Source organism: Erinaceus europaeus, chromosome 9 (assembly GCF_950295315.1).
Source record: "Erinaceus europaeus chromosome 9, mEriEur2.1, whole genome shotgun sequence".
Classification (NCBI taxonomy): domain Eukaryota; kingdom Metazoa; phylum Chordata; class Mammalia; order Eulipotyphla; family Erinaceidae; genus Erinaceus; species Erinaceus europaeus.
The window spans coordinates 38,531,981-38,604,069 of NC_080170.1; the positions used below are offsets into that span (position 1 = coordinate 38,531,981).

At 43.4% G+C, this 72,089-nt stretch overlaps 1 protein-coding gene across 1 annotated transcript; it reads left to right on the top strand.

The window, feature by feature from the left end:
- The first annotated feature begins 21,309 nt into the window (after positions 1–21,309).
- On the top strand, positions 21,310–51,475 carry SLAMF1 (signaling lymphocytic activation molecule family member 1). Its single transcript, XM_007530613.2, has 6 exons — positions 21,310–21,585; positions 31,193–31,522; positions 32,389–32,667; positions 42,705–42,803; positions 47,176–47,249; positions 50,360–51,475. Exons 1-6 carry the CDS (start codon positions 21,510–21,512, stop codon positions 50,522–50,524), a joined length of 1,023 nt encoding a protein of 340 aa, XP_007530675.1. The 5' UTR covers positions 21,310–21,509; the 3' UTR covers positions 50,525–51,475.
- The last annotated feature ends 20,614 nt before the right edge of the window (positions 51,476–72,089 follow it).

Here is a 72,089-nt window from a genome sequence, read left to right on the forward strand (position 1 = left end):
CCAGCATGCCTGCATGGCATTGGTTTTATCCCCACTGGTTCATGATGTCTTTTTGCTCCGCCCCCTATTGTAGTACACCCTGATTTGCACCAGTCACTTTTGCTCCACCCTCTCTGCATCACATCTTGTTTCCGCCCTACTTGGCAAGTATTTATAGGATTGTGTTTTTAGTTTAGTTTAGTTTTTAGTTTAGTTTTAGCTTAGCTTGGCTTAGATTGTGCTGTGTCCTACATGAATAAAGAGATACTGCATACAGCTCAACCATGAGTCCCAGGTCCTCTGTCTCCCGCTAGTGAAGCTCAGACCAACACAATCCCCTGCACCACCTTAAGTAAGAGATGAGCAGTGCTCTGGTAAAAATAAACAAACAAACAAACAAACAGAGCTTTTTGTGTGTGATGAGAGTATACTGGTGTTTTAACTATTTTATTTTCCCATTCTTCTTCTTCTTCTAGCATTTGCCCTTCTTCCGTAGCCAGTCAACAGCGTCAGGTTGAGCCTGATGTAAAGTTTCGAGACCTCCTTTGAATCTGGAGAGGTGGCAGTCGTTGACTATGTGGGTCATAGTCTGTCTGTAGTCGCAGGGGCAGTTCGGGTCGTCTCTGGCTCCCCAGCGATGGAACATAGCAGCGCACCGGCCATGGCCTGTTAGATAGCGATTGAGGAGGGCCCAATCATAACGTGCTAGGTCATAGCCGGGTTGACGCTTGCATGGGTCTGTGATGAGGTGTTTGTTCTTTACCTCAGCTGACTGCCAACTCTGTTTCCAAGAGTCTGGAACAGAGAAGTTCAGTGTAGGCACAGGGGACCAGATTGGGTGACGAGAGGTCAAGCGTTGGACAGGGTAGGCGAAGATATCCGCATATATTGGCAGGTTCGGTCGAGCGTAGACATGGGAAATGAACTTAGATGATGCCGCATCCCGACGAATATCTGGCGGGGCGATGTTGCTAATTATTATTATAACCATTATTTTATTTTATTATTTTTATTTATTAATTTTTAATTATATTAATGACTTAATATTCATTTACAGAATTATAAGGTAACAGGGGTATAGTTCCACTCTGTACCCACCACTAGAGTTCTGTATCCCCATTCCATTCACTGGAAAAACTACAGTAGTTCTCCCAAGATCGCAGATGTGAGTTGACTGTTATGTCTATAGCTGTCTGTCTATATTAATATATATTTGCCCATTTTTCCTTCTTTCTTTTTCTTTTTATCTCCAGGATTATCACTGGGGCTTGGTACCAGCACTACAAATCCACTGCTCCTAGTGGCCATTTTTTCCATTTTATTTGACAGGACAGAGAGAAATTGAGATATGGGGGAATAGAGAATGAGAGAAAGAGAGTCACCTGCAAGCCTGCTTCACCACTCATGAAGTGTACCCTGCAGGTGGGAAGCAGGGGCTCAAACTCATATCCTTGTGTAGGTCCTTGTCCTTTTTTTTTCTGGGTATTAAAAACTTTAATTCATCACAGAGGGAAGAAATTATTATAAATATGAAACTAAGAGAAAAAGTTGACATTCATTACACCCTCACTGATTGTATCAGCCATGGTTACTCTTGGTCAAAATTTCATTATCAGAGAATTGCCATGTAATCTATCTGGTAGTTCTTTGAAAATCTCCACTTACAACCCTGTCTTTAGACTTGGAAAATTACCATCTGAGTCTTTTCCCTGAAGGTTTTAATTATTAAAAAATAATTAGAGACAATTAATTAACTTGCATCTCTGTGAAGTGGAGGATAACAGTTGCCTTGGTATTCTTCTGTTGACTCAAATGAGAAATAGGGCTGGAAAAATACTAACCAGGTAGGGTACCTGCATTGCCATAAACACAAGTTTGGTTCGAGTCCCAGTATCATGTGGGAGGTGTTATGGCAATGGGAGTATCTTCAGTGCTGTGTTGATATCATGCAGGCACGAGTTCATAGTTGAGGGGGGGGTAGAAAGAAAAGGAGAGGAGAGGAGGAGATGGGAGGAGAGGAGAGGAGAGGAGAGGAGAAGAGAGGAGAGGAGAGGAGAGGAGAGGAGAAGCTTAGAGGAGGGGGGAAATAGCATAATGGTTATACAAAGAAACTATCACACATGAGGCTCCTAAGTCCCAGGTTCAGTCCCCTAAACCACCATAAACCAGAGCTGAGCAGTGCTCTGGTAATAAAAAAAAAATGTTTAATAAAATAAATAAATAAATAAGAAGAGGAGGAAAGAAGCTTCCACAAACAACAGAAAGCTAGTGGTTTCAGGTCCCCTGAGGGCTTAAAGACTTAGTCCCACAAATATCTTTCTGTTCCACAATCAGTAGCAGCTCCTATCTCTAGTTCTACTCTCTGCAGAGGACAGGAATGCAGAGCTGAAGGGTATTTTGCAAATGCAAGCTTGACATTCCCATGCTGTCTTCAAGGATGTGTTCTGTGGAGATTCTTAAAATGGCTAATACTATCCCAGCATGACTCAGCTTCACAGATTTTTCTTCATGGCTTTCCTTGCACCAAAATTCTGCAAACTCTCTTTGCAGTTCCCCAAACTCATGCAGTCCCTTTGCCCAAGCTTTTACACTTCCTGGAATCATCCCCACACCCTCCTCATTTGCTACATAAACTCCCACTCTGTTGTCAAAAGTCAGTCAATTGTCGTTTCTCCAAAGTCTGAAAGCCACTTCTTAGGAAGGTGGTTCTGTCCATACATACCTGTCCCCAACCCCTCTATGATGGGGATGATTTTATAAAAGGAGACTTGGAAACTGTCAGCAGGGAAATCTAAATTTACATTTCCCATACTGTCTTTAATCTTGAGCAGCAGAGAGGGGGAAGCAGTGTGACTAAGGTCATGTAACCAGTTACTAGTAATTGAGACTGGAAATCAAAGATGATCCTTCCTATCTTTGGGGTTAGTCCTGGGACAACCCCAGTAATAGAGCAACAGCCTATATTCTATTAGTAAGGGTGTCCTAGACTCTCTTAATATCCAAACCATTGGGTTTCCAGGAGCCTGCTAAGATGGTGACATTGGAATGCCTATTGGCATCTAGCACAAGTACTAGGAAGGAACTGAGGAGATAGCATAGTGGTTGTGCAATGTCTTTCATACCTGAGGTATCAAAGATCTAAAGTTTGATCTCTTCTCCAGTACCATTAAAATCTAATTTATCAGTGGTCTGATAAAGAAGGAGAAGGAAGAGGAGGAAGAGGAGGAGGAGGAAAGAAAAGAGAGGAGAAGAGAGAAGAATTTTTAAAAAAAGCACTGAAAGAAGTTGGTTCAGTATCCAGGATTTGCTCAGTACCTGGAACCACCATAGAAGCCCTTAGAAGTCTATGTGTGGTCTTTGGAGCAAGACAATCTTGGGTGTGACTTCCAAGCCCACCATTTGCCAGTTTTAGAGCCTCAGAAACAGTAAACTTTCTAGACTTGGTTTCTTTTTATTAAGACTGAATGAATAGTTAGTTCATCTGGGAAGGTGCCAGGTCTGCCATTTGTCTCACCCAGGCTTGAGCCTGATCACCAGCTGCACTGGGGATGCTTTAGTGCTATGGTCTTTCTGACTGTCTATATATCTCTATCTAAAAATGCCTGCCCAGAGCAGCAAAGCCCCACGTATGGCAAAAAGAAAAATAAGATTGCCTTTAGGGACTGGGTGGTGGCATACATAATGTGCACATGTTACCATGCTCAAAGACCTGTGTTCAAGTCCCTGGTAATCACTGCAGAGGGAGGAGAAGATTCTGTTTCCCCCTTCCCTCTCAGTTTCTTACTATCTGTATAAGAAAGAAAGGGGGGAAAAGATGGAAGGAAAGAAGGAATGAAAGAAGAAAGGATGGAGTAGGGCACCAAAGTAAAAACCTTGGGGTGAGGGTGAGCATGGATGCTCAGCTTCACGGGGCTGGGAGGTGGGGTTGATGGGATGGAACAAACACAGTCTTTTGGTGGTGGGAATGGTGTTTATGTACATTCCTATCAATTTTCAGTAATATAAATCACCATTTAATTAATATGAGAGGGGAAAATTGATTGAAAGTCTCAAACGTTTTAAAGCACAGACTGAGTCTTTTTAATATATAGGCTGAGTCTTTGATATATTGACTCTCTTAAAAGCTTAGACCCAGAGAACAGAAGCAACCACTGGCACAGCTATATACAAATAATGCCAAAGGACATAAATTATGGTGATGTTATGTATGATGCAGCAAATCCTAACAAAGGGATATTTAAAAGTTAACCCAATCGCCAAATAATGTGATTATAGCAATAACTATTGCCTTCTTAAACCCTAAGACAGCAAGAACCTCCCACTTCCTGTATAGAGCCTATATTTCCCCCAATCCTGGGACCTCTAGGGTGGGGCTCACTTTCCTGCATGCTTCTCTCAATTTTTACCAAATGATATTGCATCCACCAATCCCAACCTAATGAACGCAAGCAATGAGTATCACTTCAGCATGCTTCACTTCGGACTATGTCCAGGGACGTCAGGCATGGAATGTCAACCATTCACCCTCATTACTTGGGTTCCAGATGGTAGCATGATGCTGACCAGACTTCCCTGGACAGACAACCCCACCAATGTGTCCTGGAGCTCTGATTCCCCTGAGCCCCATCCCAATAGGGAAAGAGAGAAGCAGGCTGCAAATATGGATCAACCTGTCAATGCCTATGTTTAGTGGGGAAGCAATTACAGAAGCCAGACCTTCTACCTTCTGCATCCCACAATGACCTTGGGTGGGTCCATACTCCCAGAGGGTTAAAGAATAGGAAAGCTATCAAGGGAGGGGGTGGGATACACAGTTCTGGTGGTGAGAATTATGTGGAGTTATACCCCTCTATCCTATGGTTTTGTCAATGTTTCCCGTTTATAAACAAAAAATTAAAAAAAAAAGAAAGAAAGAAAAAAAGAAGGAAGACAGAGAAAGAGGGATAAAAGGAGGGAGGAAGGAAGTAATGTGGCCAAGAGCTATGGATGCGTTGTGCAATTACCAAGCACCAGAGATAATCCTGGTGTCAATACAAATAATGAAATGAAATGAGACAACCTCAAAAAAAAAAAAAACATACTCTACAAAGTCTGGCTAAACAAATTTTAGTGGCCTTTCTCTGTCTCTTACTGCCCCCATTCTTCTCCCTTAAATCTCTTGAATCAAAGCAAGAACTCTTAGCCTATGTCTATCCAAGCATAAAATAAGAGAAGATTGACTACAAGAACTCTATGCCCAGAACACCTTCTTGTGAGTTTATTTGCTTTTATCAGTCTGCCTGTGTAGGACTGTGGACAAAGCCTGTGCCTGGGTGTAATCCGCATAGCAGAAGTCTTGCTCTTGGGTGATGGGTGGTGGCATACCTGGTTAAGCACACATAGTGCTATACACAAGGACCTGTGCAAGGACCAGTGTTCGAGCCCCCACTCCCCACCTGCAGCAGGGATACTTCATGAGCAGTAAAGCAGGTATGCACTACAGGTGTCTCTGTCTCTCTTCTCCTCTATCTCCCCCTCCTCTCTCAATTTCTCTCTGTCCTATCAAATAAGGTGAGAGAGAGAGAGGAATAAAAATATCCACAGCAAGCTGTGTGTTCACAGTGCCAGCACAGATCCCCAGCAATAACCCTGGAGGCAAAAAAACATTGCTCTCAGAGGAAGTGAAGAGGGGTTGGAAGGTACCTGGGGGAAATGCAAATCTAGTGGCTAATCAGGACTTCCCTGAGTCTGATGACTTCCAAGATGCCACAGAGAAGCGATTCCAGTGATGACGTGGAGAGAAGAGCCCAGCCCTCCCTCAAAGCCTGGTCAGAATTAGCACATTTCTCTCACAAGCCCTTCTAGTACCTATTGTCTGCCAGGCACTGTTGGACCCGGGAAACACAAAAACAGAGAGAACAAAATTAAATAGTCATGTGAGCCACATGGGTTTAGACCCAGGAGACCCAGTTCTGGTGATGGCTTTGTAAAACCAGACCCTGAGAAGTCCCGCTGAAGTATTAATTGTAAGTCCTGGCTTTCTGGGGCTGAGGTAAAAAGTGATGTCTGAGGTTCCTTGCTTTTTTACTTTTCTCCAGATTTTACCCCTCATCTGAACTTCAGTTATGTGTCCACATGCTTCTGGGATCTCTCCATTCACATGAACCATCGACATCTCAACTCAAAATAAATTACAAGTCAATCATTCCATTTTATCTTCTTTATTCCCAGATGTGTCCCCATGTTACTTGCCCCTTCTGCTCTTCCTGTCTCAGGAAGCACATTGTTACCTGCTAGGAGATGAAATCATGAATCTAAATGCTCCCACCCTCCACACTCAGAACCAGGCACCAAATCCACCTATGAACCTGAACCTAGTCCCTGGCAGGCCTACCTCCCACCTCATTCCCACTGCTTCAGTAAAGACTGTAATTCCTTCTAACCTAACCAGTTCCCCAGCCTCTCTTTTTACCTAAATGTCCCCTTAGCCACCACACACTAAGGTCAGAGTCATGTTTCTATAGCAGAAGCATTACTAGGTCACTCATCTGCTTAAAATGTGTGTGTGTGTGTGTGTGTGTGTGTGTGTGTGTGTGTGCTGTGTGTGTGTTTGTGTGTCAACTTGAAGTCATAGGCTCAGTTCCCAGCACCACATATACCAGAGCTGAATGATACACTCCTCTCTATCTCTCTGTCTCTCTCTCTCTGTCACACACACACACACACGAACATGCACACACACACATGCACACATCCACACATCCAAACACAAATATAGGACAGATGAGATAGCATAATGATAATGAAAAAAAAAAACTTTTATGCTTAAAAATCTCAGATTCAGTCCCCAGCATCACAAGCCAGAGCTGAGCAGTGCTCTGGTCTTTCTGTATCTTTCTCTCTGTACTCCTATGTATCTCTTTCTTTTGTTAAAATAAAATAAGTGTATATGTGTGTGTCCTGAAAATACTTTTGGTGGCTCCCTTCAAGAGGAAGAAGAACTCTCCAAGAATGTGTGAGACTCATTACATATGTAAAGGTAGGAATTGAGGAGACTGTGTCACCACCTCAAAGACCCACCCTTCTTAGAAATAAATAAGAGGAGGGACAGAAATAGACTGGTAAATTCTCAGCTCTCTTGCCATATTGAGCACTGTTTCTTGTCTACTGTCATTTTAACCATAAAAAATTATGTTCACATTCTCGGGCTTTGTGGGCCTCATGACCATGGGCTGGAGAAGCATGTGAGGGAGATTATAGAGGAAGAAATGTGCTTGCCCCTGTGGGGATGAAGGGTGGAGGACAGAGCAGAGGGAGAAGATGAGGCATTTGCAGTAAAGGCTCCTACTGGCTCCTTGGGGGCACTTGAGTTAGGTAGTGATCCTTGGACAGATCATTAGGCCTGGGTAGCCCTCCAGGAAGACACCAACTAAGGCTAAAGAGGAGTGGGTTGGCAATGAGGTATTTGCTGTGGTTCTGGGAAGGGATAGAAGCAACTATAACCTCGCAAAACCCAGTCACCCTGGTTTCCCCAGCATATGGCCTATCTAGGTACATGCCAAAGTAATGCTTCTGTGCTTCCACTTTTTTAGTTCTTTTTTATATTTTTATTCATTTATTATTGGATAGAGGCAAAGAGAAAATGAGACGGGAAGGGAAATAGATATAGAGATGGAGATAGATAGACAGACCTGCAGCCTGCTTCACCAATCACGAAGCTTTCCCCCTGCAGGTGGGGACCATGGGGTTGAACCTGGGTTCTTGCTCACTGTAATGTGTGAGCTTAACCAGGTGTGCCACTACCTGGCATCTCTTCTAATGCTCTTTAAAACCTTACTTATTAATGAGGGAGAGCCAGAAAACCACTCAGGTATATGGAATGCCAGGAATCAAGCTTGGGACCTAATGCATACAAGTTCTGTGCTCTACCACTGAGCCACCTCCCTAAGCTACTGCACTTCCAATATTTGTTCTGAGTGTGCATCTTTGGAGGTATCTTTGCAGTAAGAACATCTCCCATTAGCATCAGGTCCACCTCAAACCCACAAGCACCATGGGTGGCAGTACAAGCTGTCACAAACAGGAATCTTTAGAAGAAGGTCTGACACTGAGAACAGAGGGCCAAGGATTTCAGATTTGAGCTAAAGATCTCTGAGACCAGGGTGAAATCCAGGACAGAAGAGAGGGCAGTGCTGTGACAGCTGTCGATCCAGCAAAGCAGTAATCCCAGAAGAGGCCAGTGACAAGAAATGATCTGGAAAGCCAAGGGCATATGGAATTGGACAGAAAGAAAACGGAAGAGCCCAGGGTCAAAGTGGAGATTGTTTCTCAGTAGTGTATCAGACAAAAGAAGAGAAATTGAGACTTGAGGTTTCCTTCACCAAGAAGTAGATCTTAAGCAAATAAGAATAAAAGTGTATGTACACCCCTGTCCTGGGGGTTACTAGTGTACTGGAGACATGAGTGACTGAGGCAGAGCAAGTGAGGACCATCAACTCTTGTACAGTCTCCCTTAAACCAACACCAGCTTCACTATTGACACTGTTATCTGGAATGAGAACAATTATTATTGATCAAGTGATACCCAGAGTCACCTATGACTTGCAGTTCCACAAGGCAGCAAGCAAGCCCACCCTTCAAAATTCAAAACCACAGTAATTTCATACAGCGATAATTAGGAAAGACAAAAACGGCAACAACCGTGGAGTGTGACTTTGACATAGATTCAAAGCCCTCCATGCACACACTTGAAAACACTGAGGTGTGACCAAGAGCTCAATTAATATTTTCATTCTGTTTCACCTTTTCTATCTGATTCACCTGGGATTTCACAGTTCCTGTTCTGTTGTATAACAGGATTCTCTTCTTTATGATATGTGAATGCCTGTGCTTCAAAGTGAGCTCTTTAGGATATTTCTTGAGTTTCTCTCCCTCTCAGACAATAGGCAGGTAGGAACCAGAAGTATTTCCAGGAAAAGGAATCTTGCCCCTTGCTAGCCTTTATAGAAATAGTAAAGGCTCTCCTCCTCCTCCATGAGTTCACTTGTATTTCTTCTGTAGAAATAGAGGGCAAGCTGAAGAACCTTCTAGACTTCCCCAAAGGAAGGCTTAGTTAGAGCTCTGCATGGAGAGAGAACAAGGTTGATGCTTGCATTCCAGGATCTTTTTTTCTTTAATTTATTTTATTTTATTTTTATTTTCTTTATTTATTCCCTTTTGTGGCCCTTGTTGTTTTATTGCTGTAGTTATTATTGTTGCTGATGTCATTGTGTTGAATAGGACAGAGAGAAATGGAGAGAGGGGAAGACAGAGAGGGGGAGAGAAAGAAACCTGCAGACCTGCTGCACCGCCTGTGAAGTGACTCCCCTGCAAGTGGGGAGCTAGGGGCTCAAACCAGGATCCTTATGCTGGTCCTTGCACTTTGTGCCACGTGCACTTAACCCGCTGCACTATCGCCCGACTTCCCCCAGGATCTTTACAGCAGTTTGTAAATGACTGAGATGATCTAGAGAACTGTGATGTACTACCTAAGGGGCGTCAGCTCTGCTGCTGGTTCCTAAAATCTATTCCTTCCTTAGAGGAATGAGATGGAGTGGAAATTGCCTTCACAGCTTCTGCTGGAGAAAGAGGTGTCCAAACTTGCTACTGTTCTGTTTAGAAAACAGAGTGAAACTATAAAATATCCAAAACTTTCAGAGTTATGGAGACACAAAGAATTCAGGGTCTAGCCAGGGATAGCCACATGGGATTCCCGAGGCCAGGGAGAACTCAGGACATCTGCGATGACAAGAGTTTGGGGAGGAAATCCTTACATCTCATGTCAGCAACCATCTCAATTTCCAGACATCTGGACTCTGAAGCAGATCTAAACCCTGAGGGGGGCTGGAGGACTCAATGGCAGCCTGGGAAGGCAGTCTTAGAATCATACCTAGAAGCACCAGAAGACCCTACCTGGTCATCTTTATGGGCCATAGAGCTCACACCCACCTTCCTGGCCTAGGTTCAGGCAACAAGTGGCAGAAAGACATGGTCCAGCTGCCCCCCAATTCCCGGAGGCCACAGCCCAGCTATAACAATGTCAGCTTGACCAACTTCTCTAGCTTGGTTGGACACCTGACTCCTCTCCCATGGGCTGACCCCCATGGTGAATTTCCTGTGCTTTCCCCAGACCAATTTTAAACTCAGTGACCAGGTTTACTAGGAGATGTTTCAGAGAGTTGGGGGGAATTTTGAGTTTTCTTTTTTTGTGAGTGTCTGTGGGGTTTTTTTTCTTTTCTTTCTTTCTTCTTCTTCTTTTTTTTTTTTTTAACTTATTTAGATATTTGGAGTTATCATGGGTTCTGTGTGGCCAGGAGGTCTCGCCTGTCCCCTCAGGACCGTCACCAAGAGGGCTGGCTCATAACACAGGAACCTCTGACAAGTGGTCTTTGACAGGGAGAGACAACCCCACGTACTTCCAGAGGGTCACCTCAGTCAGTGGAAGAGTGTCCCCCTCCAGCTGGGAGCAGGAGAAACTCACTGCCCAGCACCACTGAGACTGTTCCAGAGGTGGACTCACTCTCTTCCCTGTCAGACAGATCTCATATTCTTCTTTCTCAGAAGAGATGATTAGATCTAGGCAAAGGGAAGAACATGATGGGCTGAGGGGCAGAAGACAGTATTCCTCAAGACTTTCCTATCTCCTGGATCTCTCTATCAGAGGGACTATTCCATGAGTAATGGGCTCCTGTCCAGTGTCAGCCTAAAAACTGCCTAGTGGAGTCCTGCCTAGTGTGACAGAGAGCTGCAGTGAGTGTCAGCACATATGCAGGAATCAGATCCTATCTTTTCACTATTGGGCTCTGATCCAACCATCAGACCAGTTCTTAGTAGCTGCGCCTCCAACTGTGAAGTGGTAAGAGCTGCACCTGCTTTTACTCTTAGGAATATAATGGAGCAGCATGTGTGGAAGTTCCAGATAGCTAGGGAACTTGGTTGGTAGAATCACCTTCTTCCTTTTTCTCCCCAGTATTTCTAGGGATGCAGAGCATACTCCAGGAAAGTGAAACTCCTAATGCAGAGCTGGGGAGCCCCAGTTTCATCCAGACCCTGCCTTACTTCCTGCCAGCCTGACCCCTTTCATGGGGCAGTCACAAAAATCGAAGTAACAAAAACAGGACTTTTGAAAATGTCTTTGTAGCCAGTGAAATATATTAGATATATTAGATAATGTGATGTTTTGCCATATGCATGACCTAGATTAGAGTGTAATCATGTTTGCATTGAAGGAAGCTTTTTTTCTCTCTAAAAGAAAAAAGAAAAACCAAGAAAGAAGAAATAAGAATACGACTGTAAACAAAAAGCATCAACTACTTTTAGTGTTGCCATAAAGAAAGGCAGAACATCAGAGAAGGGTACAGATAATATATTCTTGAATCAAATGTACATGCATACTGTAAAATCTATGGAAGCCACTAAAACCATTTAAAAGGAACCTGGAACCATAGAAAAATGCTCAACCTGGGCCAAGTGGTGGCACATTTAGTTGAGAGTATACATTAGAATGCACAAGATTTGGGGGAGGAAATCCTCACATTCAAGCCACCATTCTCCACCTCTAGGGGGGAAGTTTCATGAATGGTGAAACAGTGATGCAGTTGCTCTTTCTCCTCTATCTTCCCTTCATCTCTCAACTTCTCTTTTCTTATCAAATAAACAAATAATAAAAATTTTAAGTAAAAAATAAAATCTCAATTAAAATCACAAAAGCTAAAAAGAACAGAAAGGAAAACACAAAACAGATGTTGGACTAGAACTGGTGTATTGCACCAAAGTAAAGGACTCTGGCGTGGGAGGTGTTCAGGTCCTGGAACATGATAACAGAGAAAGACCTAGGTGGGGGGTTCGAGTGTTATGTAGAAAACTGAGAAATGTTACCCATGTACCAGCTACTGTATTTTAATGTCAAATGTAAACCACTAATCTCCCTAATAAAGAAAAAAAATAATTAGAAAAATGATAAAAGAAAAAAAAATACCATAAGTTTTCACATTAACAATATAAAATGCCTTAGTGGGGAAAAAGAAATCATGGGGGCTGAGCGGCAGTGCAGTGGTACAAAGTGCAAGGGCCGGCACAGGATCCCGGTTCGAACACCCAGTTCCCCACCTGAAAGGGGTTCACTTCGCAGGCAATGAAGCATGTCTATCTTTCTCTCCTCCTCTCTGTCTTCCCCTCCTCTCTCCATTTCTCTCTGTCCTATCCAACAACAGCAACAGCTATGACAACAATAATGATAACAACTAGAAGCACAACAACAAGGGCAACAAAATAGGAAAAACAGCCTCCAGGAGCAGTGGATTTGTAGTGCAGGCACCAAGCCCCAGCAATAATCCTGGAGGCAAAAAAAAAAAAAAAAAAAAAATTCACAAAAGGCAGAACGAGAGTGGAAGGCAATACTACAAACAATGAACAAGGGCCACAAATGGGAAATGTGGTAAAAATATTAAAGGGTACATACCATTTGCCATTGGTGAGTTGAATCCACTCTCTCTAGTTAGTGGTACAGCTTAGTGGACCCAGAACAGCCACTAAAAGCTCCTTTAGCAGCACCCACCCCATACCCACACACACACATACATACCTCAGATCCTGCATCAGCTTCTTATCACTGTCTTACCAAATTATTAAAATATCTTCATTGGGAGTCCGGCAGTAGTGCAGTGGGTTAAGCACACGTGGTGCGAATCATAAGGACCCGACTTCGAGCCCCCGGCTCCCCACCTGCAGGGGAATCGCTTCACAGGCGGTGAAGCAGGTCTGCGGGTGTCTATCTTTCTCTCTTCCTCTCTGTCTTCTCCTCCTCTCTCCATTTCTCTCTGTCCTATCTAATGACGACATCAATAACAACAGTAATAATAAGTATAAGGACAACAAAAGGGAAAATAAATAATTTTTTAAAAATACTTTTAAAAATATCTTCATTAGGATGCTTTAGATTAATTGACTTTCTACTGTTGATTATTTCATATAACTAAGTAAATACAGTACTGAAATGAAAATAAGTTCCTTGCTTCAAAGTAAACATGTCTAGCTTGCACATTGTAAAGTTGGAAAAGTATAAGTAGAACCACTATGTCTCTTTTACAAAAGTCATAAGCAAGTCTTTTTATATATCACTGGGTCCAATTTACTAATATTTTGTTGAGGATTTTTATATCTATGTTCATGAGAGATATTACTTTATGGTTTTCTTTTAAGGTCTTTGCCTGGCTTTGACATTAGAGTTAAAATATGAAATGGCTCTATAGAGGAAGCGGGAGGTTCCTGCTGTCTTAGGGGTAAGAAGACTATAGATAGTTATTGCTATAATCACATTATTTGGCAATTGGGTTAACTTTGAAAAATCCCTTTGTTAGTATTTGCTGCATCATACATAACATCACCATAATTTATGTCCCTTGACATTATTTTTATATAGCTGTGCCACCGGTTGCTTCTGTTCTCCTTGGTCTAAGCTTTTAAAAGAGTCAACATATCAAAGACTCAGCCTATGTATTAAAAAGACTCAGTCTGTGATTTTAAAAGTTTGAGACATTCAATCAATTTTTCTCATATTAATTAAATAGTGATTTATATGACTACAAATTGATAGGAGTGCACATAAACATCATTCCCACCACCAAAAGACTGTGTTTGTTCAATTCCATCCGCCCCACCCCTTAAAGCTGAACATCCAGCCTCACTGTCACCCCAAGTTTTTTACTTTGGTGCCCTACTCCAAATTCAGTCAAATCCTGCTTTTAGTTTCCCTTTTTGTTCTTCTTTCTCAACTTCTGTTTATGAGTGGGATCATCCCATTCTCATCTTTATCTTTCTGACTTAGCTCGCTTAACATAATTCCTTCTAGCTCCATCCAAGATGGGTCAGAGAAGGTGAGTTCTTTGTTCTTAATAGCTGCATAGTATTCCATTGTGTATATATACCACAGCTTTCTCAGCCACTCATCTGTTGTTGGGCACCTGGGTTGCTTCCAAGTTTTAGCTATTATGAATTGTGTTGCTGTAAACATAGGTGTACACATATCTTTTTGGTTGGGTGTTATGGAGTCCTTGGGGTATATCCCTAGGCTCAGGAAGAAAAAAAAGAAAAAGAAACCTAGTATAGCCACAGGCATTTTAGACTATAACTAAAATATACCTATTAGTTATCTGCAAAAAGAGTTGAGTTGAGTACCCCTCAACTCTTCATCTGCACTATTCAAGCCTTTAGGTTCATGATTGGTCAACAATTTTTTGACTTTGTATATTAACTCTCTTTTTAGCCACCAGGTTCCAGATGCTAGCATGATGCCGACCAGACTTCCATGGACAGACAATGCCACCAATGTGTCCTGGAGCTTCAATTCCCCAGAGCCCCACCCCACTAGGGAAAGAAAGAGGCAGACTGGGAGTATGGATCGACCTGTCAATGCCTATGTTCAGCAGGGAAGCAATTACAGAAGCCAGACCTTCCACCTTCTGCATTCTATAATGACCTTGGGTCCATACTCTCAGAGGGTTAAAGAATAGTAAAGATATCAGGGGAGGGGATGGGATACAGAGTTCTGATGGTGGGAATTGTGGGGAGTTGTACCCCTCTTATCCTATGGTTTTGTCGATGTTTCCTTTTTATTAAAAGAAGGAGGAGGAGGAGGAGGAGGAGGAGAAGAAGAAGGAGAAGAAGAAGAAGAAGAAGAAGAAGAAGAAGAAGAAGAAGAAGAAGAAGAAGAAGAAGAAGAAGAAGAAGAAGAAGAGGAAAATGAGACCTAGTGGCGTAGGAGGTGGTGCAGTAGATAAAGCGATAAAGCACTGAACTCTCAAGCATGAGATCCTGAGCTCAATCTTTGGCATCACATGTGGTAGAGTAATGTTCTCTTTCTCTTTCCCTCTCCTCTCTCTCTCTCTCTCTCTCTCATTAATAAACAAATCTCTTTAAAAATGAAAACCAAAAGAATATGAAATGGAATGAATCAGGAAGTAGTTCCTCCATTTCTATTTTCTGAAATTATAAGAAAGCGTGTATATATATTTTCCTTAAATATTAAGTATATTTCATCAATGAGCATTTCTGGATTGATGCTTTCTAACTAGGAAGGTTATTAATTACTGGCTCAATCTCTTAGATGTAGGCCTATGTTGGTATGCTTCTAAATTCTGCTTCTAAGACCCCTTCTGTTTCATTGGTTTAATCCCCCCTGCTGAACACAGTATTCTATTTACATAACCACTGTTAACTAAGCACCGCCCTGCCTCCAGGGCATTGGTTTAATCCTCACTGTGTTTTGCACGCTTTTTCCTTCTCCCCACCCCCATCCTAAGTACAACCTCTTTGGACCTGACACTTCCGCCTCAGGATATATAAGGACAGGACTGTGATTAGAGATAACTTAGATTGCGCTGCATTCCACATGAATAAAGACTGAACTGCATACCACTCAACCATGAGTCCCTGGTTGTCTCTCTACCGCCCGTGAAGCTAACCCAGCCCAGCAAATGGCGCCCAAGCAGGGACTGGCAGGCCTATTTGGATTGTTTCTTTCTTCTTGTGCAAGTCCTGGCAGGTTGTGTCTTTCAAGGAATTGGCCCCTTTCATGCAGACATGCATGGACACAGAATCATTTATTGTATTACTTTTCATCTCCATGGGGTTAGTAGTAATATCCTCTTTCATTTGTGATATTAGTCATTTACATCATCTGTAATTCTTTTTTGTAGCTAGACCAGTTAGAAGTTTATCAGTTTTGATCTTTTCTAAGAACCAGGTCTAAGTCTTTTTCTTCATTTATCTTCTCTACTGACTTCCTGTTTTCAGTTCTATTGGTTTCAACTCTATTTGTTATTATTAACTGAGCCTTTTATTTCTCTCACTTCATAGTATGTCAGTTATACATCCTTTTTATCTTATTTTATAGTGGTTTCCATAGATTTTGCAATCTATATATATTTATATATTTTATATATTTGCATCTAATCCAAACCACTTTGCCACATACACCCCTTCTCTGATGCTCTGTCTGCTCTCTTTCCTCCCTTTTTTCTTTGCTTCCTTCTTTCCTTCTTTCCTTTTTATTTTATAAATTTTATTATGATAAATAAATAAATAAATATGGTAGAAAAAATTAGAGAGAAAGACAGAGGCCTGCAGCCTGCTCCACTGCTCCTGAAGCTTTCCCCATGCAAATGGGGACTGGGACTCAAACCATGGTCTACTCACATGGTAACTTGTGCGTTTAATTGTAGTGCCACCACTGGCCCCTCTGCCTTTTTAAAAGATGAGTTTCTAAACTACATTATTATCTATCTTTATTTCAAAAAGGGGGTCAGCCAGTGGTGCACCTGGTTAAGCACACAGTACAATGCACAGGATGCTGGTTCAAGCCCCTGGTCCCCACTTGCAGGGGGAAACTTCTCAAATGGTGAAGTAGAGCTGCAGATGTCTCTGTCTCACTTCCTCTCTATCTCCTTCTTTCCCTCTCAGCTTCTGTCTGATAAAAATATCTATCCAATAATAAATAAATAATTTTTAAAAATTTAAATACTATTTATAACATCTCTTGAAGGTAGAACTACTTGCAACAAATTCCTTCAATTTTTGTTTGTTTAAGAAGTCTTTGTTTCAAGGCCAGGTGGTGCCACACCCAGTTAAGTGTACACATCACCATGCACAAGGACCTGAGTTTAAGCCCTCTACTCCCCATCTGCAGGGGGGATACGTCATGATCCGTGAAACAGGTCTGCAGGTGTCGATCTTTCTCTTTCCCTCTCTATCACTCCTTGTCTTTCAATGTCTCTCTATCCTGTCAAAAAAGAAAAATAGAGTTGGGCGATAACGCAGCGGGTTACGTGCAGGTGGCGCAAAGCGCAAGGACCGGCGGAAGGATCCGGGTTAGAGCCTCCGGCTCCCTACCCGCAGGAGAGTCATTTCACAGGCAGTGAAGAACGTTTGCAGGTGTCTATCTTTCTCTCCCTCTCTCTGTCTTCCCCTCCTCTCTCCATTTCTCTCTGTCCTATCCAACACCGACATCAATAACGACAACAATAAAACAACAAGGGCAACAAAAGGAAATAAATAAATATTTTAAAAATAGAGCGGGCCGGGCAGTAGCACAGTACATTAAATGCACATAACACAAAGTGCAAGGACAGGTGTAAGGATCCAGCCCCCATTTCCCCACCTGCAGGGGGATTGCTTCACAATGGTCTGCAGGTGTTTATCTGTCTATCCCCCTCTCTATCTCCCCCTCCTCTCTCGCTTTCTGTCTCCTATCTGGCAACAACAGTGACAACAATAACAATAATAACAACAAGGGCAACAAAAATTAGAAAAATGGCTAATAGGAGTGGTAGATTCCTTTTTAAAAAATTTTCTTTATTGGGGGATTAATGTTTTACAGTTGACAATAAATAGAATAGTTTGTACATGCATAACATTTCTCAGTTTTCCACATGACAATACAATCCCCACTAGGTCCTCTGTCATCCTTTTCCAGGAACTGTACTCCTCACCCCACCCCACCCACATCCCAGAGTCTTTTATTTTGGTGCAATACACCAACAGTAGATTGCTATAACTGGCACTGAGCCCCATAAATAACCCTGATGGCAATAAAAATAAATAAATAAAGAGAACAAAAATGAAAAAGAAAATGAAAGTTTTTATTTCTCCTTTGCTTTTAAGTGATACTCTTACAGGATATATCATTAGAAGCCAGTGGAATTTTCTTCTCAACAGTAGACATTTCTAATGTTTTGTTTAAAGTTACAAAACTGAAAAATCAAAGGCAAGCTTATTTGCTTGGGAATTTTGTGACTTTTGCCTAGTATGATGAGTTTTTGAGTACTGAGAAAGTGCTTTCTCAAAACTTTATTTTATGCTACTTATTAAATATAGGCAACTATCATGACATATTCAGAGTTTGATTTGCATATTTTATACCTGCTACTATTTTTTTTTGCATGTCAGTAGTCATCAAAACAAGAAGTCAAAGTTTTGATTTGCACTATTTGCACTAATTGGGGCTTGCATGCCCCAAATACTGCCTACTCCAACGTTTCAACATGGTGTCATTGAATTCAGAGCGGGGAGAGCAGATGATACAGCACCTGTGGGCCTCTATTTCATTTCCACCATAGATAATGTTGACATCACTGTCCTTGAGAGCATAGTTAACAGTATCAGGTCCTGAAAAAAATAAGATTAGCGGGATTTGACATTTTCTTGTTTAAAAAAAAAAAAAAACAGAAGTCACATAGGCTCCTAAGCTGAATATGGGCCCCAGATCACATGAAATCGATGGGGTTTACAGTCATACCTCTTTCCCATATTTGGGAGCTACTCTCTTCCCTGATCCATCTTTCTGGTCCTTTTTCTTGGGTTTGAGCCCTCCACTCCCCATCTGCAGGGGGGATGCTTCATGATCACTGAAACCTGCATATCAAATTTCAGGCTTAGGAGAGAAAAAAAAAAACTAGTATAGCCACAAGCCCTTTAGAATATAAGTAAAATATGCCTACTAGCTATCTACAAAATGGAGACCCCCCCCCCAACTCTTTATCTGCAATACTCCAGCCTTTAGGTCCATGATTGTTCAACAATTTGTTTGGCTTTATATGTTAACTCTCTTTTCAGCCACTAAGGTTCCAGATGCTAGCATGATGCCGACCAGACTTCCCTGAACAGACAACGCCACCAATGTGTCCTGGAACTCCAATTCCCCAGAGCCCCACCCCACTAGGGAAAGAAAGAGGCAGACTGGGAGTATGGATAGACCTGTCAATGCCTATGTTTAGCAGGGAAGCAATTACAGAAGCCAGACCTTCCACCTTCTGCATCCCATAATGACCTTGGGTCCATACTCCCAGAGGGTTAAAGAATAAGAAAGCTATCAAGGAAGAGGATTGGATACAGAGTTCTGGTGGTGGGAACTGTGTGGAGTTGCACCCCTCTTATCCTATGGTTTTGTCAATGTTTCCTCTTTATAAATAAATTAAAATAAAAAACAGCCTTAGTTATTTTCTTTAAAGATTTAATTTTAAAATAGTTTATTTATTGGATAGAGACAAGAGGAAGATAGAATAGAGATAGATAGATAGATAGATAGATAGATAGATAGATAGATAGATGCCTGCAGCATTGCTTCACCACTTGAGTAGCTTCTTTGCTGTAGGTGGGGGACAGGGGCTTGATCCCCAGTCCTTACACATTGTAGCATGTGATCTCAACTGAGTGCTCTACCACCCAGCCTCAGATCTATTTAGGTACTGATGAGAGAGAGGAGGAAAGAGAGAACCAGGACACCATGCTGGTACATGCAGTGCCAAGGACTAGACTCAGGACATCACCCTTCCTAGTGTTTGGGGCCAGGTGAAGGTGCACCTGGTTAAGTACACATAGACTGGTACAAGGATCCATCTGCTGGAGGGATGCTTCATGATCAGTGAAGCAGGTCTGCAGGTGTCTGTCTTTCTCTCTGCCTCCCTATCTCTCCCTCCCTTCTCAATTTCTCTTTGTCCTATCCAATAAAATGGGAAAAATGGCTCCAGGAGTGGTAGATTCCTAGTGTCAGCACCAAGCCCTAGCAATAACCCTGGAGGAAAAAAAAAAAAAAAAAAGTCCAGTGTTTTAACTACTGTGCCACCTCCCAGGCTGCTTACTTTTGTTTTCAATATCACTTAATATGTGTAGTAATGTTTCTCAGTCAACCAGCTCACAAGTTTCCTAAAATGGGGACCACTGATTCTTAGAAATTAATACAAACTGGTTGATGACAGGAACAGCATAGCTGATGCCAGGTGAAACAGGAGAAAAGTGAAGACAAACGACAAGTTTCCACATATTACCAAGTAAGATGGTCCTGCTGCCTTTAAAGAGCCTTACTGGAAAGAACATTTGCCCCCTTTGAAGTTTGTTTGTCTGTTTGTTTGTTTTCTGTCACCAGGGGGTGGTCCCTGCACAACTTAAAGAGGCAGAAACACCACAGCTGTGACATTCCCCTGTCATGTTGATATTCAAACCTGGGCTGTGTGTTTAACAAGACACAAACCCTACTAGTTGAGCTACCTTCTGCCCATCTAAATGGATTGTAAGGGCCAGGGAAATGGTTCAGTGGCTTGAACACAGGACTTGCCTGAGGTCCTAGATTCAACCGAAGCACCACCATGTACCAGAACTGAGTGGTACCCTGGTCTTCCTATCTGTGCCTCTCATAAAAGTAAAGAAATATGCTGCTTTGCCATGTAAATGATGCAAGTTAGAGACAGGTTTGAGGAAGCTTTTATGCTGTGGTTTCTTTCCATCCCTTGCCCCCCACTCTCTTTGCCCTTCTGTCTATCTGAAAGTCAGTCTGGAGTGGTGAAGCCCCAGAGAGGACCAATAAATAACTAAAACTAAAATAAATAAGTAAATAAATAAAATTTTAAAAACAGGTCTGCAGGTGTCTATCTTTCTCTCCCCCTCTCTGTTTTCCCCTCCTCTCTCCATTTCTCTCTGTCCTTTCTAACAACTATGACATCAGTAACAATAACAACAACAATAACTACAACAATAATAAAAGGACAAGGGCAACAAAAGGGAAAATAAATAAATAAAATAAAACATTCACTGGGGCTGAAGTAGATAGCATAATGGGTATGCAAAGAGATTCTTATGCCTGAGGTTCCAAAGCCCCAAGTTCAATCCCCTGCACTACCATAAGCCAGAGCTGAGCACTGCCCTGGTAAAAAAAAAAAAAAAAATTTTTTTTTTTTAATCACTGGCCTTTCAAAATCTCTTCAAGAGCTTCTCTCAGTATTCCTGCCCTTCGGTTTATCCCACAGGAAAGCACGGATTCTTTCATCTGCTAATTTTAGTCCCTTCCTCTCAACACAAAGCGAGACATGAGCTCTACAGTGAAGCTGGCTCCTCCAAACCCAGCACAGGGCTCTCCAAATCCTACTCAACTACATCCAGACAGAACTTGCCCACAGATCAGACCTCTCCCAGCCCAGCCCTGTGACCTCAGCATTGGACCTCAGGTTGCATGGGGAAGTGTTCTCTGAAATGAAGGGACAGACCAGAAAAATATTCATCAGTTTATGAAAATTTAGCCATTCAACTTCAGCTTTGAACTAAATGATTCATATGGGTGGAAAGAGGACTGGAAGGAGGGGAAAAGAAGAGTTTTCTTTGCACTCTAAGAAGAGTTACCAGATGAAGTTGGCCAGGAAGCTGAGGGCCCTTTGCGGAGACTGCTCAGGAAAGAGGGGGTGGGGTGGGGTGTTACAGTGTCTCTACTGGTTTGGCCGAAATGATGAGACATCTCCCTTCCCGACTCCAGGACTCTGGGTGCCTGACTCGTGCTTCTTGGGAACAGCCAAGTGACTTCAAGCCTGAGAGCAGATGAGCAATCTCCAGACACAGGCAGTGAAGAAAAAGTCCCAGTGGCACAGGAAGCTGCTGGTTCCTGGTGCATAAGCAGGGGAGGCTGGGGCTGCTGCTGTGCTCAGCAAGTCACTAGTCCGTCCCCAGCCGGCACACCTGCCACCCCAGCATAGATGGATCTCCTGGGTCTCCTCTCCCTAATCCTCTTGCTGATTCTCTCCCTGACTTTGCAGCTGACCTGTCAAACAGGTGGGTGTTCATTTATGTGGGGGATTTGAGTTTCTGGACTGGGGGAGGCAAGGATCAGGGAACCTCCTGGGTGGAAAGAAGATATTGGAACCAGGACAGGGGCTCAGCTATTCTTTCTCTGGAAGTTGTCCCTGGCTTTCACTTGCCTCTTTCAAAGAAGAAGAAACTTGAAGTCCTGGGTCCTTGGGTCCCTCTGCCTCAGTAGTAGCAAGCCTTGTTTCCAGGGACATGAGGACTGTAAGCCACAGGCACCTGTCACATTCAGGGTAGCAGGCTGTGTAACCGGAGTCCTTAATGAGTGACAGCTTTTGTATGGGCATGTCTTGGGTGAAGAGCCAGGTTGGGGGGGGGGGGCTGAGATGGAGGGATGGGGCTCAGGAAGAAGAGTACCCTGGAGAAGATTCTGGCAGACAAGGGCCAAGCCAGAGTTAACATCCAATAGCAAGGAAGGGTGACAGTGGCGTGAAAAAAGATAGTAGAGGCAACAGTGTCTGCACTCAGCAGAGAGCTTTGGTCACTGTGGTCATAGTGGAGGTCACTTTCTGCAGCACAGAGGAAGAGACTAGGTTTCGTGAGGTGAGTCAGAAAGGCTCATCGGGAAGCTGCAGGTCAGGGCTACCTGTAGCAGGTCAGACACACTCCTCACTCAGTTTCAGGCTTTGTGTGGCTGGGCCTGATCCCTGCAAGCCACTGTCCTCTCCACCTAAGAAAATCAGAGAAAAGGATGCCAGAGAGAGAAAAGACCAGTGGGGAGCATCATGGAAGCCTGTTTTTTCTCTGTAGGCCTTTTCTTGGTGACATGACACTAAAAGGTGGCCCAGAGGAGAAATGGCATCAGGGAAGGGGGAATCCTGAGGTCCTGGGTGTTTTGTACTTGGGGTTTTCAAGACCGCAGATCCATCATGGACTTTTCTAGGAAAAGTCCAGTTGGATGGAAAGGGGCTGCCTGAAGCTTTCTGGTTCTGAACTTGGGGTTAAGGGCTTTGTGTTGCCACCCTTCCTTCCACTCAAACATGTCTGGGATTCTTTTGCCAGAGGTCTAGGAAAGGAATAACTGAACTAAGGGTCTAGGAAGCCAACCCAACCCAACAACTTAAAGCCATCCAAAGGAGGCCTAATCCTTCCAGAAATGTAACTTGTGATACTACCACCTTGGGAGACACATCTGAATAACCATCCAGAGTGAGGAGGTTTAACAGTGGGCTGGGTTGTTTCATCTGAGTGTTGCCTACCCAGTCTATGTGTTGTGTCACAGGTGCTGCAGGTGACTGCCCCCAGATGAAGGTTTTGGGGTCACAGGCTAGTGAGAAGCAGCCCCACCCCCAAGCACATCTACACAATTGGCATGGCTTCCTTCTTCCCTTGCATGTCTTCTGTGAAATGCATACAGAAGTTTTTTTTATAATTTTAAAAATTTATTTTCCCTTTTGTTGCCCTTGTTTTTTATTGCTGTAGTAGTTATTATTGTTGTTGTTAGATAGGACAGAGAAAAATGGAGAGAGGAGGGAAAGATGGGGGAGGGGGAAAAAGACCTGCAGACCTGCTTCACTGCCTGTGAAGCAACTCCCCTGCAGCTGGGGAGCTGGGGGCTCGAACCAGGATCCTGCAGCCAGTCCGTGTGCTTAGCGCCACATGCGCTTAACTCACTGCTCTAGAGCTCAGCTCCCGCATACAGAAATTTTACAGTGTTTTTATTTTTAAATACTCACCCAATTTGTGAAACCCCAATAAAACACAGACGGAAATGCTTTGCAAGTGGGGCTACTCAGCCACGGCAGATTTACCCAGCCAAGAAGCCCTATTCTTGTCAAGCCAGCCTTCCCAGCACTCTTAGGCTCCTCCCAATTCCCAGTCAGAGCTGTAATATTCAATAAGCCCACCTGCCCCCTCACCCCCTGACCCCTAAAGAGGAGTTTCCATTTCCTTCAGTGGTATTTTTTAAAAATTCATTTTCAGAGCAGTTTTGGGTTCACAGCACAACTAAGTGGGAGGTACAGACTTAGCCCCCCACCCCCGCTCAAGCTTAGCCATCCCCATTGTCACCCCCTTCCTCCACCCACACTTGGATGCACCTGCTACAATTAATGATCAGCCCCAGTGGGGACTGTGACTTCTCTGTGCCAGTTCTATTTCCTCCCTCACAAGAAAACAGAAGATAATTTCAGGTTCTGGACTTGAACTTGTCCCAAAGCTGACATGTGCCCATTCTATCCTGAGATGGAGAAGTAGACACTTCATTTTAAAAAAATGTATTAATTTATGTATTTATTTATTTACTTATCTGTTGGATAGAGACAAAAAGAAGTTGAGAGAAAGGGGGGGGGGAAGAGACACCAGCCACTGCTTCACCACTAAGGAAGTTTCCCCCTTGCAGCTGAGGACTAGGGGCTTGAATTGGGGTCCTTGAGCATAGTAACATGTACTCAACTAAGTGTATCACCACCTGGTCCTAGCACTACATACTTCTACTTCCCAAAAATTTCAGCCCTAGATTCAGTAATTATTTAAAGTTTTATTTCTTTCATATTAGATAGTTTCCCATAAAAGAGAGAAATGAAAGAGAAGTCAGAGTACCACTCCAGTACATCCAGCACCAGGGATTCAACTTGGAGATTCAGGCATGATAGTCCTGCACTCTTCCAGCTGAACTGTTTGAATAGCTGTTAGTAATAGATTTGAAATCAGTATATCTGAGCTATTTGGTTTGAACCTAGACTGACCATGGACGACTGTGTTTAGTCGAGTCCACTTAGGACATGTAACATAGCAGCAGCCATAGTGGATGTAGGACTAGCCCAGACACCCTTCCTCCTTCTTTGTCTGTTGAGATATCTATTAAAGGAATCACAATGGTATACACAGCCTGCCGCTCATAGACTCAACCCTGTCTAAGTGCTCTGTATATATTGTCTTCTTACTCCTTACAGCAGCCACAGGGCATCTGCACTGCTGTTCTCAGGATAACACAGAGGCATAGAGCACTTAGCTTTGCCTCAGGTACGGGTCTGACTCCAGAGGCCTGGATGAATGTGACTGGACAGGCGGATGTTGAAAGAGAAGGAAAAACTAAGATTCATGTTCAGCTCCCTTGACAAAAATTAAGATATACTTGCTATCATTGAAATCTCTGAGTTGATTTTCCTGGAATTAGAAGGAAGTGTAAGAACCTTTAGTGATCAGGGAGGTGGAGCAACAATAGAACGCATGACTTACAAGTAGGATACCCTGAGTTTAATTTCTGACATTGTGTGTGCCAGAGTGATGCTCTGGGTCTGTCTCTCTCTATTTCTCTCTCTCTCTCTCTCTCTCTCTCTCCATCTCTCATAAACATATTAAGCCATGAATTGTGTTTAGGCAAATATACATTTTAAACATTTGAGAAAATGCTGTGATTTTAGAAAACGCTCTGGTTTTAGAAACAGATTTTAAGGCCAGGAAAGTGCTGGTCCAGTAAGGCTTATGTCTAACCCCATGGGAGTACCAGGGCCAGCACCAGGGAAGTTCCATGAATGGTGGACTGGCACTGGGGTGTCTCTCCTTTCTTTCTTACTTTCTCTTTCTTTCTCTGCTTCTCCCTCTCCCCATTCTCTCTCCCTAAAATAGAAAACATGAGAAAGTTGATCTGGGGAAGACTTCTGAGTACTGGTTATAAACATGTTCCAATACCATATTAAAAAAAAAAGATTTAGCACAAAAAGTACTCTTCACAGCAAATTGCCCTGGCTTGCACAATAGCTCACTTGGATAGTCTGCTTCTTTTTCCATGTGCATGACCCAGGTTCAAGCCTGGCCTCCAATGCATTGAAGGAGATTTTGGTGCTGTGGTAGCTCTCACTGCTTTTTTCTTTGTCTTTAACTAATAATAATAAATTAAATAAAAACAATAATAAAATAATTTTCTTGATATTAGCACGGTACCCAAAATGTATGGTACTACTCATACATTCATGAGTAGTAGACAGAGACTTGCCTTGTAGTCAAATGTTATTAAAAGGCTCTATAAATTGGGCCCTGGTGGTAGCACACCTTGTTGTTATAATGCACAAGGACCTGGGGTCCATCTGCAGGGGAAAGCTTTATGAGTGGTGAAACAGTGCTGCAAGAGTCTATTTCCCTCTGTATCTCTCCTTACCCTCTTGATTTCAGTCTGTCTCTAATAAATAAATATAATAAATAAATAAGAAGAAGAAAAAGATTTTTTTTTAAAAAAAAAGAGGGCTCAGAAATCCTATCTAAACAGAGAATTTCCCCTTATCAATTATAATTAAGGAGAGCAGCCTTCAGTTGCCTTGAGCCTATTTTGGCTTTGGGATTTTTGCTTTTCTTTATGACGTAGAGTGTTACAGATTTTAATTTCTTTATTTTTTAAGTTTTATTTATTTATTTATTCATTCATTCATTTAGTAGATAGAAATAGAGAGAAGCTGAGATGGAAGGGGGAGATAAAGAGGGAGAGAGAAAGAGAAACACCTGTAGAACTATTGTACTACTCATGAAGTCCTCCTCACAGATGGGGAGGGGGGTCTGAACCCAGTCCTTGCACACGATGACATGTGCATTCAACCGGGTGCCCCATCTCCCAGTCCCAGTTGTTAATTTCACACTCTATGGAGAAGGGGTGGCCACACCCACCACCAGACTTAAATAATGTCATTATGCCAAAGAGGCCCCTCTACCCAATGCCACTGTCACTCCCAGAGCACCCCCTGGAAACTGTGCATCTCTTCCACTGAAAACAACCCTAGCACTGGGGGTAGGGGGGCAGGAAATGCTGTCACACACATGAAAGAGAGGAGTTGGGGGAAAGAGAGAGAGAGAGAGAGAGAGAGAGAGAGAGTGTGTGTGTGTGTGTGTGTGTGTGTGTGTGTGTGGTGGAACCCCTTCTCAGGGAAAGGCTGGTCAAATGCTGCTCACTGGAGGAAAATCTCCTGGCTCCCATGAGTCACTCTGCTTTCGAAGTAGAAGATACTGAACAGGAAAGTGAACTGGTGTTGACAGAAACAAATGTCTCCTCCCAGTTCTGGGGAGAATCTGAACTACATGCCCTGGAAAACTCTCATCAGTCAGCCTGAGGTATTTGAGGAGCAGTCCCTCCACAGCAGGGTTTTCTGAGCCACTTTAAAGGCTTTGCTCATTTTTCCGCTCAGGGTGGAGGAGGCACCTGACCCATTCACCTGGGCTGCTCCGTCACGCTTGGCACATGGCTGTAGGCGGAGGAGGGTCTCTCCCTGATGGAAGAGAGGTTCCACACCCCCCCACACACACACACACACATGGCCTCCTGCCCTACCTCTTATCTAACCCCTCTTTTTCTTCTTTCTCCTATTTCTTTTCTTTCCTTTTGTCTTTGATTCTCTTTTTGACTACTTCTCTGCCATATCCTATGTACCTTTCTCCCCACTTCTCATCCATCAGCAGTTCCAGGTTTTAGAAATAAACCAGGTACACAACTGGGTTAGGTGAGGAGAAGGGGAGGTGTGGACAAAGGGAAGGTGGGGGTTTCAGGTCGATCGGTGTCTGTCCTCTGCATCAAATCTAGAAAATAGCATTGTGTTAATGATTCTTTTTTAATTGAGTGAGAGATTAGTGTACCATTCTACCATTTATCATGTTCTATTTGCTTAAAACTTTTCCTTTTTTTTAACAACTTAACTATTTTTGTTTTGTCTTTTATTTTATTTATTATTGGATAGAGAAATTGAGAAGTGAGGGGGGTAGAGGGAGAGAAACAGAGAGACACCTGCAGCTCTACTTCACCACTCGTGAAGCTTTCCCCTTGCTGGTGAGGACCAGGGGCTTAAACCTGGGTCCTTACACACTGTAGGGTGTGTACTTAACCAGGTGCACCACCACCTGCCTTCCTCCCCGCCTTTTTTTTAAAAAAAAGATTTAAAAGAGAGAGAAAGAATTAAAGAGACAGACCAGAGCACTGCTCAGTTCAGGCATGTGGCAGTGCCAGACATCAAACCTGAGGCCTCTGGAACCTTGGACATGCAAGTCCTATGCTGTGACACTGACCTCTTTCCTCAGACTGATACTCCATTTGTTTTCATGTGGGATGGGGGATGGGACCCAGGGCCTTAAACATGAAAGTCCTGTGTGTTCCCCACTGAACCAGCTCCACTGCCCTGGTAATGATTCTTAGTTCTGCCTCAGACCCCAGGTCTCTTTAAGAGATCATATTTAGGAGCATGCATCTGCTTACCTTCACGAAATCTGCACACAATTCCCAGGACCAGGACACTTCAGGACATCTCTCATGCACATGTGACTTGAGTTTCCTGTCTCCCCTTGATCTAGAGAAGTGTAAGTTCAGATCATATGGATACTAAGTTCACTCCATTACTCAGACAGTCAGAATCTCATATGTGTTTCTGAAAGAAAGATTCAATATTCTTCCCCATTCTCCTTTACAGAAACACCAGCAGTATATTCTTTGTTTAATCAAAGAGCTTTCTGTTAAAAGATTAGTGTGTCCATAACACTTAAAATACCTGATTGCTTTTCTCACTGTTCCTTAATGAGCTTAAGTCTCACCCTATCTACTTCAGATCTGAGGCTTAGAGGATTGTTTTTTTCTTTTTCCTAAGTCTCTGAGTCTCTACTCTGATGTTGGTCAAATCCTTTACAGGATAGCATTGGGACATCAGGACATTTTTGTGTTAAAGAACATTTTGACTAGTTGGCCCAGTTTCCCGACAATGCACTTAACTTTTAAGTGTCTTTTCTAGGTGGCCGACTTACTTAAGCAGACGGTTTAAATTACTCTTCTGACGTTCTTATCATCAGAACAATCTATGCTCTCTCTGAGTCATGGGGCTCCTTACATGAGCATTAGCTTATGTTTAAGTTGAGTTATCTGCTTGCTGGGCTCCAAGGTCCATAACCTGGCATTGGGCATTCAAAAACGGAGCGGATATTTATAAAAGGCCTCCTGTGTGCCAACCACAGTTGTGTTGCAGACCTCAGAGACAAAACAGTGAAAGAGATAAAGCTCTCCTTCTAGAGAAAACTATTTAGTCTTGAGGAGAAACACAAATAAAATGAATAGACACTCTAATTTTTGGCAGCAGTAAGACTGGTTAGTCAGGAGTTGCTCTGCTAGAGCAGATGAGCAGTAGAGGTCTCTCCAGAGGTAGGAGTGTTTTGTGCAGAACTTTAAAATAACGTGAGGGAATAGGCTATCCAAGTAAGTAAGGGAAGAGATTTATAGAGAGGGAAACTACCTGTCTAGGCTCTGAGACAGACATCTGCTTGTGGAGTCTAAGGGACATACAAGCTAGTGGATGGAATACAGAGGTAAAAGGAGCCAAAGCAGGAGAGGCACCATCTGGGTCTCTGAAGTCATAAGAAAGACTGCAAGTTTTTATTTTATTTTATCTTGTTTTGTTTTTGTCTTTCTTTTGATAGAGGGTAAGACAGACAGGGATAAAGGAAGACAGAGAAAAGGAGACATACCTGCAACACTGCTTCACTACTTATGAAGCCCTCCCCCACCACAGGTGGGGACCAGTCCTGATAGGTGTGTCACAGTAACATGTACACTCTACCAGGTGTACCACCCCTTGGCCCCAAGACTGAAGACTTTTATTCTATGGGTAACAGAGAATTTGGAGTTTAATAGCAAAAGATACAAAGTCTTTAAGATACTGCTGCCCCTATTGGGAGAGTAACTGGAAAAGGGTGGTGGACAGGAAGGAAGTACTTGGGCCCCAGGTGGACTCTGCAGGCAGAGCCATCAGGATTTGTGACAAGCTGGACCGAAGTTGGACCAGGAAAGAAGGGAGGAGATCAAGAACGGTCCCAATACTTTGACCCGAAAATTGGCAGAACCATAATACTTGCAGAAAGGGCTGCAGTGTTCATTGCTAAGTATAAGATGCTCCAATATTTCGATATATTTTTGAGAAGATTATTCCAGGCAAAGAGACTAGTACAGACAATAATTGAGCTAGGAAAATGGCCTAGAGGTGTTGGTATTCCAGGGGCCAAAGGGAGACAATCTTTCAAAGAGAAATAGATGGGGGAGCCAGGTGGTGGTGCACCTGGTTAAGCATACATAGTACTAAGTGCAAGGACTCATACAACGATCAAGACCACACTCCCCACCTGCAGGGGTCTGCTTCAAAAGTGGTGACCCAAGTATTCAGGTCTATCTATCTATCTATCTATCTATCTCCCCCTCCTCTCTCAATTTCTTTTTGTCCTATCCAATAACAAACAAAAAAATGGCTGCCAGGAGCATAGCATTCATAGTACAGGCAACAAACCCTAAAGGAGAGAGAGAGAGAGAGAGAGAGAGAGAGAGAGAGAGAGAGAGGAGATAGGGAGAGGGAGGAGGAGGAGGAGAGGGAGAATGCCAAAAGTCACGTGAAAGAACCTTGGGATAAGAGGAAGCAAGAAACTGGAGAAATTACTAGGGGTGGTTATGGGGCCAGGAAGGGAAGAAGATAGTTGATAGAAGTGCATCCCTAAGAGTTCTGACCTAGTCAAAGATGGGGTAAGGTGGGGTGCAACTCAGAATCTCCAGGGAGGAGGCCAGCTTCAGATGGGAGCAGGACTCTCACCAGGTAGAAAGGAGACAGAGAGGAAGTGAACAATGGAAGCCCTCTTTGGTTTCTTCTACTTTTCTGGTAAAATGTGCAGGGTTACCAGCTGGGCTTGTGGGTTTGAGGATAGAGAATGTGTTAAAGACTCAGCACCTTTTCCCTCATAGCCGTTTAAAAGGTTTTTGAGGTTTATTGGAAGTTGTTGTTGTCAACTCAGCTCCTTTGAACAAGGGAACCAGAGCCATTTCTCCCCTTTTCATTACTAACTACATACACAGGTTTTTTTTTAATTTTTATTGGGAAATTAATGTTTTACATTCAACAGTAAATATAATAGTTTGTACATGCATAACATTTTTCAGTTTTCCATATAACAATACAATCCCCACTAGGTCCTCTGTCATCCTTCTTGAACCTGTATTCTCCCCCACCCCCACCCCAGTGTCTTTTACTTTGGTGCAATACACCAATTCCAGTTCAGGTTCTGCTTGCCTACACAGGGTTTTTGGAGAGTTTGGATACATTGCTTTGAGCTGTGGGCGGTGGGTTTGCCACCCCCACCCAGCCCCACACCTCCTCCACTTTTCTCTGTCCTCGTCATCTCTTTCCACCATCAATGGCTTATAACTTTGACCTCAGGGCCTCTCAAGCTAGTCATCGCTTTCAGTTGTTCTCCAAGGGTGGTGAGAAGTCTGGTGGGGTTGTTGGCTGAGGTCCAGTTACTAGTGATAGATCTTTCAGGCCATCACTTGAGACTTTTCTGGTTTTAGGTGTCTTCACTCTAAACCTGAGCTGAGGTGATTCCCTCCTGATAAAGGAAACCCTGAGAATTGTACCCTTCTTATCCATTCAATCAGTATTAAATCAATAGAAAAGAAAAAAAGAAAGAAACCCTGAGTCTTAATTCCCACTAATTTTTTTTCAAGCATCTAGTGGACAGGGCTTCGAAACCACACAGAGCCCAGGATGTAGAGGAAGAGTCTCCAGGTCGTCAATCCTTCCCACACAGACCTGTGCTGCCCCACAACCCCCATACAAGCACCCTCTTCTTCCTTCAGGTGAGAAATGCCAACAAACCCTGGGGCAACTGGGAAACAACGTGTTGCTGCCTCTGGCATCTGAAGGAACCAGCAGAAGTGTGAACTCGAGCATGTACATCCTTGTCACCAGGGACAAGTTTCTGGGAGATAGCCAAAAGATGAAGATCTTGTCTTTCCACCTGCCAGCAGAGAGTAACTCCCTATTCCTGGAGAGGGGCTATAAGTTTCATCTTGAGTCCCTGAAACTGGAGATCTTGCAGAGCACAAGGGAGCACGAGGGCCAGTATTTCATAACGATGGAGGAGAATGTGACTGTCCAGCAATTCTGCCTGAAGCTCAAGCTCTATGGTAATGGCTCCCTTTCCTTTCCTGGGCAGGTCCCTGGACTAAACCTTTTGGCCTCCCTCAGAAGTAAAGGGTGCTCCAGACTGGGAGACATGGAAGGTTCAGTAGTCCAGGAAGGTGTGTTAGGGTGTCATGGTTATTTGGTATAGCCTGCACACTGAGGGTCTTAGGTGAACCCAAGTTCTCCCTCCCCATTTATCTCCCTGATAATTCTGATAAATTTGGAATTCGAAAACCCTGAATTCCAAAGATGAGCAGTTGTCACTGCTCACTCACATCAGTGGATCCTCTGTGCACTGGGGGAGGTGGCAAGAGGCAAGCCAAAATGCCACCCACACTTATAGGAGTGCAGAAGAGGCTTTTCTCATCCCAGCAAAGATGCTGATCAGATTGTTGCTTATTTACAGAGCTTAACCTCGAACCTAGGTCCATCTAAACACATATGCATGAACACACACACAAACAAACAAACACAATCACACAGTGAAGTGCACAGACACTCACAAATCTGTGTGGATCCACAAAGACCCACAGGCATCGCTGGTGAAATCCAGCCTCTGAAAAGTTCCTCCTTGAGAGCTAGGAATCAGTGGTGTCAATCCAGTGAGAAACCATGCCAACAAACTCCAGGAATAGGACCCAGGAGAGCAGCCTGGATAAGAGATGAAAAGATACATGTCTTCTCTCTGCATTCTCCTGAGACTGTTCTTGGAAAGAGGGAGTTCCCACTAGAGAGAAGTCCCACTGAATACACCTCCCTCCAACCCAGGGAAAGAAATTCACTTGACTGTGTTCATTCTGTTTAGAAGCTCTGGTCAGAATCCCAGGAGGTTCGGTTCTATGACAGCTCCTTCCCCCCCTCCTGACAGAGCCAGTCTCCACTCCGGAAATCCAGGTGCTGAACCTCACCCAGAAGGAAAACTGCAGCATGATGCTCAACTGCCTGGTGCACAAGGGGGACCAAGTGACCATCAACTGGAGCATAGTACCAGCTGAGCCCTCTCTGAGCTCTGTCAATGGTTCCCAGCTCCTGCACCTCATCCTGGGCCCAAAGCACACAAACCACATCTTCATCTGCAATGCCAGCAACCCTATCAGCCAGGACTTCCAGACCTTCCTCCCAGCAACACACTGCTTTCTGCAATCAGGTGAGTGCCCACTTCCAGAGACATGGGGTGCACACTCACTCCTATCCTGACAGGTCTGCTGCTCTTACCTCTGGTTCCATCACTTTGTATTGCATTCACAAAGCCACTCATGCCCCCAGTGGCAGCCTTGTGCTCCTCCCTACACAGTGGCTCTGCTGTGCTTGGTCTTCTTGAAGGGAACCAGACTAGAGCCTTTCCCAAGTCTGTGACCTTCTCCCCTCTGACCTGCTCAGAGTGCAGTGGCAGATCCCTGATCCAGGACCTTGTGAAGACACCAGGAGGAAGTGTGTTTTGTTTTAATATGTGCGATAGCTACTTAGTAATAATACTGCTGGCTCTGCAGATGGTCTCATCCCACACCCAACTCAGGAGCAGGTCAGGGAGTCATCACTTGAAATATCATTTAGTGCACAAAATATTTTGCCCTCTCCAGCCTACAGAATCGGGAATCACAATATTTCTTTTTTCAGTTTTTTTGTTTTGTTTTGTTTTGTTTTGTTTTGTTTTGTTTTGTTTTTACCAGAGCATCGATCATCTCTGGCTTATGGCGGTGCAGGGAATTGAACCTGGGACTTCAGAGCCTCAGGCATGAAAGTCTCTTTGCATCACCATTATGCTATCTGCCCTCACCTGGAATCACAGTATTTCTAACTATTCTATAGGAAAAAAGTTTTTTTTTTTAATTCTCAATGTTCTTTCCAAACAAAAAATGAATTAAAAGAAAAAAAACTGAGGACTCAGAAAAACATCTTTTGCTTAACTAGTCTTACATAATTCTTGTGGGGGCAATATTTTCTATTTAAGTTTCACAGATTCAAAAGGAAAATACTCAGAATTTTTTTAAGTGTAAAATTTTGTAGGAATACAAATACGAGTTAGAGTGTGTGAGATCCAAAGTGACTGAATTCTATTAGAGACACCAGTCATAAAATGCACTTCTGACTCAGGGCCACTGCTAAAAATTGTAGATGCCTTGTGAGTCTGTAACACTCAACATACAACTTTTGTTCACGTGCCATTTTCTGCTGACATTCTGGAGCACCTTACTGAGAATGGATGTGATCTCTGTCCTGTGTGAGGCATGATAGTGAGAGAAGGTGTGAATACCTGCTGAATAGTGGAAAGCAGGATAGAGTGAAGGGTGTGCTTCAACAGAATGGACCTGCATCTGCAGCCGGTCTGAGGGTCTGCCAGGCAACCAACTGGCCTGGACCTGGACTGGGAAAGGGATAGAACATACTTCACACAGCAAAGCTATGGTTACTGTTGGCAAAGGCACCTTGTCTCTTTCATTCCTCATGATTAAGTTGCATATGGGTTTATTCTTTCTCGCTTACAGACCAGGATCTTGACCTCAGACCTCCCAGACCTCACTCAAAAAAATGGGGGTAGGGAGTGGCCTTGCTGTGTTTTCCATGTGATTTAGCAAGATTTTAATTTGTGTTCTGGGCAGGACGAATGCAGGTGTTCAGATCTTGGGCTCAGGACACTTGCAGGGCATTTCTAGGACCAAGCCTGCTGGAGTGGGAACCAGGTCCCCTCGCATGAAGCAGATACTGGGAGTAAAGTGGGGTGGACAGGGATGGGGACTCCTGGGCAGAACCATTCTGGATCTGAGAATTGCTAGCATGGGACAGCTGGTTTCATCATCTGCAAAATGCAGCATTCTTTCCAGAGTCTTCTATGACTGCTGATGCATGGGTCTCTAGGAAGTGCCAATAAAGAATTGCACTTGAGGTGGTGGGTGGTGGGACCTGATGGTGTGGGTGTAACAGAGAACAAAGACCACCAGACCTAGCCACTGAAACCTCTTTTCTCCTGGGATTGAGTCTAGCCATCCAGACCCCTTGTGTGGGCCTGAGAGCTCAGGAAGGATGGGTCTAGGATGTTCTCTTCCTTGGACTAATGTTGGCTTATCTCTGCTGCTTTCGAGTGACCTTCCCTCTGTGTATGCATGTCCAGAGATGTTTGTGTGCCTAGATTTCCTCCTTTGACAAGGACACCAGTCAAATTAGATTTAAGACCTGATGCAAATTTGCACTGTTAGAACAGGCATAGGGTTTGGTAGGTGCATAAGATCTTTCTGGAAGCTGTGGATTCTGTCGTGATTTTCACCTGGATGACCCCAGACTTTCCACCAGCATAGACTTTGTTTCTAACCACCACCACCCCCCCACACACACACCCTCTTGTAGTGGAAACTGCTTCATTGAAGACGGTGGCTTCCCCCCGCCCCTCATTGACTTGCTCATGGGAGCTAAGGCCACATGAAAGGCAGGAATGGAAACGGCACAGAGACCGTTACGTGGGCACTGTGGCATTTCCTGGGCTGGAGGACACTGGTCTATTTTCTTCCTTCTCCACCTTGAAAAAGAAAAGTGAAGACTCTGGGAGATAGGAGCATGTGTTCTGTACAGCAGGCTTTCTGGGAGAAAGAGGGTTCCCTGCCTTTTCCTGTGGAGTTCAGCCTTGAGCAGAATTTAAGCCACAGTTAACTGAGTAGAGGCCCTGGAGGGGGCGGTCAATGAACTCTTCAGAAACCAGTCAGTAATCCACCCTAAAAATGTTTCAGGAGGGAAAGTTTCCCATTTTGGAACACTTGAGTCCCTTCCTCCCTCCCTCTCTGTCTCTCTCTGTCTCTCTCTTCCTCTTTCTTTCTTTCTTTCCCTCCTTTTTTTTTTTTTTTTTTTTCACCTGGGCTATTTCTTCTGGGATTCAGTGCCTGTATAACATATCCACTGCTCCTGTTGGCCATTTTTTTCCTTTTTCCTCTTTATTTTATTTGAAGGACAGAAAGAAATTGAGAGGTGAGAGGGAGATAAAGGGGCAGGCAGGCAGTGACACACCTGGTTAAGTGCACATAGTACAAAGCACAAGGACCTATGCAAGGATCCAGGTTCAAGCCCCTGCTCCCCACCTACAGGAAGGGATGCTTCACAAGCAATGAAGCAGGTGTCTCTCCTTCCCTCTCCCTCTCTATCTCCCCCTCCTCTCTCAATTTTTCTCTGTCCTATCCAATAAAATGGGGATAAGTGGTCACCAGGAGCAGTGGGTTCATAGTGCTGGCACTGAGCCCTAGTGATAAACCTGGAAGCAAAAAGAAAGAAAGAAATAGAGGGGGGGAAGAGAGAGAGAGGGAGAAAGAAAAGAAGGAAGGAAGGAAGGGAGAAAAAGAGGTAAAGAGAGAGAGGCATACAGACACCTGCATTACTACTTCATCACTTGTGAAGCTTCCCTCCATGGGTAGGGTATGGATTGCAGAAAATGGAAGATCTGGCTTCTGTAATTGATTCTCTGCTGAACATGGAAGTTGACAAGTTGATCCATACTTCCAGCCTGTCTTTCTCTTTCCCTAGGGAAGAAGGGATTTGGGAAAGCAGGGCTCCAGGACACACTGATGGGGTCGTCTGCCCAGGGAAGGCCAGTTGACATCATGGTAGCATCTGGAACCTGGAAGCTGAAAAAAGAGTTAAGATATAAAGCAGTACAAATTATTGACTAATCATGAACCTGAAAGCAGGAATATTGCAAATGAGATTTGGGGTCTCCATTTTGGAAAAAGATAGTAGATCTATTTTAGCTATATTCTAAGAGGCTCATAGCTTTACTAGTTTTTGCCTGAGCCTGCCATCTGATATGTAGGTGAACCCCATTTATTGTCTGGAAAGATGGTGTCACAGCTGGAAAAAGGACTAGAAAGCTGGATCAAGGAAGAGAGTAGTTCCCAAATATAAGGAAAATGTATAAATATTGCTAGCTATAAACCCCTTCAATCTGATTTGGGGTCCATATTCACCACAGGAGCCTATATAACCTCTGCATCCCTGCAGGTCCAACCAAGCTCACATTCTGTGGCCATAAGTAGGAGCATTCCAGGCTGCACTAATTTCAGGACCCATCTTCTTTGGGTGGAAGGTAGAATATGCTGTCCAACCTCCCTTCGGAGAATGAAACAGTCTCTACCATTGTTGATCCACATTGAGGACAAGGTCCTATAGGGGCCCACAAAGGGGTCCATTATGTTGTTCCTGATGGAAATGGCCAGTAACAGTGGAGAGAGGGATATATTAGAGATCTAGGCCCATCATGTCTCTGTGGGAATCCCAGGGCTTCCTGGCTAGGGCCCCAGGTGATGGGGTAGCCTGGTAGTGAGTAAAGAGTTACCATTAAGGTATGCCAGTCTCTTGCCTTTATCCAGCTTTTGTAGTCCTTACTTTGTCTGACAAGGTTAGCTTTTTTAGGTCTTTCTACTTGCTTCATTTATTGACTCACTGCAAACTATTATGTACTTTTGCTTAAGGTATATATTTTGCCCTAGTTTATGGATACAAGTGTATATGCCCTATCTCATGGGACCTGGTCTATATCTAGGTTTTGGGGCTTTGTTAGAAAGTGCACCACCTGAAACAGAATTAAGGAGTACTATGAGCTAGAACAGAACTCACCTGAGTAATGAAGCTAGAGAGTTAACATTCCATGCCTGACGTCTCTGGACACAGTCCGAAGTGAAGCATGCCAAGGTGGTACTGATTGCACTGGTTAGGTTGGACCCAGGTCTGATTTCTGAATCTCATTACTCCCAAGAACTCACTGTGTGACTGAGCAAAAGGCAGGAAAGTGGAAATGGAGCATGGACATGGGGTGGGGGTGCTAGTTCCACCGCTGTGACACCTGGCAGCTGGTTGGTGGTGTGCTTCCATTGCTTCCTGCTTTGGGATATTCAGAATGCATCCCTGTGTTCCTTCTAAGGACGTAATACCTACTTAATGCTGATACCTCCACAAAGCAGATAAATGTCTCCTCTCAGCTTCATTCTGGACCACTCGTTTAACCTAATTTAGTTCATTGTATGTCCAGTGAGTGGCCACTGCCCTAGCTCTGTGGGACAGGGGCTGCCAGCGAAGCACACTGGACAGGATCTACCTTCCTGGAACTTATAGTTGTGGTGGCACTTCTACACTAACTGGAAAGAGCCAAGTGATTGTTCACCCAGTTGAATACATCTTTTACCATCTGCAAGGACCTGGTTTCAGCCCCAACCAACAAGTGAGAGCACTATGCAAAAGGGAAGTCTCACAAGGATGAACCTGTAATGTCTCTCCTTCTCCCTCTTTTCTCCTCTCTCTGTTTTCTTTAGAGAGGACAGAGCTGCTTCAAGGTCATTTGTGGTCCTCACCTGAGTTCCTCATACCTTCTACACTGTCCCCCTGTGCCTAAAGCTGTGGTGCCCATTGTGCAGTTAAGGAAACAGCTTTGGCAGGGTGTGGGTGGCCTTTTTGAGACCACAGAGCTGCCCAGTGTAGACCCAGACTTGCAAATTTTACTCCAAACACACTTTTGAAAATGGCCTATGGGGAGTCAGGTGGTAGCGCAGTGGGTTAAGCGCATGTGGCTCAAAGCACACGGACTGGTGTTAGGATCCCAGTTGGAGCCCCTGGCTCCTCACCTGCAGGGGAGTCGCTTCACAAGCGGTGAAGTAGATCTGCAGGTGTCTATCTTTCTCCCCCTCTCAGCTTTCCCCTCCTCTCTCCATTTCTCTCTGTCCTATCCAACAACAACAATCACAATCACTACAACAATAAAATAACAAGGGCAACAAAAGGAAATAAATATTTTAAAAATAAAATGGCCTCTGAGCAAAGACAGCCCTATGAAATCTCAGGAACTTGGAACAGTGACACCAAAAGAGGAGACAGACCTGGGGTTTGAAAGCAAAGCAAGAGTGGGGTGAGAAGGTGGGAACAGGTTGCTGGATATGGCTCTGGAGAGACAGGGACCCACAAGGACAACAGTGACAGCTCACACATCATCTGTCAGTCTCTGTCACCATAGTCACACTGTGCAAGTCTCTAGTCCCTCAGTACAGAGTTCACAGGTTGAGGAGAAAAATGACAGTTCCTGAATGTTTCAGAAAATCAGCTGTCTTCCAGGACACGTTTTTGCTCTGCACTCAAAGACGAGGATAAAAGCAAGTGGCAAATGATGTTCATCTCCCCCGTCAGAACCTCAGAAATACGGGGTCCACTCACCGAAGCAGCCTACTGGAGACTACTAGTTCACATGAGCCAGGGGGTCAGATCCTGCTGTGCCAGGTCAAGGGACAGAATGTCACAGTGCTGCCTATTGCCTGCCCTTCTCTAGCTCTGTAGGCATCACCTGCTTTGTTGGTTGTGTTGGATTTTTATCTTAAATGAAACTTGAGAGCAGTAAGCATTTTTACAGTGATTGTAATGGTTGGTGTGTCTTTCTTGAATTAAGTGTTCTTTTAAAAAGCCCTGAAAGAAAGGAGGGAGGAAGAAAGAGGAAGTAGACTTAGAATAGCAAGTGTCACACTTCACAATCTGTTGGCTTGATTCATGGCTAGCGCTGAGTGTGCCTGGGCAGTTGGCTACCCTTGTGTGTCACTGAAAGATGCTGTGATGTTTGCTGTTTAAAAGAACAGTGCCAAAACAAACAAGCAAACAAATAAAAAACCACACACACTTTAATCAGGCTGCTAGCATAACCTGAAAAATGGAAATTCATCTTAACACTTTAGGCTGTGAGCAAAGTTTTAAGGATAAAGAGTGGGGAGGTAGGGGCCAGGGAGAGGTTGCAGGTGCAGGTTCAGGAAAGGAAATAGGGGCTTGGGAGGGGCTGTAGACACAGAATTTTTTTTTTGGCTTTCTCAAGAAGCCTTCACGTGGGCAGTGGTGCATACAGTTAAGTGCATTTGTTACCATGCACAAGGACCCAGGTTCAAGTCCTCACGCCCCACCTGCAGGGAGAAAGCTTCATGAGCTGTGAAGCAAGTACCGCAGATGTCTTGCTGCCCCTCTTCCTCTCTGTCTTCTCCTCCTTTTTCAATTTCTCTTTGCTCTAACAAATAAAGACAAAAAGAGTGGCCAGATGGTAACACATATCACCAAACACAAAGACCTGTGTTTGAACCCCCACTCCCCACCTGCAGAGGGTCCACTTCATGAGCAGTGAAGCAGATCTACAGGTGTCTTTCTATAGGTGTCTCCTCTTCCTCCTCCTCCTCCTATCTCCTCAACTTCTCTCAGTATTTTTCTGTACTACCTAACAAAAAAAAAAAATAGAAGAAAAGAAAGAAAGAAAAAAATGGCCACTGGGAGCAGTAGATTCATAGTGCCAGCTCTGAGCCCCAGCAACTGGAGACAAATAAGAAGACCAAGAAGAAGAAGGAGAAGAAGGAGAGGAAGAAAAAGAAGAAAAAGACAAAAAGGAAAAGCTGCCAAGAGTAGTGGATTTGTAATGCAGTGTTGTTAAAATTTTCGGAGGCTCTTGCCAGGCTGGCTAGCTTCGCAGTGGTGAACAGAGACTCGCGGACACACGGCTGGGCAGGGAAGCTGTATTTCTTTATTCAGGAACAACGATTCATAAACTAAGACAAACTAATCACCAAACAGAACTCTGCTGTCTCTTTGCGGCGGCGCAAGCACTCTTTCTTTTTCTCTGGAACTCAGAAACCCTCTCCCTTACTCTCGAACTCTGGCACTCCGGAACTCTCGTACTTGAGAGCCCTCTGAAACTCTGGCACACTGGAACTCTCTCTTACTCTGTAACCCAGAAACTCTCTAACTCAGGAACTCTCGGACTCAGGAACCCAGGAACTCTCGGACTCAGGAACCCTCTCCCGGGGTTCCTTGGGGCGGGGCCAAGCAGGCCCGCGAAATTAATTGGACTGATCCAATTCTCTTGGCGGGGGGGGGGGGGGGGGAGGGCTAGAACAAACCAATGTAAAGCATACGACAATGCAGGCACTGATCCCCAGCAATAACCCCAATAAGAGAAGAAAAAAAAAATTTAATGTTCACTACCTCCTGGTCTCTGGTTCTGGAAGTTTCTCCAGGGGATTGTGGCAGGAAGACATATGCCCAAGACTTAGCAATCAGACGCTCACACACCCACATTCATGCACACATGCACTCACTCACATATACAGACACACTCTTATATACATACACACACACACACACACACACACACAGCTGTGCAGAGGATGCTTCACATTCCTTGGACAGTCTGTTCTAAGCTGTCACAGGGCCACTCCATTTTACAGGGCCTTCATGTTCACACATCACAGCAGTGCTTTGTGGGACACCTGAGTCTTCCCTCTCCCCTTGACCTTGGCCTTGGATCAGACATGGGTTTTGTGTGGATGTCAGAATGTGTGAATGAGAAGGGAGTGGCACACTTGTCTTCTTCAAGTTATAGTCACATGGGTTCAATGCAGACATTTGCGTGGAAGGACAATAATAACACTGCCAAGCTTATTTTTTGAAAAACTGAAGTAGGTCTTCCTTCCTGCCAGGGTCTCATGATAATGTGTGGGAGTTTGGGTCCTGCACCTGAGAACTTTGTGAACATTATACAAGTGGGTATGGGCTACAGTTAAGACTTACAGAGAAGCAGCCCTAGAGGTGGTTCAGTGGGAGAACACAACTTGAAAGCATGAGGCCCTGGGTCCCATTTCCAGTACCACATGTGCTGGAGTGGTGCTCCGGGCTTGCATTCTTTCCCCCTCTCTTCCTCTCCCTCTCTCTCTCTCTCTCTCTCTCTCTTTCTCATAAAATAAATAGTTTTATTGCCACCATGTTTATTTCTGGGACTTGAGGCTGGCACTATGAATCCACTGCTCTTAGAGGCCATTTTTCCTTCTTTTTCTCTCTCTTTCTTTTTTCCTTTCTTCTTTCCTTCCTTCCTTCCTTTCATTATTTCGTGTGTTATTATATAGGACAGATAGAAATTGAGAGAGGAAATGGAGATAGAGAAGGAGAGACACATACAAACCTTTTTCACTGCTCATGAAGCCTCCCCTGGAGGTGGGGAGCATGGGTTCACACCCATGACCTTGTTCATAGTAATGTATGCACATAGACATAAATATTTTTAAAAATAGAATCCTAAAAAGAAACAAACACTAGAATCCTGCAAAATACCTCACCTGGGCAGTGTACCTGCTTTGTCATGCATATGGCCCAGGTTTGAGCCAGTTCTGACCACACTGGAGGAATCTTGTGTCATGATAGCTTTCCTCTTTATTTTTATCTGAAAAATTCAATCCAGAGTGGTGAAGTCCTATCAATGAGGGAGAGAGAGGGGGTAGGGGACACTAGCAGGGCTAGAGAGATAACTCAAGGGTAGGGCAAGTGCCTGGCCATGTGCACAGCCTGGGTTTGAGCCTGGATACCACATGGGAGGAAGCTCAGGTGCTGGGGTCTCTCTCTACCTCTCCATGTGTGTGTGTGTGTGTGTGTGTGTGTGTGTGTGTGTGTGTGTGGTGTAATATATATATATATATATATATATATATATATATGAACAGTGGTACCAAGTGGCAAAAATTTAAATCTAAGATGTGCAAGGTCCCAGATTCATACAAAGTTAATATATTAAAATGAAAAAAAAATTAAAAGGAAACTAAAACAACATCAAGAAAGATTCACTTGGGAGAGAGGCAGACTCAGAACTGTTGCAGCTGAAATGACTAGAAAGCATTTGAGTAGAAAAGCTATCATGGAGGCCAGGTGAGAGCTCACCTGGCAGAGTTAAGAGGCTTGCCATGTATGAGGTGCTGAGTCCAAGCCCCAGTACTACATGGGGACACCATAGACAGCCCCAAGGGGAGCACCATGGAGAGTTGAGTAGTGCTCTGGTGTCTCTACCTTTCTTTCACTCTGTCTCTTCTTTTCCCTAAGTAAAAAAAAAAAAAGAAGAAGAAGAAGAAGAAATCATATCCAAAATGTTGATTTGTTGTACCACATATGCAAAACACCTCAAATTCATTCTCCTTCATGACAGAAAGCAAAGAAGGAAGGAAAGAAGGAAGGGAGAAAGGAAAGAAAGAGAAAAAATCATTGTAGAAACTAGGAAAGTTTCTGAAAGTCAAGAATGGACAGTGAAATGATGACAAAGACTCAAAAGACTCCTTTCTCCATGAGAAGTCTATCTCCCTAGAATAGGAGTTAAGCCATGTGGGGTATTGCTGAAATCAGAGGAGTTCTGAAATTGTCCTTTGACCTTTCTTTCAGGTCCTGTGCCATGGAGACTATATCTAGGGCTGTTCTTTGGATGTTTACCCTTTGTCATCATTATTCTAAATGTGGTGGTACTACTGTTGAGAAGAAAAGGTAGGTAGCTGATGATAAAGAGAATCTTCTGTGACTTGGAGTATGGGGTGGGAGGTAGAAGGAACAGTGGTACCTGCCTTCTCCTTGCCCTCAAGCAAGCTATCCTCTCTGCACTGGTGTTCTGCTGGGAGTATAGGCAGAAGATACACACACACACACACACACACACACACACACACACACAGAGAGAGTTCATCACTATATCTTACTGCCACAGCAGGTCAGCCTAGTCCAATGTTATCATTTTTTGTTTATTTATTTTTACTTTGCAATATGTCACCAGAGAATGAACTCAGGGTCTCATACATGCTTGAGACTAGCAAGTAGCCCCCCTGGCCCAATTTTGTTCTATATTTTTATGGGGGAGGGTAGAGCTTCGAGAAGAGAGGAAGGAACAGATAGAGAAAAGAAAGAGAGGGAGAGATATCAACATCACTCCACTACTCATGGAGTTCTTTTGGGGCCATGCATGGTATTCCCATGTGATGCCAAAGTTCAATCCTTGAGCCCCACTTATGGTAAAACATGTACTCTACCCACTGAGCATCTCCCTGTATTCTTGACTGCCCACTGAATTATAGGGAGAAGGTACTGAGTCCCAGGGGTCTGAGGCAGAGATGTAATAAGGCTGAATGACATCCATGTGAATGACCCTTGGGGAGGTTGGCCAGGGTCTTATTGATGCAAGTGAGAGGATGAAATCAATAAAGCACATGCCAGGATTCAAATGTTATCCAAGAAAAGTTATAGTCACTGAGGGACAGAAGACATGCAGTGTGATGCTCTCACCCTTGGATATCATCCTTTCCATGACTTCTGTTTATCCATATGATGTCCTTATAAGAATTTGGGTGGTTGTCTCCCTGGGACTTAGCAATGGAGACAGAGAGACAGCAACTATAGCAGGAAGTTAACAGTAACTGGGTCCCCTAGCTACCAGGCTGGCACAGGGAGGGCCCACTAGTGGTCAGGAGACAGCAGAACTCTGTACTACGTTTTAAAAATTCCTTCCTGCTCCCTTCAAAATGTGTGCCAAACTAGTCTGGGTAGATTACTGATAATTAAAGTAAATAGGCAGATATGATAGGTAGAGAGAGGAATAGGTAGATAGATAATAACTAAAGATGATAGAAAGACAGATAACAGATTGGTAGATAAAGACTGGTGGGTGGATACATAGTGGGTAGATAGTAAGTAGGTTAGATAGGCAGACATAGTCTAAAAATTGAGTAGGCAGACTGGACAGACCCAGAGTAGAAGGAAACCAGTCACCTGTCACCCCCTTGCAGCTCAGGTACCTGGAATTCATGTCTCCTGGTTTACTCCCAAACTGCCTAGAATTCAGAAACTCAGGGTGTGGGTTTCCTCTGACCACTATTCATCTGGAAACACTCAAAGTCAAGGTCCTGTCCCAAGGTCAGGATCTACCCTGGCTCAGTCCATACCATTGTCCAATGTTGTCCCCTTGTAACCTCAGAAGGGCCCTTAGCTCAGCACCCTGAAGTTGGCTTTGCTTATATAAGAACATCAGAGCACTGCCGCCTACTTGGTCTCACTTCCTCCCTCTGAGTGTAGGTTGGGTGGGGCAGGCCACAGTGGGGGGGGGGGAGGGAGGATAGGGGGCAGGGCAGAGGATAAGGCAGTGAGTAGCCAGGTGAGAAAACTGAGGTTCCTGCCCCACGTTAGCTCCCATTCTTCCCTCCACTGCCTTCTTCTTTTTTAAAATACTATATTTACTTATTTTTTAATGAAAGAGATACAGAAAGAGCCTGGAGCAGTGGTCAGTTCCTAGCTTATAGTGGTGCTGGTGATTGATCCTGGGAGCACAAAGCCTCAAGCATAGAAATTTTTGGCATAACCATTATGCTGTCTCCACCTTCTGCTATAGCTTGGCTGTGCTCTGCAGAAAATGACTCCCTCCCCAAACCCCCAAGTCCACCCCACTCAGGGAGCACTCCCCAGCCCCAGGGACACACAGCCCTTCTTCCCCTGCAGGACATCTGTGTAATGGCTGTCCTGTCATGAGATTCTATGCCAAGGGGATTGGTGATAACTGCTAGTGGTGGTGTCCTCATAACAGCCCCACGTGGAGGCTTTCAATTAAACCACCACAACTTTGTTTTAGACTGAGACGAGATCATCAGGTGACATGTGTGGTTCCGTACCACACAGTCTATAAGGGTTAGATTAGAGATACCCTAGTTCTCAGGCTTGGACCTTGTCCATTAGACCCAGATGCTTCACTGGCTTTGAGAGCTGCTTCCTGAGAGAAAAAAAAAAAAAAAAAAAACGCTCTTGCACTGCACAGAAAAAGTGAGGCTGAATTCTGAGAAGTGTTGTCCAGGCTTGCTTTCCCATCTGTGTGATTACAGTACAGTCCCTGCTTTCCACATCACAGTCTGGGAGACTCCATTCTCTGGTTACTTCACCAGCAGCTCCTGAAACAGTGCTGAGCAGACTGTAACTTTATAAAGCTCTCCTAAGTGCAACTCTCTCAGAGGTTTGTGTTTGGTTTTTAAGAGGTGCTCAGATTTTAATTGGTAACTTTATATTTGTTTATTTACTTTGCCACCAAAGTTATTGCTAGTGTTCAGTCCCTTCCCTCTGCTCCTGGTGACCTGCTTCCCCAGGGCCCCCTTCTCTCATTGGATAGGACAGAGAGAAATTGAGAAAGGCAAGGGAGATAGAAAGGGAGAAAGAGAGGCATCTGTGGCACTGTTTCACCAGTCGAAAAACTTCCTCCTGGCAAGTGCGGACCAAGGGCCTGAACCCTAATGTGTGCTCACAACTGAATGTTGAAACCAGCCCTTGAAATTTCAATTGGTGCTGAAAGGCTGTGTCTCTGGGGAACCCTCCACTGCCTCTGCCTGGACATTGCAACCCTCCCCAAACAGGCCTCTATGTTGTGGCCTGCAACTTGCTCTCCACTCCATGATGCAGGCAGGGTACCAGGGAACAGTAGAAAGATGAGTTTGATCCACTTCACTATGATAGGAAATGCCTTCAATGCATTCATGAAAAGGCCAAGTTCTACAGAAGTGCTGTAGAATGACTTACTTGCTAATAAGGTAGACATGAAGCAAGGTCCTGACCTGCCTTATCTGACTAGCAGTTAGTGTTCTAGGAAGCAACTCAGGTTAATTAGCATTAATAAACTGGAATGTAGGTCCTCAGTTGTGCTCAGTGACCCTGGGAGTCCCTGTGAGAGGCTCCTGTTAGATGTGGATTGTCTCTGTTGCCATCGAGAATCCATCACACAAAGCTGGCTTGTATACATTGCATCTGACTAAAATGATGGTTGATTTGTCAAAATAATGCACTGGATGGTGTACTTGTTTTGCCTGTCCCAAGTTCAAGCCCGACCCCCAACTGCATTGGAGGAATTTTCAATGCTGTCCTATCTTCCCTCCTTTCTTTCTTGGTCTTTCTAATCACTAAAGTCAGTTCTGAGTGAAGTAGTGAGAGTTAAGCCCTAGTGATGACAAAAAATAAATTAAAATAGAAATAATGTATTCTGGGGAATGGAGCAGGTTACTGGATAAAGGTGTCATACATTTTAATTTGTATAGCATGAGTGAAATATTCCCTCTACAATTTCAAACGAAAAAAATTGCTAGGAAAATATCGCAGCAGTAGGGCACATGACTTTCATACATAAAAACTTAGGTTTGACCCCCAGCACAGCATATGCCAGAGCTTAGAGGTACTTGGTCTTTCTCTTGTTCTCTGTCATAAAAATAAATTTAATTTTCAATATAAAAAATTAAATTAGTTAAAAATGAAAATATTCTGCAACTTACTCATTTTAAGGGACTTTAGATTTAAACAAAATTTCCAGGCAGTAGATATTTAGATGACACTGATGTGGTAGATTTGTGTTCCAAATAGTCCCAAGTGGCCAGTTCCTCTTATAGTACACACACACACACACACACACACACACACACACACACCATATCCTCCCAGAAAAAGAGAGGTGAGAAAGCTGTGACTAAATCACAGTGATGAGCTGGAGAAAACAAATACAAGAGGTATGAATAGTCAACCTGCCCTAGAAGAACTTAGAATCCTTTGAGAGTCCAGACACATATATAGAATAGAGATAAAAATATCTGCCTGGAAGACCAGGTATACCTAGCACACCACAAGGATTTGCTGTGTGCTGGACACTAGTGATGTCTTAACCTGTGATGTCTTGTAGTATTTCAGTCTCATTTCACTACCAGGCATGGACCCAGAGAAGTCATATAGTTAACCCGAAAGTGCAGTGGGCAGGGCCTCTGAACTTTGTTAGCATTCTTGGGGACAGTGGTCTGTGGTGGGGGTATAGACTGGATAGAGGGAGGTGACCACTGTGATTTCTTCCCTCCAGGTGAAGCAGATCACTACCATTCAAACCAGGACTCAAAAAACCTGACTATCTATTCCCAAGTCCAGAAGGCAGGGGTAAGTGCTGCTCTTAGTCTAGGTGTATCTATCTGTTTAAACACCAGAGGGGGCACCTGGCCACCTCCCAGGATGTGTCAGGCTCTCACCGTTCCTCATGGCATCAGAGCTGAAAAAGTCAGGAAACAGAAGCCAAGAGCAAAGAGGCTATAAAAGGACTTGAAAGTTCAGGGTTAGATGGGACTATTTGTTATTTGAAATACTGGAAAGCACTGGATACTCTGCTGGTGATCTGCTTTTTCATCAGAAAAAAAAAAAAAAAGGAAGCTAGAGATACTTGGCCTACAACCCCTCCTACTCTGGAAGGCTAGAGTCTCTGGCACTTTCTCTAGGGGAAGAAGACAGTGCAAAAAGGAGAGGAACAGTTTAGAGAGGCTTATGTGAGGGCATGAAGGTCTGATCCAAGTTCTAGAGTTTGTAAAGTAGTGAAGATACCAGGAAATAGTGTCTTGTGTCTTTAAGGATCCTTAGTGAGTGGCTGAAGAGATGAAGATGTTGTGTGAACTGGCTGAAGAGAATGGTTATTTTCTTTCTGTTTCTTTTTCGTTTTCTTCTTATTTTTCTTTCTGCTTTTTAACATAGCATCTGGGAAATGATCTAAGGTTCATGAGAATATTTTATAACACGTGGCCCCTACAGCCCAACTTCTTAAAATCCCCTATCTTCAGAGAGGAGAGGGAGAAACAGAAGGAAGGAGAGGCACCATAGTAGTTTTCTACAGCAGCCCCCATGTGATATCAGGGACAGAACCCAGAGCCTCATGTATAATAAGACAAATGCTGTATCTGCTGAGCCATCACTTGGCTCAGAGTGATGGTTTCCCGAGACAGGAAAGAGTGAAAGAACTAAAGTCGCAATGAAACTGAGAAGCAGACACTTGAGAAACGGGAGGCTGAAAGGTTGGGTTAGATATAAAGATCTCCCGTTTTCAGACATGTAGGTGACTTGACATGATGTATAGACCATAGTCTAGTCCTTAGGGATGTGAGGAAGGCAAATTCTGGAGTGAAGACCAGGAAGATAAAAACAGCTTTGACTAGCACCTTCAAAAAAGTGCATGTGGTGACAACAAATGCATCTCCCATCACCCAATTTTTGGCTACAGTTCTTATTTCTACTGTCCCCTGGTGGCTTGCAAGGTTTACTACACAGACTGCAGTCACTGCTGAGACCCCAGCTCCTTTGAAATAGCCAGAGGCCTCAAGCATGTAGCTAACCAAGTTTTCCTCGGGATGATGGCTCCTCCGTCTACCCGACTCCATGTTGCCAAAACCCCTTTTTAATGACCTGAATGACATTCACCATGAAGCAGACAGTATGTAGATGTCAGTTCAATGAATTACCCATCTCAATATCTAGTAAAGTACATCTCCCCACCTAGTTTTTCTTCAAGAATTTTGTAGACTTTTCTTGTCTGTCTACACTTTCATATGAGTTTTAGAATTGGCTTCTCAATGTCAGGAGAAAAATAGGGGAAAATTCCAGCTAGGACTACTGTGAATCCTCAGACCTTTTGGAGGGTGGGAGGAGGGGAATTATATCTTTTGGTGATTCTTTGGATGCCATAAAACTGCCCCCTGTCAAGAACATCTCCAGCCCCCACCCCTGAAGACTCCTCGGTTCCTCATCCAATCACTATTCTCTGTCTGCCCCAGAAATACCACTCCTCTGACTTTCAAAAATATAATTTAGTCTCCTCTCTTTTTTTGGCAGGAGTGGGGGGATGCACCATGAGGAGAAATTTATAAAAATAGAAATCCTATGTATTTTTCTTCTTGTGTCAGGTTTCTTTTTCTCAATATTAACTTTAGATTTGTGTGTACCTCTGAGCTTAGATGGAATGCTTTCATTTTCATTACTTTATAGGCTATCTGTGTTCAAACATGCTAGAGTCCATTTATCATTGGCAGTTGGTGGGCATTTGGGTTATTTCCAGTTTGAGACTATTCTGAATACTGTAGTAGGGGTTATTAACTCCAGCACTCTACCCACTGAGATACCTACCTCCCTGCTACGTGCAGCTCTTGTGCCCATGCTCTTGGGTGCATACCTAGAAGAAATACTGAAACTAAGGCTAAACTGATTTTCCATTTACTTTACTACCAGTTACATGCAAGAACTTCCTTTTTTCTTTTCTTTTTTATTTTATTTTTCCATCAGGGTTATTGCTGGAACTCTGTGCTTACACAATCCCACCATTCCTGATAACCATTATTTTTCCTTTAGTAGAAGGTGAGATACAGAGATAAGGGAAGAGAGAGAAGAGACACCTGTAGCACTGTTCCACCCCTTATGAAGTTTCCTTCTGTAGGTGGAGACTGAAGACTTGAGATCTCACAAATGGTAACATGTGTGCTATACCAGCTGTGCTACCAGATGGCCCATATGCAAGAGTTTCAGCTGCTACACATTCTAATCAAAATCCAAATACTTCTTATAATTAACCATCTGCCAGATGTACATTTTTGTACTTTAATTTTGCATCCCCCTGATTATTAAGGAAGTGGGATAATTTGATATATGTTTATCAGGCATATCAATCTCTTGTTTTATTTGTATGAGACATATATAGAGAGAGAGGTAGAAGGAAGCCAGAGCACTTTTCATTTGTGGTACATGTAGTGCCAGCAGTCAAACCTGGGGCTGACACATGTTATTCCAGCACTCTGCCCACTAAGCCACCTTCCTGCTATGGACATATTTTATATATAATAGCAATTAAGCAACTCCCCTTATTATTTTAGTGGATACCCAAAAATTATAAAATATACCTTTAACATATCAAAGGCTAATATGTATCCCCTTCATGAACAATTGCTTATTTTCACTTTAACATCCTCTCCTGGCTTGGGAGACTTTTTGCTCATTATTTTAATGTTATAAGCATAGAAAACACAAGTGCTTTTTTAGATATCAGTATGTACTTAGACTTGCCCATGTCCTTATGGGGTGTTACAAGGATGAGTTTAAGCAAAGTTCAGAGAATTAGGTTCCAGGGTATTCTGAGGAAGAGAATTCTCAAAGCTTCTAGAATCACTGTTTCTCCTCAGACCAAGTAGGGTGGAAACAATTTCTGCTCGGTTAACCTGCTGTTCTCTTTTCTCTTATAGTCTACGCCAAGTAAAGTGGACCCCATGCCTGCCCAGGACCCCTGCACTACCATTTATGTTGCAGCCATGGAACCACTCCAAGAGCCAGCCCATATGACAGAACTCTGTGACTCTGGGGGGAACAGTAGAAGAGGGGAGGGTGGCACCTGTGAGGAGTGGAAATAAAGCAGAGGCCAGAGGGGGTAAATGGGTCCAGCAAGCCTGCACTGGGAACATCTGGGGTGCAGAGCTTTGGGAGAACCCCTTCAGGCTAGCTACATAGGTCATGAAAACAAAGGGTTTTCCCTAGAAGACAGGGAGGAGCACAGAGGATGTGAGGACATCTCGCATTGCTCCTGGTCACGGGGACAGGCCCTCCATCTCTGATGGTACAGAGTGCTTGTAGGGAGTGCTGTGTGCACTGCTGACAGCAGTGAAGAGAGTGCCCCTGACCAGCAGTGACATTATGTGACTCCTCTACCTTTTTCCGCAGTGGTTTTTATCTACATCTGTTCAACTAGTGCCAGACCCATGCCTGGCTTAGAAACCCAGTTCCATCAGTCTACCAAGGCCTGGCTCTTCCTGAGAACTGACCTTACAAACTCCATAGTTTGGCTTTCTGGAGAGAAGGGCAGGAGCCTGAACTGGGACTGAACTTAGTCATACACACATCCATCCTCTCCTCAGATCCTCTCCCTGGTGTTCTGTGTCCTATTACCAGTAAAAAGAACAGCACCTGGGCTCCCCATGCATGTGGATAGCTGTATATGGACAGAGAGCAGAGGAATAGCTCTCCACCCTGGGATAAGAGTCTTCTGTGCCATGGCATGAAGATTGGCCCTCAAGTTCAGACTTCTGTTCCCTGCTCTCAGCTGGAACTGGACCACAAGAGCCAACGAAAAGATGTAAAACAGTAATGCCCATCTCAGACTGATGGCTACCAGTCACAAAGCTGGCACAGGGGACATATCAGCTGCCTGGATGGGTTCCGGGGCTGATCTTCATTACTGTGCAAACCTGACTAAGACTCCGTGCCTCAGTTTCTCTAGAGAGGCACTGAGGAACAAGTACTTGTTATATGTAAAACACTCTGGATTTTTTTCATGAAAGAAACTAACTCAGACTGTATTTTTTGCAAGACTGTTCAATAAACTTGAAATGTGATTTTGAGGTCTCTGAACTTTGGGTCATGGAATCCAAATCATCTTAAGTCTTACAGTGTATAGTGGGTACAGATGGCATTCATACTGAAAGAAAGTGGCTAGCAACTAGCTGGCAATGTTGTCACAAAGGAGTTTATAACATTGTACAAATCTATAACATCTGAGCTTTTTTTTTTTATCACCACCAGGGTTATCATTGGGACTATGTGCCCACATGATGAATCTACGACTTCTGGCACATTTTTTTTAAATAGTGACAGAGAGAAATTAGGAGTGGGGGAAATAGGGAAAGAGAGAGACACCTGCAGCACTGCTTCACCACTCATGAAGCTTCCTTGCTACAGGTGGGGACCAGGACTTGAACCCTTGTCCTTGAGCAAGGTGGCATGTGTGCTCAACTAGGTATGCCATCATCCAGCCCTTCAGCATCTGAATTTATCCCAGTTGAGTTTTCAATCCTAGTTCTCTGTTAATTCCATACAGCGACAGCCTCAGAGCTGAGTGAAGGCTCCGGCTTGGTACTGAACACATGTTACATCAGGATCTTTGCCAGCCCTTCCTAATCCTTGTGCAGCTCTCCTAGTATGAAATCCACTGTAAAGCAGAAAAATAACAACCTACTTCAGATTATGTACTCAACCGCTGAGACTGTCCATTATAAACAGAAGGGGTCTCATCTCCTTTAGGAAAGCCCCGATGTCACCCTATGCTCTGTCCTCAGACAGGGCCTCTTCTTTAGTACTATGTGCACTTAACCCAGTGCACCAGCGCCAGGCCCCTGGCCCTCTTCTTTCTTAGGAGTTCTTGGAGGATCTTGGTGAAATCACCAAGTCTCTTCCAAGCACATAATGAATAGGTTGGCTTTCTACCTAAGAACCCCAAGGTCCTAACCAACTCTGATCTCACCTGCTCTGCCCACTCAGTCACTTTTAGGTATTTTGCTTGCTATTCCCCATTTCCTGGCACATATTTCCATAAGAATGTTCTCAGCTGTTGTATGCAGCAACTAATGCTGAATTTTCGGCACAGAAAAGGAACCTTTTTGTTATACTATCTTTTTATTTCGTGTGTGTGTGTTCATCCTAATGCAAGGGACTTGGGGATAGTATGGGGGTGGACTATGAGGCATAGCAGATAGCAATCTCTCTGAGTGGGGAGTCAGACAGTAGCACAGTGGGTTAAGTGCACATGATGCGGAGTGCAAGGACCAGCTAAGGATCCTGGTTCAAGCCACCAGATCCCCACCTGCAGGGGAGTTGCTTCATAGGCGGTGAAGCAGGTCTGCAGGTGTCTAACTTTCTCTCCCCTTTTGTGTCTTCCCCTCCATTCTACATTTCTCTCTGTCCTATCCAACAACGATGACATCAATAACTACAACAATAAAAATAACAAGGGCAACAAAAGGGAAAATAAATAAATATTTTTTAAAAACTTTAAAAAAAGAAAAGAAATATCCCTGAGTGCAAGGACCGGCATAAGGATCTTGGTTCAAGCCCCCAGCTCCCCACGTGCAGGAGGGTCACTTCATGGGCAGTGAAACAGGTCTGCAGGTGTTGGTATTTCTCCCCCCTTTCTGTCTTCCCCTCCTCTCTTGATTTCTCTCTGTCCTATCCTGCTGGGAAATTGTGCCGATGCAGTCACATCTGCCATGTTGTCCCCTCAGGCTACTACTTGTTCCCGCAGAGTTGGGACATTCTGGGAGTGCCTGTTCAGCCATGTTGTGCCCTCAGGGCATTGTCTATATCCCCGCAATATCTGGAGTGCTTTGGTTACTCCTCCCCCCTCCCATTCTCATGAGAGTTATCATCCTATCCTGGAGTGCTATGGTTACTTCCCCCCCTTCCCATTCTCGTGAAAGCTACTCCTATAAAAACCCTTCGTTTTCCGCACCTCACTCTCTTGCCAGTGCTTCACTCCGGTGTTCAGACTCAGGAAAGGTTACTGCGTGAGGCAGCCATTTTTGCTACCTCCACGTGGCCCAACCTAGCTCTCTAGCACCCAACTCTGAGGTGCCATCGCAAATAAAGATTTATGTTCCCTCTTCGCTCCGGACCCCCTTTCTCTTCTCCATGGCCCTCACACAACAAGATCTGGCTCAACAACACTATCCAACAACAACAAAGACAACAAAAATGGGAAAAATGGCCTCCAGGAGCAGTGGATTCATAGTACAGTCACTGAGCCCCAGGGATAACCCTGGAGGCAAAAAGAAAGAAAGAAAGAGAGAGAGAGAGAGAGAGAGAGAGAGAGAGAGAGAGGAAGGAAGGAAGGAAGGAAGGAAGGAAGGAAGGAAGGAAGGAATCTCCCTTTTAGCTGTGCCCTCACTAGTGAGTACACTGGCCCTCACCAGGCACTGTTATTGTAGAAGCTTCAGGCAGGGCCTGATGCTTCATGGATTCTTGCCAAGCCCTTCCAGGAATTGTTCCCTAGCAGGCTGGACTTGTCCCTTGTGTATCACTCCGATCTCTTTTGGAGGAAATGCCTGGCTGGAGAGGCACTCATGTAGTCTGACAACTCTGTGATGGATTGGTTGTGCATAGTTCAGACTAGGACTTCCCACCAAGGGGAAAGCGGAGTCCTAGAGAAGTCACACAACACATCACATGTGGCAACATGGACTCTGAGTCTGCGTCTCACAGTCCCTAGAATCTCTTTCTATGTATCGTAGGATCCCAGTGAAATGACTCTCGATTACCTTCTCTATTAGAAATGGTAGATTACACAATGGCTATGCTAATTATTCTAATGCCTGATGTTTTCTTTCCTGCGCACACCTAGGATGTGTCTCCATCTTGAATGGGTGTAACAAAAGGTTAAAAAGACGTTGTTGATATGTAAAAGTCTCAAATTCCTTCTCTATTAGAAACGTTAGATTGCGCCATGATTATGCTAATGACAAGTTTTGTTTCATAGTAAGTAAATTGCAGCCAGCTGCTTTTGGGACTCTAGGCTATTCCCCACCCCCATACAAATGCCTGTCGAGACAAGTATGCCCCCCAGAGGCAAGAAATGTTTTTTTTAAGCTGATAAAGTTTTGCCCACAGAGGCAAAAAAATGGCCCCCTCAGGCCTTCCCTTGGCAGCACACTGGTTCTTGTTACTTGCTTACATGTTTCTCCATGTTTGTGCCAGTTTCTTTTTAAAAAATGCCTGTATGATATAGGTTTCTGTTCACCCCACACCCCTGATACTGTGGTTATTTAGTTAAAAAGAAAAGGGATAATTGTTGTATGCTTTACATTGGGTTTTTCTAGCTCTCCCCCGCCAAGAAAATTGGTTCAGTCCTGCTAGTTTCAAGGGCCCGCTTGTCCCCGCCCCAAGGAACCCCGAGAGAGTTCCAGAGTTCCAGAGTTTCAGAGTTCGAGAGTGTGCTTGGCGCCGCTGCGGGGGAAGGAGGCAGAAGAGTTTTGTTTGGTGATTAGTTTGGGTTAGTTTATGAATCATTGTTCCTGAATAAAGAAATACAGCTTCCCTGCCCAGCCGTATGTCTCTGGTCATCTCTGTTACCCACCCGTGAAGCTAGCCCAGCCAGCTAGAGCCTCCTAATTTTAACAACAGACCAGCTTCAAGCAGAGTAAAAGAGTCTAGCCCAGTGTGGTGAGTAGCAAGCCAAGAAACAGGTATGGCCCGTGCATGAGCTTCACCCAGGACAGACTCCCCAAGCTGGGTAGGGAAAGCATGCATTGAGACACTTTGCTCCAGGACTACCTGCAACTCCACTCACCTCCACCTGCCCACCAAAAAGGAATTAAAAATAAAAGTATTCAGGGATAGGGTGATGGTGCACACAGTTAAGCACACATATTGCCAAGTGCAAGGACACAAGTTCAAGCCCCCTGTCCCCAGCTTCATAAGTAGAAGCTTCAGCTTCTACTTATGAAGCCTCCCAAGTAGTGAAACAGTGGTGGAGATTTCTCTTTCTCTCCATCTCAATCACCCTCCCCTCTCAGTTTCTCTCAGTATTATCAAATAAAAATAATAAATAAAATTTTAAAGATGTATCCATTCATTAAGGAAAGATAAAGAGGAAAAAAAGATAACCAAAGCATAACTATGGCACATGTAATGCCAGGGATGTAATTCAGGACCCCATGTTTGAGAGTCCTGTACTTTATCCACTCCATCACTTCCCAATCGCAAAGTTTTTTCTTTAATGGCGATGCATAAAATTGCTATTAGAAGGGTCAGGTAGTGGCACATCTAGTTGAGCACTCACATTACCATGTGCAAGGATTAAGGTTTGAACTCCTGCTCCCCACCTGAAGGGGGGAGGCTTCATAAGTAGAAAAGCAGAAGCAGGTCTGCAGGTGTCTCTCTTCCTCTCTCCCTCTCTTTCTCCCTCTCCCCTCTCAGTTTCTCTCTACCCTGTCAGATAAAACTGGAAAGAAGTGGTCTGGGAGGTGGGATAGTGGGTAAAGCACTGGACTTTCAAGCATGAGGTCCTGAGTTCAATCCCCAGCAGCACATGTACTAGAGTGATGTCTGGTTATTTCTCTCTCTCTTCCTATCTTTCTCATTAATAAACAAATAAAATCTTTTTTAAAAAAAAGATAATATATATATATATATACAAAAAACTGGAAAGAAAAAAAACAAATAAAACAAACAAATAAAAATGCCTACTTGGAATGATAGACTCTTTTTGTTGTCACTGACCTGTTTCACTGCTTGTGAAGTAGCCCCCGTGCAGGTGGGGAGCTGGGGGCTCGAACTGGCTGCACTAACTGCCCGGCCCCCTCTCTGGTGAATCAGGTCTGCAGGTGTCTATCTTTCTCTCCCTGTCTCTGTCTTCTCCTCCTCTCTTGATTTCTCTCTGTCCTATCCAACAACAATGACATCAATAACAACAACAATAATAACAACAAAGATAAAACAACAAGGGCAACAAAAGAGGGGGGAAGCCTCCTGGAACAGTGGATTCATAGTGCAGGCACCGAGCCCCAGTAATAACCCTGGAGGGAAAAAGAGAAAGAAAGACAGAAAGAAAGAAAGAAAGAAAGAAAGAAAGAAAGAAAGAAAGAAAAAGAGAAAATGCACTGGAGAAAAGGAAATCAGGGCTGCGACTGTAACCACAGCCTAAATCATCAACCAGCCAGAAGTGAGTCCTCCAGCTATTATACCTGGCTCCCTCAGCTGGACAGGGGAATACAAAGGTGCTATGACTTTTGTCCACCACAGGTGCCTACTTCATCATCTCTAGTTTCTAAGTTAAAGTCTGAGGCCCAGAATTCATCTTGGTTCACATCCATGTTCCACTTCTGAAGATATCTGCCTTCTCCACTTTCCTAGTGAATGATGGTTCTGCCTTTTTAGGAATTTGGGAATTCAGTGGGACTCAGTGCTAAGGGGTGAGGAGGAAGGCAGGAAACCCACAAGGACCCACTGTCCCCTCCAAGTGACCTCTGTTCATTTGCTACCCCTTCTCTGAGACCTAAGGTAGTATCTGCTAGCACAGATATGTCTGCCCTGGACCTGAGCTCACACTCTTTACCACAACCTTGCCTATTCTAGTTGCTCAGTTCCTATCACTGGGGTTTTTCCTCTGACTGAATTCTACCTGGTGGATGGGCAGAGACAAGTAAAGTTGTTTCCTCCCTTGAGGGGACTTTCCTCACCTGGGAGGGAAGACTGTGTTGGTAGGGGGATGGGTTTGATATCTTTCACACAATGTCGCACATTTGGCCAACACTGCCAACCTGGAATGGTGTGGGAAAGTAGAGAACTCCTCGCACGTGCACAAGATGGTGTCCTACCCATTGTCCCCTCTGCCTATAGATCTAGTGGGGAGCTGGAGTTCACCTTCTCTTCCAGCTTAAAAAAAAAAAAAGCAAAACAGACTCTGGGGTATGGTTTCTCAGTGTTCCTTACTAATGTTTTCTTCTGACTGGATTCTGAAGAACTCAGGAGGAACAGGTCTATTCTCACTTTGAAAGGCTAGATAGAGTTCTAATACCTGGGTGAAATCCCAAACCCCTTGGGGATACTGTCACACAGTTGGGAGCTGACCATACAGGGTGTTATCTGTTGACCAGTCACAACAGGCCACTGTTCTTCCTGGAGCTTTTGTTTCTGCCTCCTAGAAATATGAAGGGCAGGGAGAGACTTTATCCAGGAAGCTGCATGTTGGTTAGTTTTCTTGTTTTAGTTGTTTTTGATGTAACACTGACTTTATAAGACTATATATGTTTGAGAAGTAGAATTTCACATCTCATCGCAGTATGTCACCACTCCTACTAGAAAAATGCCAATAGCCCTCCACCAAAATCCAGTGGATTCTCCCTCCACTCTTACAGCCTTCCCCTGACTCACCCACCAACCATTCCCCTTTGGTGACTTCAATTCTGCAGTCTGGTGTAAAAATTATACTTTCCTTGTTCCCTTGGTTTGATACATATATATAACAGAAAAAGTAAAGCAAGTCCCTGTAGCATCACTTATAGGACAAGTTTAGTGGTTAAGAATTCCTAGCTATTTAAAAATTATTTCTAACTTTATTTTTTTTTTCTTTTTGTCACCAGAGTTATCGCTGGGGCTTGGTGCCTGCACTATGAATCCACTGCTCCTGGAGGCCATTTTTCCCATTTTGTTGCCATTATTGTTGTTGTTGTTGTTGTTATTGCTGTTGTTGGATAGGACAGAGAGAAATTGAGAGAAGAGGGGAAGACAGAGAGGGGTAGGGAGATAAACACCTGCAGACCTGCTTCACCACTTGTGAAGTGACTCCCCTGCAGGTGGGGAACGAGGGGCTCGAACCAGAATCATTATGCCAGTCCTTGTGCTTTGCACTATGTGCACATAACCCACTGTGCTACCATCTGGCCTCCACTTTATTTCTATAATTTGATAGAACAGAGAGAAGTTGAGAAAGAAGGGAAAGAGAGACATCTGCATTATTGCTTCACCACATGTGAAGCTTTTATCCAGGGGCTTGAACCTGAATCCTTATGCATGGTAACATGTGCATTCAACCAGTTGTGCCACTGCCCAGCCCCCAACTACTGTTTATCTGAAAAACTCTCCATCACTCCTTCAAACCGGGCTGATAGCCTAGTTGGGTATAGTGTTTTTATTGTTGTTGTTTTGTTTTGTTTTTTGTGGAGATCTTTTCTATTCAACACTTTTAATAGAACACTTTATATATATTCTGCCAGTCCTTTCTGTCTTTTAGAATTTCTGTTGAGAAATCAGCTGATAAAAGTTTTTATGGGTTGCTATTTTAGGATTATTTATCTATTATTATAACATGTTTGGTATACATCAGTCTGGGTTTATTTTGCTTAGAGAAGCTGCACTTTTCTTGTGTTACTAATAGGGTTTCACACATGACCTGTGGTCTGTTTGGTGGCTTGTGCCTGAAGCTGTGGTCATGGAACTCAGAAGAGTTTCATTTGACTTGATGAACTGCGACTCTGTTGTAGAAGAGGGCCAGCTTTGTGCCCATTCAGCAATATCAAGAACCTCTTTCCACACAGAGAACATGGCTGTGTTCAAAAGATTGTTTAGTTGTTTTCACTTCTGGTAATGTGTATGCTCTAACCAGGTGTGCACCACCACGCTCCATCTTGTCACTTCTGGACTAATCACCTTCCCTGAACCCCTGGACATCTAACTCTCCATGTGGAATTGGCCAGTTCTCCAATGCAGAACTGCTGGCATTTTGGTACAGATGATAGGTTGTCCTGGGCATGTGTGACACTCAATAGAGTCTCTGCTCCCATCCATCAGATGCCAGTAACATTGCTTCATCCCTGAATATGATTTTAAAAAATGTCTTCCTTGGGATTGGTGTGATAGAACATCAGATAGGGCACAGGCCTTACCTTAGTTCAGTCTTTAACACTACATGGGAGCAGCATAGATGACACCAGAAAGAGAACACCAGGCTTAACGAAGCAGTCCTGTTGTGTCTCTTTCTTTCTTTTCTCTCAATCTACCTGCTATTCTCTCCCTCTGTCCTTTCCTTCTCTTTCTAAGTATATGACTTAAAAATTGGGCAATAGGAGTTACTCAGTGGTGTTGTGCATGCATGAGACTCTCAGTGCATGCCCTAAGCAATGCATTAATTTTTTTTTTTCTTCTGAGCTAGCCAAAGGCTCCCTGGGAATCAGAGTCTTCACTGATTGAGAACCAGTGATATAGAAGCACACTGGCCCCAGTAATCTTTATGTGGCCTAAAATGCTTCAGTGTTCCAAGAAGTCTATCAAAGCACATCTTTTGAAAGTGGTCACCTGTCCACTCAGGCACAGCCTGCACCTACAATATTTCTGTGGTTGTCTGAAATTTAGAGCTAGGGATAACCTTTTAAAAAGGTTTGGTTCTCAAACCCAATGAGATCTGGATAGAGGTTTATAGAACCACCAGCCTAGAAGCACTAGCAACCAAAGGATTCTGTGGAACATTTCATACAGTAGCCATTAGAGGGAGATTATTGAGATCCAGCTTTCTAGTCCTATTTTCAATCCTGACACCATCTTCCCAGATAATACCTTTGGCCCACCTGCATGTTAGCTGTCAGGCTCAAGCAAAAATTAATAAGGTCATGGCCCCCTTGGAATATACCTAAAATAGGCATACTAACTTTTTCCAAAATGGAAATCCCAAATCTCATCTGCTATATTCTTGCCTTTAGATTCCAAATTATTAAACAAATTTTTTTCTTCTTTATGTCGTAATGTTTTTTCAGACACCAAGTTGCAGATGCTACCATGATGACAACCTGACTCCCCCAGGCACACAACCTCATCAATGTACCCTGGAACCCCATCTCTCCGGAGCCCTACCCCACTAGGGAAAGATAGAAACAGGCTGCGAGTATGGATTAACCTGCCAACACCCATGTTCAGCAGAGAAGCAATTACAGAAGCCAGACCTTCCACCTTCTGCACCCTATAATGATACTGGGTCCATACTCCCAGAGGGATAGAGAATAGGAAAGCTTCCAGTGGAGGGGATGGGATATGAAACTCTGGTGATGGGAAATGTGTGGAATTTTGCCCCTATTATCCTATATTTTTTTCCTCTTTTTTATTTTATAAATAAATTAAGTTAAATTAAAAAAAAAAAAAAAAAGCTTGTGGGCTTGGCTGCAGACCTGCTGAGTCATGGTGGTTCTCAGTTGTCACAAGACAGGAAGAGAGTCCCTGTTCCTTAGAGCAAAGAAAGCCCAGTGCGGAGGTTGAAGGTAGGCTCCAAGCAAGGTTGACCACATTCTTTTATTTCATAGAAGATTTCTCAGTCCACTCCATGCTTCAGTCATCCAGCAAACAATCACTAATTCCCTAAGTGCTAGCAAATGAATAGCCAAGTCACTGGGTCTTACTTGGCAATGAAAGATGCTGGACCGGGGAAATATCTCAGTGTTGGAGCACAGGAATAGCTTGCCTGAGGCCTCAGAGTTCCCAGGTTCCACTCCTAGCACCGCTCTGTTCCAAAGCTGAGAAGTGCTCTGGTTTCCTTCTCTTATTCTCCAATAAAAATGAATAAATGCATCATTTATACATAGAAAAAGGAAAGCATCTAGGTGGTGGTACACCTGGTTGAGTGCACACATTATAGTGCTCAAGGACCTGGGTTCAAATTCCCACTTGCAGGATGAAAGCAGTGTTGCATGTTGCATATATCTCTCTCTGTCTGTCTCTCTCTCTCTTCTTTGCCTCCTTTCTCCTCCCCACCCTCCCTCTCTATCTATACCTGCCTTTTCAATTTCCCTGTCTCTATTCAAAAATAAATAAAATAAATTAAAAAATAAATAGAAATAGTTTTAAAGTGAGGAAAAGCAATCCTCTCCCCCTATGAAAAGGAAAGAAAGGAAAGGAAAGGAAAGGAAAGGAAAGGAAAGGAAAGGAAAGGAAAGGAAAGGAAAGGAAAGGAAAGGAAAAAAGATGAGAGGAGAGGGGAGGTGAGGTGAGGGGAAGGGAGGGGAGGGAAGGAAAGGGAAGGGAAGGAAAGAGAAGGGGAGAGAAGGGGAGGGAAGGGAAAGGGAGGGGAGGGAAGGGGAGGAAAGGGAAGGGAAGGGAGGGGAGGGGAGGGAAGGGGAGGGAATGGAAAGGGAGGGGAGGGAAGGGGAGGGAATGGAAAGGGAGGGGAGGGAAGGGGAGGGGAGGGAAGGGAAGGGAAGAGGAGGGGACAGAAGGGAAAGAAAGGGGAGGGGAGGAAAGGGAAGGGGAGTAAAGGGGAGGGGAGGAAAGGGAAGGGGAGGGAAGGGGAGGGGAGGGAAGGGGAGGGGAGGGGAGGGAAGGGAAAGAAAGGGGAGGGGAGGGAAGGGAAGGGAGAGAGACAGAGAAAGAGAGAGATGTTGGTTCAGTGGCCACCCAAATCAGAGTGCCATAGAATGAACATCTGACTCAAACATTGAGTGAATAAAATAAGTTCAGTAAGTTTACTTTCATTAAAAGTTTGAAATGATGGTGGAAATGAAACAGAAAACTTCCGACATCTTGAATGGAGCTACCAATATAGAATCTGAAACCATTTGTGCTAAGATATTTTTATATGTTTACATATAAAAATCTAAAATCCTTATAGTTTACAGAATTAGTTTCTATTTAGTAGAATTCCCCCCTGTATTACTATTGTAAATTAACTTAAAACTAGGTGGGCACCAAAGTAAAAATCCTGGGTGGAAGGTGAGGGTGGATGTTCAGCTTCATGGGGTGGGGATGGGGAGGTGGGATAGAACACAGTCTTTTGGTGTTTTTGTACACTGCTATCAATCTGTAGTCATATAAATCACTATTTAAGTAATATGAGAGGGGGAAAACTGATTGAATATCTCAAACTTTTTAAAGCACAGACTGAGTCTTTGATATATTGACTCTCTCAAAAACTTAGTCCAGGGAGAACAAAAGCAACCAGTGGCACAGCTATATACAAATAATGTCAAAGGACATAAAATATGGTGATGTTGTGTATGGTACAACAAATCCTAACAAAGGATTTTTCAAAGTTTACCCATTTACCCATGTGATTATTGCAATAACTATCTATTGTCTTCTTAAATCCTAAGACAGCAGGAATCTCCCTCTTCCTCTACAGAACCTATGTTCCTCCCAATCCTGGGTACCTCTGGGTGGCGCTCACTTCCCTGCATGTTTCTCTCAAATGAGGCTAAATGATAATGCATCCACCGATTCCAACCTGATCAATGCAATGAGTACCATCTCAGCATGCTTCACCTCAGACTTGGTACAGAGACGTCAGGCATGGATTGCCAACCCTTCACCCTCATCACTCGGGTGAGACCTTTCCTTTCATAGTATTCTCTAATTCCATTCCAGGAGCTTCACTTCCTAACAACATCCCAAAACCTAGATATAGGCCAGGGCCTGCCAGATAGAGCATATATTGACATGTATCCATAAATTAGGGCAAAATATAGACCTAAAAGCAAAAATACACAATTGTCTGTAGTGAGTCAGTATCAAGTTCATAATGAAATAGTGTCCACTTAGACTTAGATACCCTCCTCACCTTCTTCCTATTACATTTCTCTCACTCACTCCAAAGCTAACCTTATGAAAACAAGGACTGCCAAAGCTGAATAAGGGCAACAGACAGGCATATTTTCACAATGACCCTTTAGTCACTATCAGCTGTTCCTCCAGCTGGGGCACTAATCGGGGAGTCCTGAGACTCCCAAACAGACTTGATGGGCCTAGAACTCGAATAAACCCCTCTCTCCATTGTTACTGGTTATTTCTATTAGGAACAACACAATAGACACCTTTGTGGGCCCCCATAGGACCTTGCCTTCAACGTGGATCAACAATGGTAGAGAATGTTCCATCCTCCAAAGGGAGGATGGACAACATACTCTGTGCTATACCTGAGGAAGATGGGTCAATACTGGGGCAGTATGGAATGTTCCTACTCATGACCACACAATGTGAGCTCAGACCTAGAGAGATGCAGAGGTCACACAGGCTCCTAAGCTAATTATGGGCCCCAGATCACATCAAATCACTGGGGTTTACAGTCAACAATATTTATACCCCTTTCCCATACTAGAGAGCTACTCTCTTCCCTGATCCAGCTTTCTGGTCCTTTTTCTAGCCATGAAATCATCTCCCCAGACAATAACTTGGATCTACTTGCATATCAGATTTCAGGCTCAGGCAAAAAGAAAAAAAAGAAGACTAGTATAGCTACAGGCCCTTTGAAAAATAACTAAAATATGCCTACTAGCTATCTACAAAATGGAGGTTCCCCCCAACACTTCCACTGCACTATTCCAGCCTTTAAGTCCATGATTGTTCAACAATTTGTTTGGCTTTGTTTGTACTCTCTTTTCAGCCACCAGGTTCCAGATGCTAGCAGGATGCGACCAGACTTCCCTGGACAGACAACCAACCAATGTGCCTTGGAGTATAAATTTTAAAGACATCTTCAATGAAATGAATCCAATTACAAAGAAGACTAAGGCAAGCATAAACCTATGGGACTACATCAAATTAGAAAGCTTCTGCACAGCAAAAGAAACCACTACCCAAACCAAGAGACCCCTCACAGAATCGAAGATCTTTTCATGCCATACATCAGACAAAAGGCTAATAGCCAAAATATATAAAGAACTTGCCAAACTCAACAACAAGAAAAAAAAAGCCCATCCAAAAATGGTGAGAGGAAATGGACAGAATATTCCAGAATATTCACCACAGAAGAGATGCAAAAGACCAAGAAACACATGAAACAATGCTCCAACTCTTTGATTGTCAGAGAGATACAAATAAATACAACTATGAGATACCACTTCACTCCTGTGAGAATGTCATATATCAGCAAAGGTAACAGCAGCAAATGCTGGAGAGGTTGTGGGGTCAAAGGAACCCTCCTGTACCGCTGGTGGGAATGTCAACTGGTCCAACCTCTGTGAAGAACAGTCTGGAGAACTCTCAGAAGGCTAGAAATGGACCTACCCTATGATCCTGCAACTCCTCTCCTGGGGATATATCCTAAGGATCCCAACACACCCATCCAAAAAGATCTGTTTACACATATGTTCTTAGCAGCACAATTTGTAATAGCCAAAACCTTGAAGCAATCCAGGTGTCCAACAACAGATGAGTGGCTGAGCAAGTTGTGGTATATATGAATACTACTCAGCTATAATAAATGGTGACTTCACCATTTTCAGCCAATCTTTGATGGACCTTGAAAAATTCATATTAAGTGAAACAAGAAACAGAAGGGTGAATATGGGATGACTGCACTCTCAGGCAGAAGTTGAAAAAACAAGATCAGAAGAGAAAACACTAGCAGAACCTGAACTGGAATTGGTGTATTGCACCAAAGTAAAAGACTCTGGGGTGGGGGTGGGGGGTACAAATCCAAAAAGGATGACAGAGAACCTAGTGAGGGTTGTACTGTTACATGGAAAACTGGGAAATGTTATCCATGTACAAACTATTGTATTTACTGTTGAATATAAAACATTAATTCCCCAATAAAAATTTTTTAAAAAAGATAATCATCCTACATAATTTTCAACAAACTCTTTGTAACAGTTTAGTTACTCTAAAAAAATGTTTTCATGTATTTCAATTATTTATATTACATGTATGGGCAAAGCCATCCCATAGTTGTCTTTCAGAAAAATTGTAGTCATTTTGTAACATATAGTAACCATAACAATAAGAGTCCTTGAACACAAAAAAATTGAAGGATAAAACTCTGGAACTCCACCTCTCCATCACTTTTTTTTTAATGTTTCATTTATGAGAAGAGAGAGAGAGAACTGCTCAGCTCTGGTTTATGGAGGTGTCCTGAAATTGAATCTAAGAGTTCAGAGCCTCAGGCATGAAAGTCTTTTGCATAACCATCATGCCTCATGATGCCTCAATAATAGGGTGCCTCAGCCACCCTACTTTTTTAAAAAATGCAGAGTCAGGGGGTGGGCTGTAGTAAATTGATTATGTAAAAGACTTCCATGCCTGAGGTCCAGGGTTTCAATTTAAATCCCAGGCACTGCCATAAACCAGAGCTGAAAATTGCTCTGGTGAAAGGAGGAAAAAAGAAAAGAAACATGAAAGGAAAAAAAAAAAACTAAACAAAACAACAGTGAGGGGTTTTACTCAAGCATACAGGGTACCACTGAGCCATTTCATGAACCTGGTATCCCTCCCCTCTGTTTAGTAAAAGAAGGAAGAAAGGAAGACAGTAGAAATACAACAGCACTCTTCTACCATCTATGAAGCTCTCCTGTGTCTTCCATGGTGTTCCCTTGTAGTGCCAGGGCTCAAATGAAGGCCTTCGTATATGTAAATCAAATGGTTTGGTGAACTGTCTCCTACCTTTTCCTTCTCAGATCTTTTTTACAATAGTTTGAACTGAGGTTAACTTTTCTGAAGCAAGATTCCTGGAGATCTCTTCTCTCTCAATCTGTTCACTCTCTAGATTTTCTCTTTGCCACTGCTAGTCAAACCCAATTCCCTCTACCATATCTCATGCAGAAGTGATTAGCAGTCACTTGGCACTCAATAAAGGAAGCTTTATTGTGAGAGCCTGATCTTTTGCTTCCAGGTGCCCTCTGGTGGAGCTTTCCAAATCATTCTATTATTCAAATTGGTATGCCGTTATTCATGTGTGATGATATTACCAACTGACAATTCTTTTTCTAAAATTTTTAAATTATATTTACTTATTTATTGCATAGAGACAACCAGAAATCTAGAGGGAAGGAGGAGATAGAGAGTGAGAGAGACAGAGAGACACGTGCAGCCCTGCTTTACCACTCGTGAAGCTTTCCCCCTGCAGGTGGGGGACCAGGGACTCGAAGCCGGGTCCTAGTGCATTGTAACATGTATGCTCAACTGGGTGTGCCACTACCCAGCCCCACAGCTGACAATTCTTAATACAATGTGCCAAACACTTTGTTAATGTTTACAGAACTTCTCCTTGATCCCTCAGAAAGAACCTAATATATCGTCATGGTTATTCTTATGTTGTGGACAAGACAAACAAGATCCAGACAGGTTAAGAAATATATTGGCTATCCCCAACAACAAAAGTCCTGGACCAGATGGCTTCACAAACAAATTCTACAAAACTTTCAGGAAAAGTTAGGACCCATACTTCTTAAGCTTTTCCATAAGATTGAAGAAATAGGAATATTCCCTTCCACCTTCTATGAAGCCAACATCAACTGACACCAAAAGCAGATAGGGACATAACAAAAAAGGAAAACTACAGACCAATATCTCTGATGAACATAGATGCCAAAATATTAAACAAGATATTGGCCAACCGGATACAGCAGCACATCAAAAAGATTATTCATCATGACCAAATGGGATTCATCCCAGGAATGCAAGGCTGGTTCAACATCCGTAAGTCAATCAATGTCATTCACCACAACAATAAAAGCAAAGCCAAAAACCACATGATTATCTCAATAGATGCAGAGAAAGCCTTTGAAAAAATACAACACCCATTCATGCTCAGAACTCTACAAAAAATAGGAATAGATGGGAAATTCCTCAAGATAGTGGAATTCATATATAGCAAACCTACAGCCAACATCATACTCAATGGACAGAAGATGAAAGCATTCCCTGTCAGATCGGGGACTAGACAAGGCTGTCCACTGTCACCATTACTCTTCAACATAGTATTGGAAGTTCTTGCCATAGCAATCAGGCAAGAGAAAGAAATCAAAGGAATACAGATTGGAAGGGAAGAAGTCAAGCTCTCACTATTTGCAGATGATATGATAGTATACATAGAAAAATCTAAAGAATCCAGTAGAAAACTACTGGAAGTTATTAGGCAATATAGCAAGGTGTCAGGCTACAAAACCAACGTACAAAAATCAGTGGCATTTCTTTATGCAAACACTATATCTGAAGAAGAAGACATCCAGAAATCACTACCATTTACTGTTTCAGCAAAATCAATCAAATACCTAAGAATAAAGTTGACCAAAGAAGTGAAATACTTGTATACTGTAAACTATGAGTCACTACTCAAGGAAATAGAAACTGATACCAAGAAATGGAAAGACATTCCATGCTCATGGATTGGAAGAAAAAACATCATCACAATGAATATTCTCCCCAGAATAATATACAAATTTAACGCAATACCTTTGATATTGCGCAATAACGCAATATCAAAGTTCCACAAACCTTCTTTAAGAGAATAGAGCAAACACTACAATCATTTATCTGGAACCTGAAAACACCTAGAATTTCCAAAACCATCTTGAGAAAAAGTAACAGAAATGGAGGCATCACACTCCCAGGTCTCAAACTATATTATAAAGTCATCATCATCAAAACAACATGGTACTGGAACAAAAATAGTCACACAGACCAGTGGAACAGAATTGAAAGCCCAGAAATAAATCCCCACACCTATGGACATCTAATCTTTGATAAGGGGACCCAAATCATTAAATGGAAGAAGGAGGCTCTCTTCAATAAATGGTGCTGGGAAAACTGATTTGTAACATGCAGAAGAATGAAATTGAACCACTTTATCTTGCCAGAAACAAAAATCAACTCCAAATGGATCAAAAACCTTAGACCAGAAACAATCAAATACTTAGAGGAAAACACTTTCCCACCTACACCTCAAGGACATCTTTGATTAAATAAACCCAATTGCAAGAAAGACTAAAGCAGAAACAAACCAATGGGACTACATCAAATTGAAAAGCTTCTGCACATCCAAAGAAACTATGAAACAAATAAAGAGACCCCTCACAGAATGGGAGAAGATCTTCACATGCCATACATCAGACAAGAAACTAATCACCAAAATATATAAAGGTCTCAGCAACCTTTGCACCAAAAAAGCAAATGGCCCCATCCAAAAATGGGCAGAGGATATCAACAGAACATTCACTCCAGAGGAGATCCAAAAGCCTAACACATGAAAAACTGCTCCAGGTCACTGATTGTCAGAGAAACGCAAATTAAGACAACATTGAGATACCACCTGACTCCTGTAAGAATGGCATACATCAAAAAGGACAGCAGCAACAAATGCTGGAGAGGCTGTGGGGACAGAGGAACCTTTTTGCATTGGTGGTGGGGATGTAAATTGGTCCAGCCTCTGTGGAGAGCAGTCTGGAAAACTCTCACAAGGCTAGACATGGATTTTCCATATGATCCAGTAATTTCTCTTCTGGGGTTATACCCCAAGGACTCCATAACACCCAACCAAAAAGAGGTGTGTACTCCTATGTTCATAGCAGCACAATTCATAATAGCTAAAACCTGGAAGCAACCCAGGTGCCCAACAACAGATGAGTGGCTGAGAAAGCTGTGGTATATATACACAATGGAATACTATGCAGCTATCAAGAACAATGAACCCACCTTCTCTGACCCATCTTGGACAGAGCTAGAAGGAATTATATTGTGAGCTAAGTCAGAAAGATAAAGATGAGTATGGGATGATCCCACTCATCAACAGAAGTTGAGAAAGAAGATCTGAAAGGAAAACTAAAAGCAGGATCTGACTACACTGAAAGTAGGGCACCAAAGTAAAAACCCTGTGGTGAAGGATAGACATGTGACTTCCGGTGGGGGGTGAGGGCAGGTTGGTGGGATGGGACAGTCTTTCGGTGGTGGGAATGGTGTTTATGTACACTCCTAGTAAAGTGTAGTCATATAAATCACTAGTCAATTAATATGAGAGGGGGAAAATTAATTGTATGTCTCAAAGTTTTTAAAACACAGAATGAGTCTTTTTAATATATAGGCTGTGTATTTGATATGCGGACTCTCTCAAAAGCCTAGACCAAGTAGATCAGAAGCAACCAGTGGCACAGCTATATACAAGATACTGGGTACTATACAACAAACCCTAACAAAAGGACTTTTCAAAGTTAACCCAATTACCAAATAATGTGATAACATTAACTATCCATTGTCTTTTTGAACCCTAAGACAGCAGGAACCTCACATCTCCACTATATAGCAAACACTAACAAAAGGACTTTTCAAAGTTAACCCAATTACCAAATAATGTGATGATAAAATTAACTATCCATTGTCTTTTTGAACCCTAAGACAGCAGGAACCTCACATCTCCACTATAGAACCTATATTTCCCCCAATCCTGGAACCTTAGGTTAGGGCCCACTTTCCCGCATGCCTCTCCCAATCCATATCAAATAATATTGCATCAGCCAATTGCAACCTAATCAGTGCAACGATTGCCACCTCAACATGTTTCAGCTCAGACTGTGTCCAGAGACTTCACGTGTGGAATGACAACCCTTCAGCTTCATTACTCGGGTGAGACCTTTCCTTTCATAGCATTCTCTAATTCCACCCCAGGTGGATCACTTTCTAACAAAGTCCCAAAACCTAGATATAGACCAGGTTCTGTGAGAGAGAGCTTATGTTCACACTTATCCATAAACTACTGCAAAATATATACCTGAAAGCAGAAGTACACTAGAGTTTGCAGTGAGTACCCCCCCCAACACTTCCTCTCCACTATTCCAACCTTTGGGTCCATGATTGCTCAACAATTTGTTTGGCTTTGTATATTAACTCTCTTTTCAGCCACTGGGTTCCAGATGCCATCAGGATGCCAGCCAGGCTTCCCTGGACTGAAGACCCCACCAATGTGTCCTGGAGCTCCACTTCCCCAGAGACCCACCCTACTAGGAAAAGAGAGAGGCAGACTGGGAGTATGGACCAACCAGTCAACGTCCATGTTCAGCGGGGAAGCTATTACAGAAGTCAGCCAGACCTTCCACCTTCTGCAACCCACAAGGATCCTAGGTCCATGCTCCCAGAGGGATAGAGAATGGGAAAGCTATCAGGGGAGGGGATGGGATATGAAGATTGGGTGGTGGGAATTGTGTGGAGTGTACCCCTCCTACCCTATGGTTTTGTTAATTTATCCTTTCTTAAATAAAAAAAATATATAAAAAAAAAGAAATATATTGGGTCATTAGCCTGGGGAGGAAGTAGTCCCCATAATTCCTCCAAGCTTTTGTTTACTTAATTATCATTGTTGTTTTATACTCTTTAGTTCTGCTTTAACTATGGCTTCCTCTTTTCTCTTCCCTCCAGACAGTTGTGTTGTGAAGATCAAAGCAATGGTCACAAAGGCCAGTGAAATTGGAACTTTTTATAGTATTTGGTTTTCTGATTTCTTTCTTCCTCAGAATTAAACTTTATTTAGCTCCACAGGGGTCAGTCCTTATGCTGTTATTATTGCTCTTTTTTTTTTTCTTTTTCTTTATTGCCTGAGCTTCACTGCTCTGGCCAACTCTTTCAGATAGAAAAATACCATAGCACCAGTACTTTCTCCATCGCTATGAAGATCAGAGCTTGAACCTGGGTCTTGAGAGTGGCAAAGTAGACACACTCCCCAGATGAGTTAACTAGCATGTTTGTGTTGCTTTTCCCAAATCTTCATTTTCTCAAGTATACAGGATCCCCAAATATAGAATCAAAGATAATTTGAATTATGTAGTAATCAACACTGTGATTATAAAAAACCAGGCTGTAGGGTCTACTTACTTATTGTTTAAAGGGTTACAACATTTAACTTCCTTTTTTGTCATTTTATTGGGGGAGGGTAATGGTTTACAATATAGTTGTGGACACAACTTCTCATCTCTCCATTTTAGATATCTGCAAAGTAGTCTCTTCTCAAGTTAGATCCTTTTGCACCATCATGCACTAGTATTCCTACAACTTCTCCATCCCCTACTTCCCTTTCTCCCCTAGAGTCCTTTGCTTTGGTGCAATACACTGTACCCAGTCCAAGTTTTATTTGTGTTTCCTTTCTGTTCTTCTTTCTTTTTTAAAGGTATAGTGTAAATTGTAGTAATTTTTTTCAATGTTACCAGTATATTATATATTTTAAATTTTCATTTTTATTTGTTTATTTGAATAGACAGAATTTGAGAGGAAATGGGGAGAAAGAGAGAGGAAGAGAAAGATAACCTGCAGTACTGTTACACTGGTTGTGAAGCTTGCCTCTTGCAGGTGGGGACTCAGGGCTCAAACCTGGTCCTCATGCATGTGTGCTTAACCAGGTGCACCACCACCCACCCCCTTCCTTTCTTTCTTTATTGGATAGAGATAGAAAAAAAATTAGAGAGGATGCCACTGTCACTGGTCATCTCCATCAGGAACAATATAATGGACCATAGGACCTTTCCCTCAATGTGGATCAGTAATGGTAAGGAATGCTCCACTCTCCAAAGTGAGATTGAGCATACTCTACCTACTATGCAAGGAAGATGGGTCCTGAAATTAGTGCAGCCTGGAATGTTCCTAGACATGACCACAGAAGGCCAGCTCAGACCTATAAGGATGCAGAGGTTACATAGGCTCCTGTGCTGAATATGGGCCCCAGATCAAACGGGTGGTGTTAACAGTTAACAATATTTATATACTTTCCCCATATTTGGGAGCTACTCTTTTCTCTGATCCACCTTTGTAGTCCTATTTCCAATCATGACACTATCTCCCCAGACAATAGCCTGAGTCCACCTGCATACAGATGTCAGGTACTGGGGCTCACATGGGTGACTCCAGCCAGGAAGCTTACCGAGACTGCATCACTAGCTCAAGAAACTACGTGATAAAGAAACACTCTTGATTTATTCAGGGGTG

Bases quoted from the DNA above. Each gene is read 5' to 3' on its own strand.
- SLAMF1 (XM_007530613.2), top strand. From the start codon at position 21,510: ATGGATCTCCTGGGTCTCCTCTCCCTAATCCTCTTGCTGATTCTCTCC. The intron at 21,586-31,192 runs GTGGGTGTTCAT...TTCTTCCTTCAG, and splicing joins GCAGCTGACCTGTCAAACAG to GTGAGAAATGCCAACAAACC. The intron at 31,523-32,388 runs GTAATGGCTCCC...CCCTCCTGACAG, and splicing joins CCTGAAGCTCAAGCTCTATG to AGCCAGTCTCCACTCCGGAA.